This window comes from Scyliorhinus canicula, chromosome 2 (assembly GCF_902713615.1).
Source record: "Scyliorhinus canicula chromosome 2, sScyCan1.1, whole genome shotgun sequence".
In the NCBI taxonomy this organism is placed as follows: domain Eukaryota; kingdom Metazoa; phylum Chordata; class Chondrichthyes; order Carcharhiniformes; family Scyliorhinidae; genus Scyliorhinus; species Scyliorhinus canicula.
In genome coordinates this window covers 207,749,554-207,820,947 of record NC_052147.1, presented here as the reverse complement: position 1 = coordinate 207,820,947, position 71,394 = coordinate 207,749,554, and the positions used below count along the sequence as shown (strand labels likewise).

Here is a 71,394-nt window from a genome sequence, read left to right as displayed (position 1 = left end):
GAGGCAAAGGATGAGATTGCAGAGCCTTTGGCTTTGATCTTTGGGTCCTCACTGTCCACGGGGATAGTGCCAGAGGACTGGAGATTGGCGAATGTTGTTCCTCTGTTCAAGAAACGAGGAATGACCCTGGTAATTATAAGCCAGTTAGTCTTACCTCGGTGGTCAGTAAGTTAATGGAAAAGGTCCTGAAGGATAGGATTTATGACCATTTGGAAAGATGCGGCTTAATCCGGGATAGCCAATGAAGGGTAAGACTTGCCTCACAAATTTGATTGAATTCTTTGAGGAGGTAACTAAGTGTGTAGATGAAGGTAGAGCAGTTGATGTCGTATACATGGATTTTAGTAAGACGTTTGATAAGGTTCCCCATGGTCGGCTCATGGGGAAAGTAAGGAGGTGTGGGCTAGAGGGAAATTTGGCCAATTGGATAAGTAACTGGCTATCACATAGAAGACAGAGGGTGGTGGTGGATGGAAAATTTTCAGACTGGAGACCAGTTACCAGAGGTGTACCGCAGGGATCAGTGCTGGGTCCTCTGCTATTTGTGATTTTTATCAATGACTTGGAGGAGGGGGCTGAAGGGTGGGTCAGTAAATTTGCTGATGACACCAAGATTGCTGGAGTAGTGGATGAGTGGAGGGCTGTTGTAGGCTGCAAAGAGACATTGATAGGATGCAGAGCTGGGCTGAAAAATGGCAGATGGAGTTTAACCCTGGTAAGTGCAAAGTGATTCATTTTGGTAGAAAAAATTTGAATGCGGATTACAGGGTCAACGGCGGGGTTCTGAGGAATGTGGAGGAACAGAGAGATCTTGGGGTTCATGTTCACAGATCTCTGAAGGTTGCCACTCAAGTGGATAGAGCCGTGAAGAAGGCTTATAGTGTGTTAGCGTTTATTAACAGGGGGCTTGAGTTTAAGAGCCGCGAGGTTATGCTGCAACTATACATGACCCTGGTGAGACCACATTTGGAGTATTGTGTGCAGTTCTGGTCACCTCATTATAGGAAGGATGTGGAAGCATTGGAAAGGACGCAAAGGAAATTTACCAGGATGCTGCCTGGTTTTCAGGATAGGTCTTATGAGGAAATGTTGAGGGAGCTAGGGCTTTTCTCTTTGGAGCGGAGGAGGATGAGAGGCGACTTAATAGAGGTTTATAAGATGATGAGGGGGATAGATAGATTGGACGTTCAGAGACTATTTCCTCGGGTGGATATAGCTGTTACAAGGGGACATAACTATAAGATTCAGGATGGGAGATATAGGAGGGATATCTGAGGTAGGTTCATTACTCAGAGAGTGGTTAGGGTGTGGAATGGACTGCCTGCTGTGATAGTGGAGTCGGACACTTTAGGAACTTTCAAGCAGTTATTGGATAGGCACATGGAGCACACCAGAATGACAGGGAGTGGGATAGCTTGCTCCTGGTTTCGGACAATGCTCGGCACAACATCGAAGGCCGAAGGGCCTGTTCTGTGCTGTACTGTTCTATGTTCTATGTACAAGTAAATCGGTGTTTCACTTGGAAGGTGCACTTGAGTCCTTGGATGCCGAGTAGGGAGGAGGTTAAAAGGGCAGGTGTTACATCTCCTCCGCTTGCATGGAAAGATGCCATAGGAAAGGAAGGACTCTTGGGGTAACTAAGGAGTAGATCTCTTCTACAAATCTTTCCATGAAAATAGAATGATGCAAATTCTGAGTCAATAAGAAGTAGAAGCACCACCTTCATGCTCTTGAGCTTGTAGAAAAACATGTCAATATCTTGGTAGGTAGGAGAACACACAAATCATGGTGGTGGCGGGGAGTTTCTGCAGCTGTGGATGGTCCTGCTAATCGCCAGTCGAGCAGGATTCTCCGGCGTGCGATTTGGGAAGCAAAAGCCAGGGTGTTGGCCCTCTTCGCCCATATGTAGTTCTGGCTGGTCCAATACCCCGAAGACTTCCACTCTCGGGCACAGATCCACCCTCACCTCCACAACCTGGGGCATTGCCTTGAAGAACGCAGGTCCAGATCCCGACAAGTCTGGGGCTGGCCCAGAACATACAGGAGTGATTGGCCGGGCCTCCCTGGCACTGTTCTCCTTTGTCCTCCACCTCCGAGAAGAACCTGCTCATTCGGGTTCTGGTTAGGTGAGGTCTGTGCACTACTTTAAACTTGTGCAGGAGGAGGTAGAGTTGGCCCCACTCAGTGATTTTCGCTCCAGAGTCCCCAACCCACTTCTGTGCCAAGTTCGTCCTCCCATTTTCAACTGGCTCCGTCCAGTGGTATTCTTGCCCTTTGCAGCAACCATCTATAGATGTTCCCACAGTTCCCCCCCCCCCCCTTACTATCCATGTTTATTAGCTCCTCCAGTAATGTGTCTCTCAGGGCCCTTGGGTACCTTGCTGTCTCCTTGCGGAGGAAGTGTTTAATTTGGAGGTGTCTGAGTTCCTGTCCTGTGGGTAGTTCCAGGTCTTCCATCAGTTCGCTCAGGATCGTGAGTCTGTCCCCTATGTAAACATCCCTGACTGTTAGCGGCCCCCGCCCTGTCTCCATTTTTTAAAGATGGCGTGAGCATGGCAGGTGGAAATTTGTGGTTGCTGCAGATGGGGGCCATGGGGGAACATGTCGGTTAGGCTGAAATGTTGCCTCATTTGCTTCCATGTCTTCAAGTTGGCTACCACCACCAGGCAGGGTGCGTATTTTGTCGGTGGGATGGGAGCAATTCCATGGTGAGGGCCCGGAGGGTCGTTCCTTTGCAGGAGGACTCCTCCAGCCTTACCCATTCTGTGTTGGGTTCTCGTATCCATCCCCTTACCCTCTCGGCTGTAGCTGCCCAGTGGTAGTATTGTATATTCAGTAGGGCCAGACCATCCAAATATTCCCTCCTTTCCAGTGTCGATTCAGGAATCCTTGGGTATAACCCCACACAAATGCCATGATCATTTTGACTATCTTATGGAAAAAGGCCTTGGGGATGAAGATCAGTATGGATCTAAACAGGAAGAGGAACTTCGGCAGTACGTTCATCTTGATCATCTGCACCCTCCCCGCCAGGGAAAGCGGGAATGCATCCCATCCCTGTGGGTCCTTTTTTTTTTGGAAAATCTTTTATTGAGGCATTTATAATTTTAACAATTTCAAACATCAAATTTCAACAAAATCAAAAACATAACAATATAACCAACAAACACCCCAAGCACAGACCCCAGTCATCGTGGATTACACAAACAATGCCACCTTTCCCAACCCTTACTCGTTTCTCCCATGCCTCCCCTGTGGTGAACGTATTGTACCAACCATTCACCACTGTATTACATTGTACCACACTGTTGCCCATGTGGGCTCCACCTATGGACCATTGTACTGTACTACATGGAATCTATCATGTTGGTGCCCTTGTGGGCTCCGCCCCCTTGAAGGGAGGTATAAAGAGCAGCAGCCCTGTAGGCGGCTTTCACTAGCAGAGCAGTCGCAGGCAGGCACTGTTCTAGTCGATTAAAGCCACTGTTCACTTCAACTCTCTGTCTCACATGAATTGATGGTCGCATCATGCCCCCCCCCCCCCCCTTCCCCTCCACCCCCTGCTGACAGCTTAATTTTTCTCAAAGTCGTCAATGAACAGCTGCCACCTCCGTGCAAGCTCCTCAAGGCGAATTTAATTTTTTAGAGTCTGAGAAACCCACACCTCCGACTTCGGATGCTCCGAGTCCCACCATCCTGGTAAGGTCCGTCTCTGGGGCACTAGGGAAGCAAAGGCCAGGACATTGGTCGCTCTCACCTCCTGGGCTCCCGGGTCTTCCAACACACCAAAGATCGCCACCTCTGGACTCGGCACCACCCTCACTTTTAAGACCTCTGACATGGCATCAGAAAATACCTGCCAGAAACCCCTCAGCCTCGTACACGTCCAAAACATATGGACATAGAACATAGAACACTACAGCGCAGTACGGGCCCTTCGGCCCTCGATGTTGCGCCGACCTGTGAAACCATCTGAAGCCTATCTGACCTACACTATTCCATTTTCATCCATATGTCTATCCAGTGACCACTTAAATGCCCTTAAAGTTGGCGAGTCTACTACTGTTGCAGGCAGGGCGTTCCACACCCCCTACTACTCTCTGAGTAAAGAAACTGCCTCTGACATCTGTCCTATATCTATCACCCCTCAATTTAAAGCTATGTCCCCTCGTGTTGGTCATCACCATCCGAGGAAAAAGACTCTCACTGTCCACCCTATCTAACCCTCTGACTATCTTATATGTCTCTATTAAGTCACCTCTCAGCCTTCTCCTCTCTAACGAAAACAACCTCAAGTCCCTGAGCCTTTCCTCGTAAGACCTTCCCTCCATACCAGGCAACATCCTAGTAAATCTCCTCTGAACCCTTTCCAAAGCTTCCACATCCTTCCTATAATGTGGTGATCAGAACTGCACGCAGTACTCCAGGTGCGGCCGCACCAGAGTTATGTACAGCTGCAGCATGACCTTGTGGCTCCGAAACTCAATCCCCCTGCTGATAAAGGCTAGCACACCATATGCCTTCTTAACAGCCCTATTTTTTTTTTTTTTTTTTAAATTTAGATTAGCCAATTATTTTTTCCAATTAAGGGGCAATTTAGCGTGGCCAATCCACCTACTCTGCACATTTTTGGGTTGTGGGGGCGAAACCCACGCAGACACGGGGAGAACGTGCAAACTCCACACGGACAGTGACCCAGAGCCGGGATCGAACCTGGGACCTCGGCGCCGTGAGGCGGTTGTGCTAACCACTAGGCCACCGTGCTGCCCTTTAACAGCCCTATTAACCTGGGTGGCAACTTTCAGGGATTTATGTACCTGGATGCCGAGATCTCTCTGTTCATCTACACTACCAAGAATCTTGCCATTAGCCCAGTACTCAGCATTCCTGTTACTCCTTCCAAAGTGAACCACCTCACACTTTTCCGCATTAAACTCCATCTGCCACCTCTCAGCCCAGCTCTGCAGCTTATCTATGTCCCTCTGTATCCTATAACATCCTTCAGCACTATCCACAATTCCACCGACCTTCGTGTCATCTGCAAATTTACTAACCCTCTTCCAGGTCATTTATAAAAATGACAAACAGCAGTGGCCCCAAAACAGATCCTTGCAGTACACCACTAGTAACTGAACTCCAGGATGAACATTTGCCATCAACCACCACCCTCTGTCTTCTTTCAGCTAGCCAATTACTGATCCAAACCGCTAAATCACCTTCAATCCCATACTTCCTTATTTTCTGCAATAGCCTACCGTGGGGAACCTTATCAAATGCCTTACTGAAATCCATATACACCACATCAACCGTTTTACCCTGATCCACCTGTTTGGTCACCTTCTCAAAAAACTCAATAAGGTTTGTGAGGCATGACCTACCCTTCACAAAACCATGTTGACTATCGCTAATCAACTTGTTCTTTTCAAGATGATTATAAACCCTATCTCTTATAACCTTTTCCAACATTTTACCCACAACCGAAGTAAGGCTCACAGGTCTATAATTACCAGGGTTGTCTCTACTCCCCTTCTTGAACAAGGGGACAACATTTGCTATCTTCCAGTCTTCCGGCACTATTCCTGTCGACAAAGACGACATAAAGGTCAAGGGCAAAGGCTCTGCAATCTCCTCCCTGGCTTCCCAGAGAATCCTAGGATAAATCCCATCTGGCCCAGGGGACTTATCTATTTTGACATTTTCCAAAATTGCTAACACCTCCTCCTTTTGAACCTCAATTCCATCTAGCCTGGTCGACTGAACCTGAGTGTTCTCCTCGACAACATTGTCTTTCTCCAATGTAAACACTGACGAAAAATATCCATTTAACGCTTCCCCTATCTCCTCTGATTCCACACACAACTTTCCACTACTATCCTTGATTGGCCCTAATCTTACTCTAGTTATTCTTTTGTTCCTGATACAGACATGGTTCGCAAGAATCCCCCGCACAATGTCCGCACCTATCCTCCACCAAAGAACCTACTCATCCGGGCCACAGTCATGTGTGCCCTGTGGACCACCTTAAACTGTATCAGGCTGAGCCTGACGCACAATGAGGATGCATTAACTCTCCTCAGGGCCGGGGCAGCACGGTGGCCTAGTGGTTAGCACAACCGCCTCACGGCGCTGAGGTCCCAGGTTCAATCCTGGCTCTGGGTCACTGTCCGTGTGGAGTTTGCACATTCTCCCCGTGTCTGCGTGGGTTTCGCCCCCACAACCCAAAAATGTGCAGAGTAGGTGGATTGGCCATGCTAAATTGCCCCTTAATTGGAAAAAATAATTGGGTAATCTAAATTTATTTAAAAAAAACTCTCCTCAGGGCCTCCTCACATAACCCGGCCTCCAACTCCCCACCCAACTCTTCTTCCCATTTTCTCTTCACCTCCCCTATCGTGGCCCCCTCCCACTCCATCAGCTCCTTATAGATCTCTGAGACCTTCCCCTCTCCTATTCCTGTTCTCAACAAGTTATCCTGTAGCCAGGGCAGCACGGTGGCACAGTAGTTAGCAGTGTTGCCTACGGCGCTGAGGACCCGGGTTCGAATCCCGGCCCTGGGTCACTGTCCGTCTGGAGTTTGCACATTCTCCCCGTGTCTGCGTGGGTTTCACCCACAACCCAAAGGTGTGCAGGTTAGGTGGATTGGCCACACTAAATTGTCCCTTAATTGAAAAAATAATTGGGTACTCTAAATTTAAAAATAAACTTATCCTGTAGCCCCTGCCAAGGGTGGGAAGGTCGAAACCTGCCTCCGCACAAAATCCCTCACCTGCAGATACCGGAACGCATTCCCCCTGGCAACTCAAACTCCTCCTCCAGACTCGGGAAAACCTCATCAGTAAAGAGATCCCCAAATCTCTCGATCCCAACTGGCTGCCACCTCTGAAAACCCCTGTTCAGCCCCCCCGGAGTGAACCGGTGGGTATCACATATTGGTGCCCGCACTGATGCCCCCTCTCACCCCATGTGTTGCCTCCACTGTGCCCACACCCTCAGGGCTGCCACTACTACTACTACTACCAGGCTTGTGGAGTACCGAGCCGGCGAGAACGGCAGAGGTGCCATTAACAATGCCCCCAAACTCGTAACATGATGCCTCCTCCACCCGCACCCATACCGATCCCACCCCCACTACCCACTTCCTGACCATCACAATATTTGCCACCCAGTAGTAGTTGATAAAATTCAGAAGAATTTTATCACCCTCCTCCCCCACCCCACCCCCACGCTCCAGCAGCACTTTTTTCACCCGTGGGGTCTTACCTGCCCAAACATATCCTGAGATCTCTGCATTCACTTTTTTGAAGAATGCCTTGGTCATAAAAATTGTGAGGCTCTGAAAAACAAACAAAAACCTCGGGAGGACCGTCATTTTAATTGTCTGCACCCGCCCCGCCAATGACAACGGGAGCGCATCCCACCTCCGAAAGTCCTTCCTCACCTGATTTTAATCATAGAATTTACAGTGCAGAAGGAGGCCATTCAGCCCATCGAGTCTGCACCGGCTCCTGGAAAGAGCATCCTACCCAAGGTTAACACCTCCACCCTATCCCCATAACCCAGTAATCCCACCCAACACGAAGGGCAATTTTGGACACCAAGGGCAATTTATCATGTCCAATCCACCTAACTTGCACATCTTTGGACTGTGGGAGGAAACCGGAACACCCGAAGGAAACCCACGCACACACAGGGAGGATGTGCAGACTCCGCACAGACAGTGACCCAAGCCGGAATCGAACCTAGGACCCTGGAGCTGTGAAGCGATTGTGCTATCCACAATGCTACCGTGCTGCCCGTTGATCTACCAAACAATCCAAATTCAGTTTATACAGCCGCTCCCACTCCCACGCCACCTGGATATCCAAATATCAAAAGCTCCCTCTCACCACCTTGAACGGCATCTCACCCAATCTCTGCCCCCTCGCTTGAATCACAAATACCTCACTCTTACCCATATTCAATTTGTATCCCGAGAACCAGCCGAATTCCTCTAATATCCCCATATTCCCTCCAATTCCCGCCAGCGGGTCCGATATGTGCAGAAGTAAATTGTCTGCATACAGTGACAGTGAGACTCTGTGCTCCCCCCCCCCCCCCCCCCCCCCCATCCGCTCTCAATGCCAATGCCAGCAGCTCTATGTCCAAGGCAAACAACAGTGGGGAAAGTGGACATCCCTGTCTCGTCCCCCCGATACAACCTGAAGTAGTCCTATCTCACCCGATTCGTCCGCATGCTCGCCACCGGTGCCTGGTATAGCAACCAAACCCAATCCACAAATCCCTGCCCAAACGCAAACCACCCCAGGAGCTCCCATAAGTATTCCCACTCCACCCAATCAAAGGCCTTCTCTGCGTCCATGGCCACCACCACCTCAACCTCGCGCCCCTCTGGAGGCATCAGGAATCCATTAAGCAGCCTCCTAATGTTGGTTGCCAAGTGCCGACCCTTAATGAACCCGTCTGGTCCTCCCCTATTACCCTATTACCCCTGGGATGCAGTCTTTGATGCTTGTGGCCAGGACATTCACCAATAGTTTGGCATCCACATTTAACAGGGAGATCGGCCTGTACGCCCCGCAGTCTTCCAGGTCCTTATTCCGCTTTAAAATGAGGGAGATCGACGCCTGTGACAACGTCGAGGAGAGCACTCCCAACTCCTTTGTTTCATTGAAGGCCCTTAACAACAGCGGTCCCAATACCCCCAAGACCTTTTTATAGAATTCCACCAGGTACCCGTTCAGCCCTGGGGCCTTACCCGATTGCATCGTCTCCAACCCCTCCACTACTTCTACAAGCCCAATTGGGGCCCCCAGGCCCTCCACCAGCTCCTCATCTAGTTTCGGGAACTCGGGCTGGTTTAGCTCACTGAGCTAAAACGCTGGCTTTTAAAGCAGACCAAGCAGGCCAGCAGCACGGTTCGATTCCCGTACCAGCCTCCCCGGACAGGCGCCGGAATGTGGCGACTAGGGGCTTTTCACAGTAACTTCATTGAAGTCAATTCGTGACAATAAGCAATTTTCATTTTTTTTTTCCAACCCTCTAACCGCCTCATCCCCTCTTCCCCGGCTGGGGGTTCTGATCATACAATTTGCTGTAAAACTCCCGAAACACCCCATTCACCCCCACCGGATCAAAGACCGCATTCCCACCTGTTTCCTTCACTTTCCCAATCTCTCTCACCGCCTCCTGCTTCTCAACTGGTGCACTAATGTCCTGCTCACTTTCTCCCCATACTCATATACCGCCCCACTCACCCTTCTCAACCGCCCTACCGCCTTACCCGTGGTTAACAGCCCAAATTCCAATTGCAGCCTCTGGCGTTCCTTTAACAGTACTTCCTCCGGGACCTCTGCATATCTCCTGTCCACCTGCAGGATGTCCTCCACTAATCTTTCTCCAACTGCTTCGCCTTCTCCCTATGTGCCCGAATCGAAATAAGCTGCCCCCTGAACACTGCTTTCAGTGCCTCTCAAACCATAACTGCCGAAACCTGCCCATGTCATTCATCTCAACACAGCCTTCCTCACCCGCTCACAGACCTCTTCCTCCGCTAACAGTCCCACATCAAGCCTCCATTGCGGGCGCTTGGACCCCCTTGCTCACTCGTAAATCCACTCAGTGCTGGGCATGATCCGACACCACTATTGCCAATACTCAACATCTACCACCCCTGCCAACATTGCATAGACATTTACTAACTTCACAAAGACAGTCACCCGAGCCGGAATTGAACCTGGGTCCCTGGTGCTGTGAGGCAGTAGTGCTAACCACTGTGCCACCGTACCGCCCTTATTTAAATTTCCATACTTAAATTTAACTCTCTTCCAGCTGCTTTTGTTTTTGCTTTCTTTCTCAGCTAAACATAGAAGAGAAATGCAACCAGTCATTACCAGTTATTACAAATAAATAAGCATTTCAAAAATTTCAAATGTTAAGTTTCACTTGTCATTCATTTATCAGAAAGCAGCAATGGTGATTTTGGTTCCCCCATAAATATTAAGATATTTATAAGGGGGGGCAGCACAGTGGCACAGTGATTAGCACAGCTGCCTCACGTCGCCGAGGACCTGGGTTTGATCCTGGCCCTTGGTCACTGTCCATCTGGAGTTTGCACATTCTCCCCGTGTTTGCGTGGGTTTAGCCCCCACAACCCAAAAGATGCGCAGGGTAGGTGGATTGGCCACACTAAATTGCCCCTTAATTGTAAAAAAATGAATTGGGTACACTAAATTTATAAAACAAAAAGGGAATGGGGACCACCAGACAGAGTAAAAGCAGGAGGTGGGACAGCACGGTGGTTAGCATCGTTACTTTACAGCACCAGGGTCCCAGGTTTGATTCCCGCTTGAGTCACTTGCTGTGTGGAGTCAGTGTGCATTGGAAAAAATGAATTGGGTACTCTTAAAATAAAAAGAAAAGTACCCAAAACATATACAAATGTCAGCACAAATCACCATTCTGTTGCCCTGCTAGTATTTGGGTTTGGTTACCCCTGTTGGCTGGACAACTGATTTGTGAATACAGAGCATCACCAACAGCGCAGGTTCAATTCCCGTACCGACTGAGATTATCTATGAAGGCCCCACCTTCTCAACCTTGCCTGAGGAGTGGTGACCCTCAGGTTAAATCACCACCAGTGAGCTCTCTCTCAAAAGGGGATTCGGGGGCAGAGTTTCCTCCCAATTGGAGGAATCCCCCCACTGGATATAAACCCTGACCTGGGAACAGGTCGGGGAAGAGGACCCTGAGGGAAGTGGAGTAGAGAGTTATTGTATTGTGGAGTAGCAAAACAAACCTGGTTGTATCCTGTCTATCTGGCTATGGGTGGATTCCTTGCCCATGGTCGCAACGCTGGCGATCAGGATAAAATGGAGCTGCCGCAACCACAGGAATCTTTGCTTCTCGTCAGCCTCTAGGGAATTGGGGAGGCCTCCGCCACAGACTTCGCAATGGTGCTCAATGGTGAGCTTGAAACCTTTGACATCAAACTTAGGCTTTAATTAAAAACCTCACTTACCTGGAAAAACCAGACGCAATGGCATTCGCTATGCTGGTCGACCTGGTCGGGCATCACCTGAATCCGCAGCCCACTATCATGGTCCAACGGTACCAGTTTCATAAGGCTTCACAGACCCCAACTGAGTCAAACATGGAGTATTTGGCGTGCCTGCTGAGTTTCACCGCCCTCTGCGAGTTTGGGGCCGCCCTGCTGAGTCCCTGAAGAACTGCTTCAGTTGTGGTCTGTGGGACCAGGAGACACAGCAAAGGCTGTTGATGGAGACAACCCTAACCCTCCAGAAGGTCATAGATATAGCGCTTTTCCAGGAGACAACCGAACGCGGGCTTCAGGAGCTCCAGGGCCTAGTGGTCCTCAACATCAGTCGTTGGCAGGACCGCCTGGAAACGAGCAGCTGGGGTCACTACAAGGAGACGCAACGAAAAAACAAAGAACAAAAAAAATTGCAGCAGAGGAACAGGCCCTTCGGCCCTCCAAGCTTGCACCAACCATGCCGCCCGTCTGAACTAAAAAGCCCTACTCTTCCGGGTACCATTTCCCTCTATTTGCATCCTATTCATGTATTTGTCAAGATGCCCCAGAAATGTCACTATCGTCCCTGCTTCCACCACTTCCCCAGGCAACGAGTGCCAGGCTCCCATCATCCTCTGTATAAAAAACATGCCTCGTTCATCTCCTTTAAATCTTGCTCCTCGCACCCTTAAACCTATGTCCCCAAGTAATTGACTCTTCGACCCTGGGAAAAAGCTTCTGACTATCCACTCTGTCCATGCCCCACATAATCTTGTAGACTTCTATCAGGTCGCCCCTGTCATTCCAGTGAGAACAAACCAAGTTTCTCCAACCTCTCCTCACAGCTAATGCCCTCCATACCAGGAAACATCCTGGTAAATCTTTTCTGTACCCTCTCCATAGCCTTCATGTGCTTCTGGTAGTGTGGCGACCAGAATTGAACACGATATTCCAAGTGCGGCCTAACTAAGGGTCTATAAAGCTGCAACATGACTTGTCAATTTTTAAACTCAATACCCCGGCCGATAGAGGCAAGCATGCCATATACCTTCTTGACTACCTTCTCCGCCTACGCTCCCACTTTCAGTGACCTGTGTCCTGTACACTCAGATCCCTCTGCCTATCAATACTCTTAAGGGTTCTGCCATTTACTGTATATTTCCCATCTGTATTAAACCTTCCAAAATGTATTACCTCACATTTGTCCAGATTAAACTCCATCTACCATCTCTCAGCCCAAGTCTCCAACCGATCTATATCCTGTTGTAACCTCTGACAGTCACTATCTGCAATTCCACCAACCTTTGTGTAGTCCGCAAACTTGCTAATCAAACCAGTTACATTTTCCTCCAAATCATTTATATATACTATGAACACTGATATCTGAAATACGCCACCAATCACAGCCCTCCATTCAGAAACACATCCTTCCACTGCTACTCTCCCAAGCCAGTTCTGTATCCATCTTGCCAGCTCACCTCTAATCCCATGCAACTTCACCTTCTGTACCAGTCTGCCATGAGGGACCTTGTCAAAGGCCTTACTGAATATTGCCCATGTAGACAACATCCAACGGGGTCTCGGTCTTCCAGCGAGAGATGGACCGAATGGTCGACCGATACGGTTTACGGGCAACATTCCCGTATCTTGATAATGTCACCATCTGCGGCCACGATCAGCAGGACCACGACACCAACATCCACAAATTCCTCCGGACCGCAAAACTCCTGAACCTAACGGATCACAAGGATCAATGTGTGTTTAGCACCAACCGCCTAGCCATCCTCGGCTACATAGTGCGAAATGGAGTGATAGGTCCCGACCCTGAACGCATGCGCCCCCTTATGGAGTTTCCCCTCCCTCACTGCTCCAAGGCCCTGAAGCGCTGCCTCGGGTTCTTCTTATTACGCTCAGTGAGTCCCCAACTACGCCAACAAAGCCCGTCCTCTCATCCAAACAAATACTTTCCCCCTGTAGACGGAGGCCCGCCAGGCCTTCAGCTGCATCAAAGCAGACATTGCAAAGGCCACGATGCGCGCCATCGACGAGTCCCTCCGCTTCCAAGTCGAGAGCAACGCGTCCGACGTAGCTCTGGTGGCCACCATCAACCAAGCGGGCAGACCCGTGGCCTTCTTCTCCCATACCCTCCATGCTTCCGAAATCCGCCACTCTGATGCGACCATCAATTCACTCAAGACACGAGTAGAAGTAAACTGTGGCTTTTATCGACTTACAACTGAGCCTGCCTGCGACCAGAAGAACTGAGGGCAGGCTCACAAGACCGCAGCCCTTTATATTTCCGGTAGTGGGAGGAGCCATGGGCAGAGCCATGGGTGGAGCCCTGTACATGCTCCTCATCTCCCCCTGTGGGCAGAGCCCTGCAACGGCTCACAGATGGAGCCCACAGGGACACAGTGATGCGCAGTGTGAATTATATATTATACATTCACCACATTCACCCCCTGTTAAAAAAGTCAAGTCCGGCGGGGGTGACGGGTCTACAGGTTGAGTCGGTCCGGTGCTCGTATCGTCCGCTGGGATCGGCGGAGCACCGCGGTTGCAGCCGCTTCGGATGGCTGTGGGCTGATGTCCGGTGTGAATCTGAGGGTGGACTCTGGGGGTGGTTCGTTCAGAGCTTCGTTTCTGACCGGTGTGATGGGCGAAAGGGGGCGCAGGAAATCTGTAGGCGCGGGGGCGCAGGGCATGGGGGGTCGGGTGGGGTGTGGTGTGAGGGGTACCTCGGCGGTGGTGGTGGTGGTGGTGATGGTGGTGGATCCTGCAGACGTCAGGTCGCAGAGGGAAACGGTGTCCTGCCGGCCGTCGGTTTGTTCAATAAAGGTGTAATGGGGGTTTGAGTGCAGTAGTAGGACCCTCTCTACCAGCGGGTCCGTTTTATGTGTCTGGACGTGCTTCAGGAGGAGAACTGGGCCCGGTGTCCTCAACCAAGATGGAAGCGAGGCCCCCGTGGTAGTGCCCCTAGGAAAACAAATAATCGCTCATGAGGAGTCTGATTAGTTGCCATACACAGGAGGGACCTAATTGCATGGACGCGTCGGGGAGGACCTCCTGCCAGTGGGAGGTCGGGAGATTCCTGGACCGTAGGGTCAGTAGGACGGTCTTCCAGACCGTCGCGTTCTCTCTCTCCACCTGCCCGTTCCCCCTGGGGCTACAGCTGGTAGTCCTGCTTGAGGCGATGCCCTGGTCGAGCAGGTACTGACGCAGCTCGTACTCATGAATGACGAACCCCTGTCACTGTGGACATAGTTAGGGAAACCGAACAGAGTGAAGACACTGTGCAGGGCTCTGGTGACTGTATGGGAGGTCATATCGGAGCACAGGATAGCAAACGGAAAGCTGGAGAATTTGTCTATGATGTTGAGGAAGTACACATTACGGTTGGTCGAGGGGTGGGGCCCTTTGAAATCCGATGCTCAGTCGTTCAAAGGGCCGGGAAGCCTGTACCAGATGGGCTTTGTCTAGTCTATGGAACTGCGGTTTACACTGCGCGCAGATCGGGCAATTCCTGGTGATAGCTTTTACCTCCTCGGTGGAGAAAGGCAGATTGCGGGCCTTGATGTAGTGGGCGAGCCGGGTGGCAGAGGTCATTGTGGATAGCCTGTAATCGGTCGTCTTGTGCGCATGTGCCGCGGGACAGGGCATCTGGGGGCTCGTTGAGCTTCCCCGGACGGTATATGATATCATAATTATAGGTGGAGAGTTCGATCCTCCACCTCAAGATTTTATCGTTTTTAATTTTGCCCCGTTGCGAGTTGTCGAACATGAAGGCAACCGATCTTTGGTCGGTGATGAGGGTAAACCTCCTTCCCGCGAGGTAGTGCCTCCAGTGCCGTACGGCTTCCACAATGGCTTGAGCTTCTTTTTCAACTAAGGAGCGTCAAAGTTCTGAAGCAGAGAGGGTTCAAGAGAAGAAAGCTACTGGCCTACCTGCCTGGTTCAGAGTGGCGGCGAGAGCGACCTCTGAGGCGTCGCTCTCCACTTGAAAGGGGACGGATTCATCTACCGGCCGCATGGCAGCTTTGGCGATGTCCTCCTTAATGCAGTTGAAGGCCTGGCGGGCCTCGGCTGACAGTGGAAAGAGTGTGGCCTTAAATAGTGGGTGGGCTTTGTCCGCATATTGGGGGACCCACTGGGCGTAATAGGAGAAAATTCCAAGGCACCTCTTGAGGGCCCTGGAACAGTGAGGGAGAGGGAGTTGTAAGAGGGAGTTGCATACGGTCCGGGTCAGGCCCCAGGACCCTGTTTTCCACGACATAGCTGAGAATGGCTAGTCTAGTTGTGCGGAAAACGCATTTCTCCTTATTGTATATGAGGTTGAGTTTTTGGGCGGTTTGGAGAAATCGGTGGAGGTTGGCATCGTGGTCCTGCTGGTCATGGCCGCAGATGGTGACGTTATCCAAGTACGGAAACGTGGCCCGCAGCCCGTACTGGTCCACCATTCGGTCCATTGCTCGTAGGAACACCGAGACCCAATTCATGACGCCAAAGGGGACCCGGAGGAAATGGAAGAGGCGGCCGTCTGCCTCGAACGGCGTGTAGCGGAGGTCGTCCAGGCGGATTGGGAGCTGGTGGTATGCAGACTTCAGATCCACCGTGGAGAAGATGCAGTACTGGGCGATCTGGTTGACAATGTCTGCAATTCTGGGGAGGGGGTACGCGTCAAGGTGCGTGAACCGGTTAATGGTCTGGCTGTAATCAACCACCATCCGGAACTTTTCCCCGGTCTTGACGACCACCACCTGAGCTCTCCAGGGGCTATTCCTGGCCTCTATGACCCTCACGTAAGAGCCGTTGGACTTCGGCTCTAACAAATACCCTGTCCTGCAGGTTATACCGCCTGCTGCGAGTGGCTACGGGTTTGCAGTTAGCGGTGAGGTTAGCGAAGAGTGGAGGGGGGTCGATTTTTAGAGTTGCTAAGCTGCATATAGTGAGTGGGGGCAGGGGTCCACCGAAGCTGAGTGTTAGGCTCCTAAGATTACATTGAAAATCGGGCCCGAGTAGGAGAGGGGCGCAGAGGTCTGGGAGTACATACAATTGGAAGTTGGAGTAGTTGGCGCCCTGTATCGTTAATGTCACAACGGTGCGACCTTGTATTTGGAACAAATGCGACCCCGAGGCGAGGGAGATAGTTTGCCGTGCTGGGAGGATAGGGAGCGAACAGCATCTTACCAGGTCTGGATGAACGAAGCTCTCGGTGCTCCCGGAGTCGAAGAGGCACGGTGTCTTGTATACGTTGACCTGAACGGACATCATGGAGCTTCTGAGGTGCTTTGGCCGCGACTGGTCCAGAGTGACTGCGTTGAGTTGCGGGTAGTCGGTGGCTTGATCAGCGGTGCTGGAGCAGCCCCGTGATGACTGTCCGCGGAGATCGTAGTCGTCGATATGCATATCAGGTGATGGCCAAGATGGCGGCCCCCGTTGATCGCACATGGCGGGCGGCGAGGAAGATGGCGCCCAATATGGCGGCCCCCATGACTCGCACATGGCCGGCCGCGTGGGGGAGGATTGACAAGATGGCGGCCCCCATGAGTCGCACATGTCGTGCGGAGGCGGAGTCGGCAGACGCGCTGCCACATTGCAGGGTCTGCGGGCCTGCGAGTTGGAGGGGCGATTGTTCTGGATAGCGGTAGAGTTTGAGGATTTAGTTTTAGCCAGGCATACCTTTGCAAAGTGTCCTTTTCATCCGCAGCTGCTGCAGGTCGCGTTGCGGGCCGGGCAGTGCTGCCGTTGGTGTTGGGGCTGACCGCAAAAGTGGCACGATGCCGCTCCGTGGTGGGCGGGCGGCCGCGCGGCGCAGGCCTGGGGCAGTCTCTGGTCGGGGATCCACGATGGGGTCGCGTGGTCAGCTGGGAACGAGTTCAAACTTTGGAAAGCGACCTCCAGTGAGGTTGCTAGCGTTACTGTGTCCTCCAGGTTCTGGGCCCCTCGAGCCTGCTCCACCATTCAATGAGATCATGGCTGATCTTTTGTGGACTCAGCTCCACTTTCCGGCCTGAACACCATAACCCTTAATCCATTTATTCTTCAAAAAACTATCTATCTTTACCTTAAAAACATTTAATGAAGGAGCCTCAACTGCTTCACTGGGCAAGGAATTCCATAGATTCACACCCTTTGGGTGAAGAAGTTCCTCCTAAACTCAGTCCTAAAACTACTTCCCCTTATTTTGAGGCTATGCCCCCTAGTTCTGCTTTCACCCGCCAGTGGAAACAACCTGCCCGCATCTATCCTATCTATTCCCTTCATAATTTTATATGTTTCTATAAGATCCCCCCTCATCCTTCTAAATTTCAACGAGTACAGTCCCAGTCTACTCAACCTCTCCTCGTAATCCAACCCCTTCAGCTCTGGGATTAACCTAGTGAATCTCCTCTGCACACCCATAAGAACATAGGATTGACATATAAGGAGAGATTGAACAGTTTGGGGCATATACTCACTGGAGTTTAGAAGAATAAGAGAGGGTCTGATTGAGGTACATAAAATACTAAAGGGATTGATAAAGTAAATGTAGACCAAATGTTCCCCCTTGTGGGGCAATCTAGTATGAGAGGTCACAGAAAAAGGTTGAGAGGTGATAGATTTAAAACTGAGATGGGGAGGAACTACTTTTCGCAGAGGGTGGTTAATTTATGGAACTTGCTGCCCCATAGTGCAGTGGAGACAGAATCATTAAATAGTTTCAAGAAGGAGATAGATACATTTCTGATTTTTTTAAAAACAGGTTACAGGGATACGGGGAACAGGCAGGGAGGTGGATTTGAGACCAGGAAGAGATCAGCCATGATCTGATTGAATCTGCCGTCCTAACCCGGTCTGGCGTACATGACCTCCAGACCCACACAGCAATGTGGTTGACTCTTAACTGCCCCAGCACTGAAATGGCAATTCAGAATGGTCAACAACTGCTGCGCAGCCAGCAACGCCCACATCCCAAGAATGAATAAAAAACCAAGCTCATGGTCTACAGAACAACAGTGGTCCCTGCCTTACTGTATACATCGGAAACATGGACACTGTACAGCAGACATCTCAAATCCCTGGAGAAATATCACCAACATTGCCTCCACAAAATCCTGCAAATCCACTGGCAGGATAGGCATACCAACATGAGTGTCCTCTCCCCGGCGAATATCCTGAGTATCAAGGCACTGGTCATGCTGGGTGGCATGGTGGGGCAGTGGTTAGCCCTGTTGCCTCACGGCGCCGAAGACCCGGGTTTGATCCTGGCCCCGGATCAACTGGCTGTGTGAAGTTTGCACATCCCCCAATGTCTGCATGGGCCTCAACCCCACAACCCAAAGATGTGCAAGATGGGTGGATTGGCCATGCTCAATTGCCCTTTAATTGTAAAAAAGTATTGGATACTTAAAATTTATAAAATCAAAGAGAAAAAAAAAAGTCTGGTCATGTTTGACTAGATGTGATGGGCAGGCCACATTGCCCCTATGCTCGACACAAGACTCCTGAAATAAGTGCTCTACTCCGAGCTGTGCAATCGAAAGCGATTACTCAGAGGGCAGAGTAATCTGCCTAAATAAATGCAACATTCCCATCAACACGTGGGAATCAGTTGCCTTAGAACGCACAAACTGGAGAAAAAGCATCTGCAAGGGCAACAATTTCCTCGAGCATTGTAGGGTGGAGCATGCAGAGGTTAAGCGTAAACAGCGGAAGAGCGCAGAATCCAGAGTGTCCCACCCACCCACCTCACCAAACACCAACTGCAAACCTGTGGCAGTGTCTGCAGATCCAAGATTGGGCTATTCAGCTACCCCAGAACCCACCTCCCAGTAGTGGAAAAGCAAGCCATCCTCGAAGCTGAGGGACTGCCCAAGAAGACTACCATTATCACTCCCTTTGCCTTTTTTACATGGCATCTTTGATATTTAATCTCCTGCCATGCTCTAACCTATCTCTGGCCTTCCCTGTTGACCCACCTGAACCTCCATTCTGCTTTCGCAACGGAAAACATTTCTATTTCTCTTCACTTCCCAAAGAAGTCATATTGGACTTGAAACATTAACCCTGTTTCTCTCTCTGAGATTTTGAAGCACTTTCTGTTTTTACGTCAGATCCCCAGCATCCGAAGTATTTTGCTTTTACTTTAGTGTCATATCATTAGTCCATCTAAAATAAGCCTGCCTATTCAGATAGAAGTAAATAATCCCATAGTACTTTTCTGAAAAGCCTTCTCCCAAAATCCTGGCCAACATTTTTCAGTCAACTAGGAACAGAACAAATAAATTCTTCTTATTAACATATCTAGCTATGGAGTGTTCTAATTGCCAACATTTTTGCTTCCAAAAGTGACTACACTTCAAAAGTAATTAATTGGAAGATGCTCTGAAATACAATGGAGTGTGAAAAGTGTGCTTAAATGCAAGCTCTTTTTGGTCAGATCATTTTTTCAACATTTCAGTTGCCATTTGTTATATTCACAGGGTGCGATTTAATGGCCAAGCTGCTCCGAAAAGCAGCTTGCCGCAGCACAAAATGGCTGATAAAAGCCAGGAAAACCGACTCCTGAGATCTACCCGGCTCACAACGCCTCACGAGATCTAACGCGACATCATGAGATGTATGCCTCGGAGACCTCGGGCAAAGGCTGTTCAGTATTGATCAGCACAAACAGGGACCAGACAGAACGGCACTTGTGGGGGTCTCCCAGATTAATTGAGGCGCCTTGGGCAAGGTGGCACCCTGGCACTGCTGGCCTCGGAAATCGGGACACCACCTCTTGCTACACCAACGGGTTCTATCAAGCAGAGCTCCTCAGTGCACAAAATGGGGCTATGTGCAGCTTCGGTCGCATGTTCCCCGTTGAGGCCCCTTATCAAACGTGAGTTGCGTTTTATCGCCTTGTGTTTATCGGCGCTGCGAGTGCCGGGAAAGATGTGGCAATAAACACTCGCTGTGGGACTTTGTTCCCATTTAGTTAAATTGCACCCATAGTATCCGGTAGACATAATCAACAAACATGGGGCAATTTATCATGGTCAATCCACCTAACTTGCTCATCTTTGGACTGTGGGAGGAAACCGGAGCACCCGGAGGAAACCCACGCAGACACAGGGAAGATGTGCAGACTCTGCACAGACAGTGACCCAAGCCGGAATCGAACCTGGGACCCTGGAGCTGTGAAGCAATTGGTCTATCCACAACGCTACCGTGCTGCCCCAATCCATCTAGGGAGTGCCACCTGCAGCTATTGAAGATTTCATGTTTGCATCAATGTTAACCTCGCAATTTAAAAAACGAATATGATTACAGATTGGAATAAGATTCCCTGAAGTAGAGAACATAATGTGGGATTCATTGCGGATCTAGTATCGAGACCGGGTTACAAAGTATCCCGAAGTAAATTTAAATGTCGAGAGGGCAAAAATTCTCTTGTCCCGATAGTCTCTCAGTTTAACACTGAGCGTGCCTTGCTGAGTAATATGGACAGGAACTTTCTAGCTGAAACCCATTTTGAATCTGCCTCTGAGTTGATGCCACCAACTCTCTAGTCGATGGGGTGGGGGCGGTAAAGCAACTACAAGTGCGAATCTGATCCTTGTTACTTCTTCATCCTTGCGAGTCTGTGTTACTAATTCCGTTTCTCTGAATACCGTTCATTCTTATTGAAATGCTGCACCTTTCCTTTCTCCATCACCGGAAGTGCCTGTTGAGCGCATGCTCAGTGTCCGTGCGGCCGGAACCAAAGGCCGGCAATGTAGTTGTCGGCGGGGGGTTGGAGGCGGCTGCACGCGGCGGGGGACAGCAATGAAACCGAGAAAGCTGAAAGAACTGGAGAGTTTATTGCAGCAAGTGGATGTGTTCGAGCAGCCGAAGCTGCTTCTCGAACAATATCCCACTAGCGCCCACATAGCAGGTAAAACATTCTTATCGAGACTACATTTCCTTTAAGAAGTTTGAAGATGATCTTATTGATCATCTTAGCCAGGGTCTGGCTCCTGTCGCATCACGCAGGAAGATTACCTTCCCATAAGGTCATGCTAAATATTGAAGCAAAGCCATGTTTTGTACCAGGTGCCCATTTTAGCCTTTGTCCCTCAATCTATATGAAATCCAGATATTTTTCCTTTGTAATGAGTAACACTGGTGACCACTCAACTTCCCCTCATGCCTTTGTGACTGCGACTATCGTGTCTTATCCCTCTTCAGTCCCTCTACTGCATTTGATTGGTGGACTGAGCTGTTGTTATCTTTGTGCACTTCTTTTCGACCTGGAGTAATTCCTTTGCATTCGAATGCAGTCAGTGTATCTCTAGAAATAGCTTATTTTTCTGCCAGTCCTGTCACCTGCTGGTGTCTATTCTAGTCTCCCCTCTTCTTCCTCATTACCCGTCAGCAACATCATGCACTGTATCAGTTTTCCCATGCATATTGATACTATCCTCTGGAGATAATATATTTCAAGTCTGTCTTGGACCCTCGCTTTTCCTGATGTATATTAATGATCTAGATCTTGGTGTACAGGGGACAGTTTCAAAGTTTGCAGATGACACAAAACATGGAAGTATTGTAAATTGTGAAGAAGACAGCGTACAACTTCTGAAGGACATAGACAAGTTAGTGGAGTGGGCAGATGAAGTTCAACGCAAGAAGTGTGAGGTGATGCATTTGGTAGGAAGAACATGGAGAGACAATAAAAAGTAAAGTGTAAAAAGGGTCCAGGAGCACAGGGACCTGGGTGAATATGGGCATAGATCATTGAAGGTGGCAGGACAGGTGGATAGTGCAGTTAATAAAGCATATAGTATTCTGGGCTTTATTAATAGCGACAAAGGAGGGACTTCCGGTTGCGGCTATGACCAGCTAAGTCGCACGTTTGGCTGCTCCTGTGAGGAAGGTGTTTTCGGGCCGATTGGAGGGCCCCTAACGGCGCTGGAACGGCAATTCCCGGTGGGGGAAGGTTCCCAGAGGAGAACCCTGAAAAATTTATGGTCGTTACCCGAAGTGGGGCAGGGAAAAAAGCGGCAGCAGCTCCCCGAAAAAAGCGGGGGAAGAAATCCAAAATGGCGGCCGGCGGCGCACCCGAGGACTGGAGGAAATGGGCGGAGGAGCAGCAGGCCATTCTCCTGCGCTTCTTCACGGAGCTGAAAGTGGAGCTGCTGGAGTCGATGAACGCGACGACCACCAGGCTGATGGGGGCACAGGCGACCCAAGAGGTGTCAATTCGGGAGCTGCAGCAGGAGATGGCTGTGAGGGAGGAGGAGGCTACGGTCCTCGTGGGAAAGGTGGAGGTGCACGAGGCACTCCACCTGAGATGGCAAAACCGACTGGAGGAGATGGATATCCGCATGAGGCGGAAAAACCTGAGGATCCTGGGCCTGGCAGAAGGGCTGGAGGAGTCGGACCTCCCGGGGTATGTGGCAGAAATGCTGGGCTCACTGATGGGGGCAGGGGCCGTCCCTTCGCCCCTGGAACTGGAGGAGGCCTACAGAGTAATGGCCAGGAAGCCAAGAGCAAACGAACCCCCGAGGGCGGTGCTGGTTCGGTTCCAGCGATTCAGTGACCGGGAGAGGGTGCTGAGGTGGGCCAAGAGAGAGAGGAGCAGCAAATGGGAGAACTCGACGGTGAGGATCTTTCAGGACTGGAGTGCGGAGGTGGCAAAGCGGCGGGCCCGGTTCAACCGGACGAAGGCGGTGCTGCATGCCAAGAGAATCAGATTCGGGATGCTGCAGCCAGCGCGCTTGTGGGTGACCTATAAGGACCAGCACCACTATTTCGAGTCCCCGGAGGAGGCGTGGGCCTTTGTCCAGGAAGAAAAGCTGGACTCGAACTAGAACCAGGGTATACTTGGCGGTCGTTGCCGCTCTGGTACTTTAAGCTGGGCACGTGGCTCTCTTTTGGTTGGATTTTCACTTGGCCGTATTTTTGGGCCCTTTTTTTTCTCTCTACCAGTTTTTTCTCTCTTTTTTCTGTTATTTATAATGTTATGTTGGGAGGGCGGGGTGGGGGGGGAGTGTCGGGGGTATGTGTTTCTTGTGGGGTTTTTGGTTGTTTTGTAGTTATCGGTGTGAGATCGGGGACGGGGGTGGAACTGAAGATGGAGGGGCGGGGAGGGGCAGGGCGAAAGCGCGGGCTTTCCTCTGGTTTCCCGCGCACGGGGCAGAGGAGGGAGGGGGGGGAGTAAGGGGCGTGGTCAGCAATGGCTCCCTTTCCCGCGCTGGAGCGGGGTCAAGGAGGGGTGGTAAGGGGGGGGACGTCCCCCATGCCGGGAGGAGTCGGAGTGTGGCAGGGGCAGCCGGGTCAGCGTAAACCAGCTGACTTACGGAAGTACTATGGAGGGTGCATCGCGGCTAGGAAGGGTCCTAGCCTGGGGGGGGAGGGGGGAGGGGGGGGCTACCGGGTTGCTGCTGAAAAGGCCAGGGAGGAGAAGTTGAGGACCGGAGGGGTGGGGGGAGGGGGGGGGGCGCCATCGCCATGGGGAGCGGGTCAGAAAGGGAGGGCTGACTCGGGGCGAGCAGGTGACAGGATATGGCTAGTCGGCAGGGGAAAGGGGCGGGCTGCCCTTCGACCCGGCTGATCACTTGGAATGTGAGGGGGCTGAATGGGCCGGTCAAGAGAACGAGAGTAATCTCGCATTTGAAGGGACTGAAGGCGGATGTAGCAATGCTACAAGAGACCCATTTGAAGGTGGCGGACCAGGTCCGCCTGAGAAGGGGGTGGGTGGGACAGGTGTTCCACTCAGGACTGGACGTAAAGAACCGGGGGGGTGGCGATCCTGGTAGGGAAGAGGGTGTCGTTCGTGGCGGCAGAGGTGGTGGCGGATAAAGAGGGTAGATATGTCATGGTGAAGGGTAGGCTGCAGGGGGAGAAAGTGGTGATGGTTAACGTGTATGCCCCGAATTGGGACGACGCTGGCTTCATGAGGCGCCTACTGGGCCTCATTCCGGACCTGGAGGCAGGGGGCCTGATCATGGGGGGGGACTTCAACACAGTGCTGGACCCTGTGCTGGACAGATCGAGTTCAAGGACGAGTAGGAGGCCGGCAGCGGCAGAAGTGTTAAAGGGGTTTATGGAGCAGATGGGAGGGGTGGACCCCTGGAGGTTTGGGAGGCCGAGGGCGAGGGAGTATTCCTTTTTCTCCCATGTCCACAGAGTCTATTCTAGAATTGACTTTTTTGTATTGAGCAGGGGACTGATCCCGAAAGTACGGGAAGTGGAGTACTCGGCCATAGCGGTCTCAGACCATGCGCCACACTGGGTAGATTTGGAAATGGGGGAGGCGCGAGACCAGCGTCCGCTGTGGCGCCTGGATGTAGGGTTGCTGGCGGATGAGGAGGTGTGTAAGAGGGTCCGGAAGAGCATTGAAAGATATCTGGACATTAATGACACGGGGGAGGTGCAGGTGGGGATGGTATGGGAGGCCCTGAAGGCGGTGATCCGGGGGGAGCTGATCTCCATACGGGCACATAGGGAAAGGAGGGAGAGACAGGAGAGGGAGAGGCTGGTGGGGGAGCTTCTGGACGTGGATAGGAAATATGCGGAGGCACCAGAGGAGGGGCTGTTGGGGGAACGGCGCAGTTTGCAGGCTAAGTTTGACCTGTTGACCACCAGAAAGGCGGAGACACAGTGGAGAAGGGCGCAGGGCGCGATTTATGAGTATGGGGAGAAGGCGAGTAGGATGTTGGCGCATCAGCTCCGCAAGCGGGATGCGGCTAGAGAAATTGGGGGAGTGAGGGAGAGGGGTGGGAACGTAGTGCAGAAGGGGCCAGAAGTAAATGGGGTCTTCAGAGACTTCTATAAGGAGCTGTATCGGTCAGAGCCGCCGACGAGGGGAGGGGGGATGGAGGGCTTCTTGAACAAACTGAGGTTCCCCAAGGTCCAAGAGGAGCTGGTAGAGGGGCTGGGGGCGCAGATAGGGTTAGAGGAGCTAGTCAAGGGGATTGGGCATATGCAGTCGGGGAAGGCGCCGGGGCCAGACGGGTTCCCGGTGGAATTTTACAAAAAATATGCGGATTTGGTGGGCCCTGTGCTGGTGCGAGCCTTCAACGAGGCATGGGAGGGGGGGGCTCTGCCCCCGACAATGTCGCAGGCACTGATCTCTCTGATCTTGAAGCGGGACAAGGACCCCGTGCAGTGTGGGTCATATAGGCCTATCTCGCTCCTGAATGTGGACGCCAAGCTGCTGGCAAAGATCCTGGCTACCAGGATAGAGGATTGTGTGCCAGGGGTGATACACGAGGACCAGACGGGTTTTGTGAAAGGGCGGCAGCTTAATACGAACGTGCGGAGACTGCTAAACGTCATCATGATGCCGGCAGTGGAGGGGGAGGCGGAGATAGTGGTGGCATTGGACGCGGAGAAAGCATTTGATAGGGTGGAGTGGAAGTACCTGTGGGAGACGCTGGAACAGTTTGGATTTGGGGAGGGATTTATTAAATGGGTGAAGCTGCTCTATTCGGCCCCGACGGCAAGTGTAGTGACGAATGGTAGGAGATCGGAGTATTTTGGGCTCCACCGGGGGACCAGACAGGGGTGCCCCTTGTCCCCCCTGCTCTTCGCACTGGCAATTGAACCGTTGGCGATGGCACTGAGGGGCTCAGGGGGGTGGAGAGGGCTGACAAGGGGCGGGGAGGAGCACCGGGTATCGCTAAACGCGGACGACCTGCTGCTATACGTGGCAGACCCAGAAGGGGGAATGCCGGAGGTGATGGAACCGCTAGCAGAATTCGGGGACTTTTCGGGGTACAAGCTAAACTTGGGTAAGAGTGAGGTATTTGTGATACACCCAGGGGACCAGGAAGAGGGAATCGGGAGACTCCCGTTGAAGAGAGCAGGAAAGAGTTTTAGATATTTAGGGGTGCAGGTGGCAAGGAACTGGGGGACTCTCCACAAGTTGAACTTCTCCAGGCTGGTGGAACAGATGGAGGAGGAATTTAAAAGGTGGGACATGGTGCCGCTGTCGCTGGCGGGCAGAGTGCAGTCCGTTAAAATGACGGTCCTCCCGAGGTTTTTGTTTTTATTTCAGTGCTGGCCCATCTTCCTCCCGAGGGCCATCTTCAAAAAGGTGACGAGCAGCATCATGAGCTACGTGTGGGCGCACGGCACCCCAAGGGTGAGGAGGGTCTTCTTGGAGCGGAGTATGGAGAGTGGAGGGCTGGCATTACCCAACCTTTCGGGGTATTACTGGGCGGCTAATGTATCGATGGTGCGCAAGTGGATGATGGAAGGGGAGGGGGCAGCTTGGAAATGAATGGAGAGGGCGTCCTGTGGCAACATAAGCCTGGGGGCCCTAGTGACGGCGCCATGGCCGCTCCCTCCCACGAGGTACACCACGAGCCCGGTGGTGGCGGCCACCCTCAAGATCTGGGGGCAGTGGAGGCGACACAGGGGGGAAGTGGGAGGTCTGATGGAGGCACCGTTAAGAGGGAACCATAGATTCATCCCGGGGAACATGGACGGGGGATTCCAGAGCTGGTACAGGGTGGGCATCAGGCAGCTGAAGGATCTGTTTGTAGATGGGAGGTTTGCGAGCCTGAGAGAGCTGGAGGAGAAATTCGGGCTCCCCCCGGGAAACATGTTTAGACATTTGCAGGTGAAGGCATTTGCTAGACGCCAGGTGGAAGGGTTTCCCTTGCTCCCCAGTAGGGGGGCGAGCGATAGGGTGCTCTCGGGGGTCTGGGTCGGAGGGGGGAGGATATCGGACATATACAAAGTAATGCAGGAGGCGGAGGAGGCATCAGTAGAGGAGCTGAAAGCCAAGTGGGAGGGGGAGCTGGGAGAGCAGATAGAGGATGGGACATGGGCTGATGCCCTGGAGAGGGTTAATTCTTCCTCCTCGTGTGCGAGGCTTAGCCTCATTCAATTTAAGGTGCTACATAGAGCCCATATGACGGGGACAAGGATGAGTCGGTTCTTTGGGGGTGAGGACAGATGTGTCAGGTGTTCGGGAAGTCCAGCGAACCATGTCCATATATTTTGGGCATGTCCGGCACTGGAGGAGTTCTGGAAGGGGGTGGCAAGGACGGTGCCGAGGGTGGTGGGATCCAGGGTCAAACCAGGATGGGGACTAGCGATCTTTGGGGTTGGGGTGGAGCCGGGGGTACAGGAGGCGAGAGAGGCCGGAGTACTGGCCTTTGCGTCCCTAGTTGCGCGAAGAAGGATACTAATACAGTGGAAGGACGCGAGGCCTCCAAGCGTGGAAACTTGGATTAATGACATGGCAAGCTTTATTCAGTTGGAAAGGGTCAAATTCGCCCTGAGAGGGTCGGTACAAGGGTTCTTCAGGCGGTGGCAGCCTTTCCTCGACTTTTTGGCTCAAAGATAGGGTACAGAGGTCGCAGCAGCAGCAACCCGGGGGAGGGGGGGGTGGCAACAACGGGTGTGGTGGGTGATTTACGGTTGTAATGCGGGCAAATTTGTTCGCAGTTTATGTTGGATGTTGATTGTTGCTTTGTTTGTTTTTGGGGAGGGGGGAGGGACAGCGCGCGCGCGCGAGTTCGGGCGGGGGGGGATATTTGTTAAGAGGGAATATTTTGTAATATTCTATAGTTGGGGTAAATATTTCCATGTAAAAAAAATTTTTCAATAAAAATTATTTTTAAAAAAATTAATAGCGACAAAGTACAAGAGCAAGGAGTTTATGCTTAACTTATACACAACACTATTAGACCTCAGCTGAAATATTGTGCACAGTTCAGGATGCTACACTATAGAAAGAATGTTGCAGAGAGTACAGAAAAGGTTTACAAGAATGGTTCCAGGGATGAGAAACCTATGAGGATAGATTGGAGAGGTTGGGACTGTACTCCTTGGGAAAAAGGTGGCCGAGAGGAGAGTGATATTCAAAATCATGAGGGGGCTGGACAGAGTAGATGGGGAGAAATTGTTCCCGTTCGTAAAAGGATCGAGAATGAGAGGGCACAGATTTAAAGTGATTTGCAAAAGAATCAAATATGATGGCAGAATTTTTTTCCATACAAGTAATTTGGGTCTGGAATGCACTGCCTGGGAGTAGGTACAATCAAAGCATTCAAGAAGGCATTAAATGATTACTTGGAGAAATGTGCAGGGGTACAAGAAAAAGGCAGGGGAATGGCACACGGTCATGATGCTTGTTTGGAGATGGAGTGCAGAAATGATGGGCTAAATAGTCTTCTCCCATGCCATAACAATTCTGTGAAGTCATGGAAAAGTAGCAACCTCCATAGTTTTAAGCCCTCACTATAAACTCTGCTGCCTTACCACCAACACCTCTGGTTCACCTTGAGTGACAATCATTGCAAAATCTTGGTACTTTGCTCAACCTAATCCCCATATTCTATCAATCACCTCGATCACTTATTTTCGATCTACAATATCGCACATCTCAATGCAACTGTTATTGAAACCTATATGCATGCTTTTGTCATCTGGACACTTTGTTGGTCTCCCATCCATGAACTTCAACTTCTTCGAAATGCATTCATCCGTACTGCATTACGTCCTGCTCACCCATTAGGGCAATCTTCATGGGACTATATTGGCTTTCTGTTTGCCAGTTTACTAAATTGAATATATTTGCCTTATGGTTTTGACTGCTCCCTCCCAATCTCTGCAACCTCCAGCTGCTTTGGAAACCCACTTGTCCCACTGGCTCAGCAATGGAATCCCTACAATGCAGCAGATGGCCATTCGGTCTCCCCACAGTCATCCAAGGCCTGAATCGAATTCTGGTCCCTGGCGCTGAGGCAGCAATGTGCCAACGTGTCACTCGGTTCTCAAATTTCTCCCCCCCCCCCCCCTAAATGGCTTCTTTCCCTCTTTGCTCTTTTTTTTTAAAAAACGTGTTCAAACCCAAGTTTTTCCCCCTCCAAATATTTTCTATGACTCAGGATTCACATCCAATCTTTATTTATAATACGCCCATTTTCAACATTAACTATTACGGTCTAAATATATAACTCCATATGCATGGTAGTGTTACTAATTGTAGCACTGCTACCTATCCATTAATTTGGGAATGATTTTTCTTTTAACATTGCTAATCCTGTTATATGCTTTGAATTTGATTAAGTGATCAGATATCCCAGAAATTGGATTTGTAGCTCAAACAGCAGAGGACCACTTGAAATATAGCTTTTTCTACCTATTCCAGATGCTACCCGTCAGGGTTAAAATTTAATTGTCGCAAGACGTTGACAGACTCTGGGCAGAAAGATGTCTCGATTACCTTCAGCTCTCCGAACAGGAACACATCTTAAATATTAGACACTACTGAGGATAGGTTGTAGCTAAAAGAATCAAGGTCTAATCTTGCCTTCCTGTAACAGCCATGGATAAGAATGCCGATTGAGCCTCTTAATGAATCTGTTGAATAGTCTACTCATTATTTTTAAGCTGACAGTTTCAGGAACAACCCCCACTGTTCCTCCAAATATATTAGCCTTTTCAAAGTTGGGCATAGTGAATGATACGAGCCCGAGGTGAGAACGGGATAAAACAGAAAATGCTGGAAAAACTTAGCAGGTCTGGCAGTATCCGTAGAAAGAGAACCAGAGTTCATGTCGAGTCTTTGACCAGAAAGGGACTATTAGACTGAGCTAACTCTTCTGCAAGGGTCAGATGGTAGCTAGATGGCATATCCCAGCTCGTCCATCATGATTTTGAGATTAGGCAATACCCAACACGACTGAATGGACACTAGCACAATTGTACTACTATTCCAGATACCAGTCTACCAGATATATTCATTATGTACACATCAGATAATTTTATGACAAGTACAACATCATAAAGTTGTGGGTGGTGGAATAAGCTTGAGGCTAGCAGTTCATCAGCAAAGGGCATGAAGTGTAGTGATTGATCCTCTCGGTCACCACCAGCTGCATAATCCACAAAAGCCAACTCAAGTTCAGTCCTTCCATACGTCAAGTATTTGCCATTGCATAATTGTTCATTTCTGAAGAAAAGCCACAGGAAAATTGAACAACCTCTCCATTTCGCTCTGTAGAGAGCGAGGACATCCTTCAAAGTATAAGCCAACAATGAACTGCACAAAATTGCATTCCCTTTCCTGATTATTGAAAGTGTAGCACTCCACTAAATAACTGCGGCTGGATATCTGTGGCGACATCCAAATTTAATTGAATGTTCATAGTGGAGATGTTCTTTGAAGCTCACCCAGCAAAATTCCCACACTTTCCAAAAAGCAACAAAATCACAACCCATAAGCAGGTATCTTATAACAAGTCAAATGACCACCTGTAGGCAGGATGTCCCTATTCTTAACATGACTGAATCCATGCAACCAAGGACATGCTAATTAACCAACCTGTAAGCTCACCATGTTCCCAGCACAACTATGTTAAGAACCCCTATGTTAGTACATGTCTCCCAGAAACGCAGTATGTATAATGGCTTCATAAAATGTGCATACTAATATGAAACTACAGTTAAGTGTTTTTAGATGGTGAACTACAAAGACTCATTTTGTGATATGACTATCAAATTAAAATATTTTATTATTGTACTATAGAATGATATTCCATGATCTCATTTTAGCGCATATGCTGTATACAATACACACAACATTCAATGACATTGAAAGCAAGTTGATTGGCGATCTTGGATGTGGATGTGGCGTTCTGAGTATCGGAGCAGCTATGCTAGATGCAGGGTATGTGGATTACAAAATGCAAAAATCTAAATTTACATTTTATGTATGCAACGCCAAATTTTGCTTAAAAAACTAATATTGCCATGACCATTTTCATTATGCAGCTGTTTTATTTTACTGATGATTGTGTCTGATTGCAAAGTAATTCCAATTTCATACATGGAAATATTAGATGTACACTAATCTTATTTCTCCTAGTTAAATAACCTTGCCTTGAGAATGATAATACCAGCCCTAGTCCATTCTTTCTGGAGTTTATGGTATTTTCCTGCCTCAATTTTTTAAAACTTTCACGTATTTATATTACATCTTACTACATCCTCACATACCCAAAAGAGCTTCACAGCCAATGACCTATTTCAGGTGCAGCCGCTGATGGAGGTAAATGCAGCGGCCAGTGTACACCGTAACATCCCATAAACAAGCACGATTAAATGATCTGTTAATTCTGCAGAAACGTTGTGTTGAAGGATAGACTAGAGACAATCTTTGACATACTTTTATAAGCATTTATTTATAGAGTTACAGTTTAAAAGGGCAACATGGTAGCACAGTGGATAGCACTGTTGTTTCACTGCGCCAGGGTCCCGGGTTCGATTCCTGGCTTAGGTCACTGTCTGTGCGGAGTCTGCACGTTCCCCCATCCCCCAAGTCTGCATGGGTTTCCTCCGGGTGCTCCAGTTTTCTCCCACAAGCCCCGAAAGATGTGCTCATTAGGTAATTTGGACATTTTCACAGTAACTATTGCAGTTTTAATGTAAGCTTACTTGTGACAATAAAGATTATAAAAAGCATGCAACTCCTATCCCAACAATCAGTTTCAGTCTGTGTCTGTTTAGAGGGGTAAAGTGTAACCCCAGTTAGTGTCCACTGCCAGCACACGATCAAAAACACGGAATGATTTTGGCAAGGACATGGGAGGGATTCTCTGCTTTTTTAGTCCCATGGGATCGTGGCCAGAAAGACAGGAACTCTGTTTGTTAGGATCCCGGACAAGATCCCAACTTTTTTTCAGTGTGTAAAACTGAGGAAATGTTACTGCACCACGAGAGTAGTAATACTGACCGTATGTTAATTTAATCACAATTTTTTTATTTTTAAAAATAAATTTACAGTACCCAATTCATTTTTTCCAATTAAGGGGCAGTTTAGCATGGCCAATCTACCTCCCCTGCACATCTTTTGGGGCGAAACCCACGCAAACACGGGAGAATGTGCAAACTCCACACGGACAGCAAACTCCACACGGACAGAGACCCAGAGCCAAGATTGAACCTGGGACCTTGGCGTCGTGAGACAGCAGTGCTAACTACTGCATCACCGTGCCGCTTTTTCTAATGACATAATTAACCACATTAGCGGGCAGCAGGGTGGCACAGTGGTTAGCATTGCTGCCTCACAAAGCCATGGTCCCAAGTTCAATCCCGGCTCTGGATCACTGCCCGTGTGGAGTTTGCACAGTCTCCCCGTGTTTGCATGGGTTTCGCCCCCACAACCCAAAGATGTGCAGTGGAGGTGGATTGGCCACGCTAAATTGCTCCTTAATTGGAAAAAATGAATTGGGTACTCTAAATTTATTTATTTTTAAATTAACCACATTAGCAACAAAGAAATAGCTTTACAGTTTAACAGTCACAACTGTTAAGTGAAAACCGTAACCTGCCACCATATTCCAAATATATCAAATACCACTCCTGAAAAACGTTAACAACTAGGGTTTCACTTGCATTTCTCTGTGCAGAATCTTTGGAGAGACCTTTCAGGACCAAACTGAAACAACTCCGTTCAGATTAGAGTTCTAGGACCTACTGATTCTTCAGACAGATCTGGCTCTTCCAATTAATTACATCTGTGCCCAAAGCATAAGAAATTCTTTTGTCTCTTCTTAGAAGAAGTCCTTTGACCTACTTAGTTGAACCAAACACAATAACCCTCAAATTATCTACAGGGGTTCCTTAAACCTAAACAATATTCCAATAGTGAGCTATCAATATACAAGTAAATGGTTCAAGATTTATTAGCAGAACACTTCAATGATTACTTCACTTTTATGACACATTAATTTTTTTAATTTAAAAAAAAAATAAATTTAGAGTACCCAATTACCTTTTCCAATTAAGGGGCAATTTTAGCATGGTCAATCCACCTATCCTGCACATCTTTTGAGTTGTGGGGGCGAAACCCACGCAGACACGGGGAGAATGTGCAAACTCCACACGGACAGTGACCCAGGGCCGGGATTCGAACCCGGGTCCTCAGCGCCGTAGGCAGCAATGCTAACCACTGTGCCACCGTGCTGCCCTTATGACACATTAATCACCACTCTAGCAGTCATACTGTCTGTATGCATCTTAATACTAATAATAATTATTATTGTCACAAGTAGGCTTACATTAACACTGCAGTGAAGCTACTATGAAAATCCTCGAGTCGCCACACTATGGCGCCTGTTTGGTTACAGAGTGAATTCAGAATGTCCAATTCACCCAACAGACATCTCTCAGGACTTGTGAGAGGAAACCAGAGCACCTGGAGGAAACCCACGGGGAAAACATGCAGATTCCACAGACAGTGACCCAAGCAGGAATCGAAACTGGGACCCTGGCGCTGTGAAGCAACAGTGCTAACCACTGTGCTACCATGTCAACCATCATATCCCAGGTTTTAATAACATTACTGCCAAAATATACAAAATATGACAATTTCTTACATTCAGCAGAAATTTAACATTTCACCTGAAAAATGTCACTTTTGATAATATAATGCTCCCATTACCACTGCAAAATATCACAACAGATTGGTTGCTGAAGCCATTCTGCCAAGAGATGAGATTACTACCAAATGAGCAAAGTTCTTCAAAAGAGTCGACACAGGCTTGATGGACATGTCCGTCTACTGAGCTTTATTATTCTATGATTAATATTGAAGGGCAACTACCCTGCCAATAGGATTCATAAACAAACATATGCAGTTGGATGAAAATGTCTAAGATTTTAGCTGACATGTTATAATCAAACGTTCTTATAGCAATAAGGCTACTCCAAAGAAAGTACTTTAATAAATCATTTTCTTGGTTTACTATATTTCTAACTACTCCAACTCCAGCGATCACATGCTATTGTCTCAACTTCTGTTTACTTTCTCTAATACTATCAATTATTAAATTGTGGACCCCCATTAGAGATGGGACCAGCAGAGAAAACACTTGTTTTAATTTGGCTGGAAGGAAAGGGGGACTGGAAGGAGGACAAGTCAATTAAATAATTTCCAGAAAAAGATTTTAGCAGATGCGACAACAGCTAACCAATTCCCAGGAGTTTCACTCTGGAGGTTAAGTATCCCAAAAGTACCTGCTGTTTAGGGTTAATACATTTACAAATGAATTAAAATTGTTATCTGCTTCAAAGTGCACTTTCATAGATCACATGGAGAATCTATTCTGTGTGTTATCCTGTGCAGGCAAACTCAATAATAAAAAATTCAATTTGAGGATAATCTTATACCATTATACATGGACCAAAACAAACATTGCTCACTAACCAGGTTGTTTTCATCTTTTGCAGATTATGTGTGGGATTTGATATTGATGAAGGAGCACTTGACATATTTAACAGAAATGCAGAGGAATTTGAATTGGCCAATGTTAATATGGTTCAATGTGATATCTGTTCTGTAACGACTGGCAAATTATCAAAGACATTTGACACTATAATAATGAATCCACCATTTGGAACAAAGCACAATAAAGGTAGATTGAATGTTTAGCTCGGTGTACTGTACTTCTGAAATTTAAGTGCAAAGGATTAAAAAATTTCCCCCATAATTTACGGTTGAAAGTATATTCCAGCAGAAGTTTGAATAAACGTGCAGCAATACATTTGTTAAGCCAAATACCTTTGAATCTAAATGTTAGATATTTGGTGAATTAGCATTTGATTTTTGTCACTTCTCAGGCTATACTTCAATATACATTTACAAACCAATTTCATCAACACTTTGCATAACGTCCTTCAAATTCTTTAAAGGAAAGCAGGTGTCATGTTTCACACAATCACAATTCATTAATAGATAATACATGTTACAAAAGGAAGAGAGGAGAAAACAGGACTGAAAATCATTCCTAAATGTAACTAATGATAAATTCCAATAATGCTGACTATATAGCACATTGAAGCCAGAGGCTCGAGACTCAAGGCTACAAAATTAATATATTAATCACTGATTTCAAGACATGGTAACCAAACTTGTTTAATAAGCACCTTAGTTGCAATGGTTTTTGTGATTCATATCATGTTGCCTAATCACTGACCACCCACACAAGTTGAAAACTATTTTATGTGATGAACTTTAGAAAATTAAATACTTAAGTCATTGTTGCGATGTTTTTAAAAAAAGCCAATTAGCAGCCATATTTGCCTATATTAAACTAAAAACACAGTAAAAGTAATTCAGTAGCTTTGAAGTACTTTGGGATGTTCTGAGGATTTGAAAGATCCTGGGCAGGATCCTCCGCCTTATGCTGCTGGTAGTGTCTTGGAGTAGTGGTAGTGTCCAGTGAGGCGGAGAATCTCGAGTCAAGTGAATAAAATGGGATTGGTGCCGGGCGTCGACCCGTTTCTGATGCCCCGGCCCCCCTCTTGGTGGCAGGATTGAGGTTTGCGCCCTGTTGCAGCAGGAGAATGCAAATGACCTTTTTGGATTCAATTAGCGGGCCGGGCACCATAATCCTCCGGGCTCACAAGATTCTCCGGTCCGGAAATCACACGGGCGAGGATCACTATAGGTATGGACCAATGTGTACCTGGCGCCGTAGTCCCAGCGGTGGGCCAAGGGGGTAACCCCTTAGGGGCGGTTTGGTCACACCCCCCACCAGACACCATCCGCCCAAAGACCCCCTAAACATAGATGCCCCCCCCCCCCACCCCGAGACTCTCCAAATAATGAGGCAGCCCTCAGCAACCCTCGAAATAAAGAGGCCCCCCAGAAAAGAGACTCCTGTCGGAAAGTCCACCAGAAAAAAGACCCCTGTTCTGGAAGCTAGAGAGCAGTCTAGCCTAAGGCAGTGAATACAGGAGCAATACACATTGTGCCTCTGACACAGGAAGCACTGTGTGCCAATTCCCAGAAAAAAAAGTCAACTAAGCCCCTCAGAGCCTTGAGCTGCAAGATATTCATTCATTTCCATTACTGGGCTGTGCTTCATTCATCTTCCTTCATGGTTGAGTAACTCTAAAGTGCTTTAACCACAATGTTTACAAACATCAACCACTTCAAAGAGTGAAGTGCTGTCAATTTCCCGCTGAGCACTTCGCAATCACTCAAGCATGATGGGATGGGGGGGGGGGGGGGGGTGGCCAGCTGCTCAGAATAGCAGCCGGTTGACCAATTCCCTCAGAAATCCCTCACAATTCTTACCATGCATACATTTGCATGGTGAAGGATTAGGAATCACTTCCTGAACTGCCAATCAGATGCAATTCAACTCCGGCGGAGACCTCAAACTGAGATTCTTGTCCCCTATACAATTTTTTTTGTCTAATCAACCTTGTAGAACCGAAATGGACACTGATTGATCATGGAAAAGAAATCAAATCTAATCCTCTTTCCACCCAACACAGGAACCCAAAACCATAGAAGCCAATTGCAGTACTCTGAATGCCATTTGGTTGACAGCTAACTCTGATCCCATATCACACCTTGTTTCTTCCAAGATACCAGCAATTAATTCCCTTTCCCAGCTAAATCTAGGAAGTTGGATTTTGATAGAATTTTATTCAATGATAAATTGAGTCTGACATCAATAAAATTTAGACAAGTAAATTTCATCTGATCTCTAGAGCAAGAACCAAGCAAATGTAGCAAAGATACTCACTGGATAAAAGGTCTAACTAATTTATGTTTTCCTCAAAAGGTATGGACATGGCATTCCTCAGAACTGCTTTAGATATGGCCAGAACAGCTGTGTATTCCCTGCACAAAACATCAACCAGAAATGTAAATAATTTACCTGTTTTCTGCAGCCAAATAAACCATTTTGCAGATGATCATTTGTATGACAGCAAGTATTTTTCAAATATCTTTAATGCATTACAGGAAACAGGACATTTTTAAGTTTATACTATTTGCTCTTTGAATGTTCATTCAACTTCTAGCATAAAATAGAACCAATAAGGTTTACCACAAGCCCGGTGGTGGCGGCGAGCCTAAGAATCTGGGGACAGTGGAGACGGCATCGGGGGGAAACAGGGGGCTCGATGGAGGCTCCACTGGGTGGCAATCATCGGTTCATCCCGGGGAACAAGGGTGGGGGATTTAGGGGGTGGCAAAGGGCGGGCATCAGTAAATTGAGGGACCTGCTTATTGGCGGGACGTTTGCGGGCCTGAGGGAACTAGAAGATAAGTTTGGGCTTCCCCAAGGGAACATGTTCAGATACTTGCAGGTAAAGGCGTTTGCTAGGCGACAGGTAGAGGGATTCCCTCTGCTGCCCTCGCGGGGGACGATGGACAGAGTGCTTTCGAGGGTGTGGGTCGGAGAGGGGAAGATGTCTGACATCTATAAGGTAATGCAGGAGGTGGAGGAGTCGTCAGTGGAGGAGCTGAAGGCTAAATGGGAGGAGGAACTCGGGGAGCAGATAGAGGACGGGACTTGGGCGGATGCCTTGGAGAGAGTCAACTCTTCCTCCTCATGTGCGAGGCTTAGTCTCATCCAATTTAAGGTGCTGCACCGGGCCCACATGTCCGGGACTAGGATGAGTAGGTTCTTTGGGGGTGAGGACAGGTGCACCAGATGTTCGGGGAGTCCAGCGAACCACGCCCATATGTTCTGGAGCACCCAACACTAGAAGAATTCTGGAAGGGGGTGGCGGGGACGGTGTCGAGGGTGGTTGGATCCAGGGTCAAACCAGGACTCGCGATTTTTGGAGTTGCGGTAGAGCCGGGAGTGCAGGAGGCGAAAGAGGCCGGTGTCCTGGCCTTTGCGTCCCTGGTAGCCCGACGAAGGATCCTGCTACAGTGGAAGGATGCAAGGCCCCCAAGTGTGGAGACCTGGATCAGTGACATGGCGGGATTTATAAAATTGGAAAGGGTCAAATTTGCCCTGAGAGGATCAATACAAGGGTTCTATAAACGATGGCAGCCTTTTCTGGACTTCCTGGCTCAAAGATAGGTATCTTGGTCAATAGCAGCAGCAACCCGGGGGGGGGTGTTCCTTACTGTAGTTTCTATTCTGTAACTTTATATTGTGTTAATTTGCGTTGTTGTTAAAATGCTGTGTTGTTCATGGAGGTGGGGTGAATGTTTATGATTGCTAATATTATTGTTATTTTTGGTATTTTACTATGGTGCGTTATTGTTGTATAAATTCAAAATTTTTCAATAAATATTTCAAAAAAAAAATAGAACCAAAAATCTCAATTTAAGCTTCATTTGCCTCCTGTGTTAACTGCCAAAAAAATGTTAAGGTTTGTGGGGAGACTCATGCACAATAGTCATATTGAGTATGCAGCACAGAAACAGGTCATTCATTCCAACTTGTCTCAGTCAGCATTTATACGCCACACGAGCCTCCTCCCTCGACTAAATAACTGGGAGGCGGTGGCGTAGTGGTATTGTCATGGCACTAGTAATCCAGAAACCCAGAGTAGTTTGGGGTCCCAGGTTCATATCCCAACACTGCAGATGGTGAAATTTGACTTCAATAAAAATCCGTTTAGTGATGACCATGAAACCATTGTCAATTGTTGTAAAAACCTTTCTGGTTCACTAATGTCCTTTGTTGCTCGTTGTGATCTCTATTTAATTGGCTCCGTTTATGGCTGTTAATGTGGTCGCCTTCCTTAATTCTAATTACGTTTAGGGCAGAATGGTGGCACAGTGGTTAGCATTGCTGCCTACGGCGTTGAGGATCCGGGTTCGAATCCCGACCCTGGGTCACTGTCCGTGTGGAGTTTGCACATTCTCCCCGTGTCTGTATGGATCTCACCCCCACAACCCAAAGATGTGTTGGTTAGGTGGATTGGCCACGTTAAATTTCCCTTAATTGGAAAAATGAATTGGGTACTCTAAATTTAAAAAAAATAAATTCTAATCACGTTTGCTCAAGAGTCGCCAGGTATCTTTCGATACCGCCACAAGGTTCAAAACCGAATACTGATCAAAGACTCGATACACCAGTTAGTAAGTTCGAAATCAATGCCCATTTATTTACACACACAGTTAATTATACTCATGCACAAACTCTACCTATCACTAAACTATCACTACTACTAAAGCCTATACTTAGCTTTGGGTGCCCACTCAGTCAGAGGAACAATGGCCGTTGTCCGGTTCCGAGGCTGCTGGGATCATTGGTATCGATTTCCTCCAATAAAGGGGTGGCTGCTGTGATTGCTGGGCAGGCCCTAGGTGGCCATTGGCCTGCTTTGTTCGAGTCTCCCCTGACGCCGGGGTGTCTGCTTTAGTATCGTTAACCTAAATGTTTCTCTTTTGTCCTCGGAGATGGCTCATTAGTATGGTAATGGCATTGCAGTATCAGACTTGTCTGGGAGCTATAGCTCCAATCAACAGACAAACCTTGCACCTGCTTGCTTTCTCAGCATTGTCCATTTTTCCCTTCATTCTTTGCAAAGTGTCCATTTTGTAATCGGGACGTGGCCACCCCAGGTGGCTACACTTTTAGGGAAGGAAATCTGCCATCCTTACCCGATCTGGCCTATATGTGACTCCAGACCCACAGCAATATGGTTGACTCCTGACTGTCCCTCAAGGGCAATTAGGGATGGGCAATAAATGCTGGCCCAACCAGCGATGCCCACGTTCCATGAACAAATAAAAAAACCAATCAGTGTATCCTAATCCTTTCTTCATCCGGTACCGACCTAGCTTCTGCTTAAATACACCTATGCTATTTTGCTTAATTACTCCTTGTGGTCAGGTGTTTCACAATTCTTATCACGCTTTGGATAAAGAATTTTTTGTTGGATCTACAATTGACTGTCTTGTTTATGACCTCTAGTTTTGGACTCCCTGAAAAATGGGAACATTTTTGTGTATGTCAGCAAACCTTTTCATTATCTAAAGACATCCTATCAGGTCATCCTTCCCTCTCCTGCCAGCCCCAGCCTTTCTCAAGTAAGCTTCTTTGTTCAGTTCTGATATGTTGTGAGTCTGTACTCCCACTGCCTCAATACCCTTTATGTATGCTCCAAGTGAGATTTAACAAGTTCACTTTCCCCAAATACATTTGCTTCGCCACCTTTATTATTTCATTGAGTTCATCCAGTTATGCTTTCTGCAACTAAATTCATGCAGACTCACATAAATCTTTTACTGAAAATCATGAGACATGAACTTTCCTATGCAGAGAAAACCAGTCAACATTCCCCTACTGACATCAAAGAACGCACCAGAAATTAGTGATTTGAATCTCAGCATTTTCTGATCTAATAGGATTTGCATAATAGCTAGTGTATTTCACTATGTAAAAACCTTTCAGCAATGTAGTCTCATATTAGTTTAATTAATTACTGCATCTTTACAGCAGACACTTTATCACATTATGTAATGCATGAAGGGGAGAATTTCCACATCATAGCCATCTGGTACTTTTACGGGAAAGTACACATGGTCATCCAATGACAACAGGATGAGGCCCATTTGGAATGCCCCACATTCAGCTGTTTTGATAACCAACCTCAAACACAAACCGCCACTTAGTCAACACCTTCAAGTGGGGGAAAATAAAATTATACAATTTCAGCTAAAATACATATTAGTATAAACCTAATGGCAACTGTCAATTCATTTAAGTTTTTTTGTACAATGGTGCTGCTTGGATTCACATGTATTTTGCAAAACTTCTCCATTGTAGCATATTCAGAAGAAGGCTGAAGAATGGAAGGTAAAGATGGAAGTGATTGCTGGTAAGTGATACTAATTTACTACGTAAAATTTCATTTTGTATTGTTTACAAGGTCATAAGTAAACTTATGCTGTTTGTTCCTTGATCTTTTTTGTTGCAACCAGTGCTTTGTACATTTCACAAATTGTCAGAATTAGTCAATCTCTTGCTGTGATTTGACCAGTGTCAATCTTTGTATATTGATGCAAAAAGATTAGCGATACAAAGAGATTAGAGGGGATGGCACAGTGGCAAGCACTACTGCCTCAGCGCCAGGAACAATTCTGGCCTTGGGTGACTGGGTGGAATTTGCACTTTCTCCCAGTGTCTGCGCGAGTTTCCTCCGGGTGCTTCGGTTTCCTCCCACAGTCCAAAGTTGTGCCGGTTGAGTGGATTGGCTATGCTAAATTGCCGTGTGTGTCCAAAAGTGGGGTTACTGGGCTAGGGTCAGGCGTGGGCCTACGTAGGTTACTCTTTCCAAGGGTCGGTGCAGACTCGATGGGCCAAATGGCCTCCTCTTGCACTGTAGAGATTCTATGATCAGCTTTGCAAAACCTACCTTACCCGAATATATATTTTCTTTTTAAAAATTGAAAATGCTGGAAATACTCAGAAAATCAGGCAGCAACTGTGGAGAGAGAAACAATTTAATGATGTGGTTATTAAGTAGCCTTTCATCAGAACAAAAAGAAATAAAAAGAGCCCACCCTGCCAGCTTTGATCCACTAGCTCCCATTGAACTTTCCCCTCCTGAGCTCCCCTGACTAGAAACAATATATTTTAAAAATAAGTACACAAGAGTACCCAATTGTTTTTTTAATCCACCTAGCATGCACATCTTTGGGTTGTGTGTGTGGGGGGGAAGAGGGTGAAAGCCATGCAAAAGAGGGGAGAATGTGCAAACTCCACACTGACAGTGACCTGGGGCCGGGATTGAACCTGGGTCCTCAGCGCCGTGAGGCAGCAATGCTAACCACCGGAGCCAAAAACAATATTAAAAACGCATCTGGCAACTGATGGCATGCTACTCATCCAATCAGACTAGTTTCACCTACATTTGCTGCCGATAGGCTGCACATGCATGGAAAACCAGCCCTGTGATTGGCAGACTGAGAATTTAAACAATTCTCTGGGAAGTTTTGAAGTCGAATGGCTACCTAAACAAGGATGTGGCATGCCACTTAAAAATGCCTTGTGGGTTGGGGTGAGGAGAGGCCAGGCCTTGGACATGCCTGCTCCAGACCCCCAGAAATGTGATTGACTAACTGCCCTGTGACCTAGTAAGCCAGTGATCAGCAACAAATATTGACCATGCCAGCAATACCCATATCCCAGAAAGAATAATCTAGAGGTCAGGTCCAAGAATATAGATTTATCATATTACATTTTTTATTTTGAAACAGAGCTGAAATATGACTTGCCAGCATCATACAAATTCCATAAGAGGAAATCGGTAAGTTAGTTCACATTTCAAACATATCCGCTGAATGTTCCTGATTGCAATCAAGACTAGAGCAGGAAGGAAATATTTTTCAACAAAGTTATAGTCTTTGAGTTTGTGAAGCAAGCACAAGATGATCGCCAGGTTCCTCAGCATGTGCTCCAAGCAGGTCAAAATTATTAAAAAGATTACTTCACTAAAAACAAACTTGGATGAGTCACAAAAGAAAATGCTGGAAGACTTTTTTTTGATTTCCAGCATCTTCATACTGTGCTTTTGTAGTGGCAGATTACAAAAGTCATATTTTCAATTTGGTCTGTCACACGTGACAACACTCCAGGTGGTTAGCTGAGAAATTCCAAGACTTCCAGCCGTAAAATCTCAATATAAAAATCAAAATAATAATGCAGAATGTCACTTTGCTTAGGACACCTGCACTAGCTCTTCAATTGGGGTGACTTGATCGAACCCCTGCAACTATTCGTGAAAACCTACTTTTTGAAATTCCTGCATGTGCACACCTGCACGAGTGCTCCTGTATTTATGTGGCACCTTTAATCTAATGAAACGTCCCAAGGCACTTCATAGGAGCACGATAAAACAAAGTATGACAATATGCCACACAAGATATTAGTCAGATGATCAAAAACTTGGCCAAAGAAGCAGATTTTGTATACATCTTAAAAAGGGAAGCTGGGTAGAAGAAATTCCAGAGCTTGGGGCAGAGGCAGTTTCAGACTACCAACAGTGCAGCAATTATGGTTGAAAATGCACAACGGGCCAGAATTAGAGTTATAAGACTGGGGAGATTAATGGGAGAATTTGAACACAAAGATGAGAATTCAAAAATCATGGAAGTTCCATAATGGGGAGCCAATATAGGTCAAAGCACAGGGCGATAGGGAAAGGAGATGCTGCAAGTTAAAACATGGGTGGAGATTTAGTTGACCAGAGATATAGATTTAGATTTACAGAGGATTGCATGTGTGAGACAGGCCAGGCATGGGTTTTGAACAGTTGAGTCCAGAGGTAACAAAGGCATGCATAAGGGTTTCAGCAGCACATGAGCTGAGACAGGTCTGAAGTCAGGCAACATTATGGAACTGGAAATAGCCAGCCGTAGTGTGCAAATCAGAGGTCAGAAGCTCATTGTTGGATCAAACGTGATGCCAAGGTAACAGATGGACTTAATTAGTAGCTAGAACACGAGTTTGGAGTGATTCTGAAAATAATGGCTTCAAACTCCCAAAAAGGAAATTTCTGCTCATCCAGTAGTGGTTTTTACACAAGCTGTCTGATAATTTAGCAACAGTGGAATCATCAAGAGAGGCAGTGGCAAGTATAACTTAGTTTCAGCATGTATGGCGATGACACCAAGTGCTTTTGGATGTTGTAGATAAAAAAATAGAAATGTGCTCCGGACAGATCCTTGGGGGACACCAGGGGAGCAGGAAGGGAAGCTATTGCAAGTGATTTGGACTATTAAATAAGAATGTAACCAAGAGGGTGGCACGGTTTCGCAGTGGTTAGCACTGCTGCCTACAGCACAGAGCTTGATCCCGGGTCACTGTCCATGTGGTTTGCACATTCTCCTCATATCTGCGTGGGTTTCACCCCCACAACCTGAAGATGTGCAGGTTAAATGGTTTGGCCCCACCAAATTGCCCTTAATTGGAAAAAAAAAAATTGGGTACTCTGAACCATAGAAGAGCAGTCCCATCCAGCTGGATGTCGGTGGAGAGGTGCATGGTGTGATAGATTCTGCAGACAGGTTGAGAAGGACAAGGAGGAGAGTTTACATCATAGGATTGTCATTTATTTATGCCTTTGATCAGACCGATTTTGATTTATGAAATATTCAGATATTATTTGATCTATTTGTTTAGTCCAATTACATACATCACCTGCAGACTAACTTAAAACAAGATCACTATTAAACCCTTTATAGTTCAAAATTATGTTTTATTCATGAATTTGTAGGCTATTTACAGTGATACGGTATTGAAGACTAAAATTAATGTCCGACATCCAAGATACAATAGAGGCCTTGTATACTCTGCAAGGAAATTGAACTGCAAATATAAAGTAACAATTCAAAATGTTTTAAAAATAATCTACATAAACCTTAGACAAACATGCAGTTAAGGCATCTGCAAATATACTGTATGTAATACTTTTCTTTAAATTCTAGATTGATATTGAAGTGGACTTCATACGGTTTTCGTTTAAATAAATTCCATGCCTCTGGAAGATACTCAACAGAAGAAATGCAGAGATCAAAATTAAAACTCCTTGTATCAGGCCACGTGGTCATTTTGTTCTGTTTGCAAGCCACAAATTGAATCCTACTGATTGCCAGCTTGACCTTCTGTTTTCAGTTTTACTGCAGGCTCATCTACGTGTTCAGCTTTCACTTGTTTTGGTGCAGGTTCATCCACAGGTTCAGCTTTCACTTGTTTTGGTGCAGGCTCATCTACAGGTTCAGTTTTCAGATGTTTTGGTGCAGGCTCATCTACAGGTTCAGTTTTCAGATGTTTTGGTGCAGGCTCATCTACAGGTTCAGTTTCTTCAAGGTTTCTCTTCTTTAGACTTGTATCAGCTACATCAGATCAAACAAGGTGGTTAAAATGTTTGAAAACCAAAACAAAGATTTTCAGTATCAGTAAGAATCCAAAATGAGTAGGATTGAATTTTATTTATTTATTTTAAAAACATTTCCAATCAAGTGGCAATTTTACATGGCCAATCTCACCAATCCTGCACGTTTTTGGTTTGAGACCCACACAAACACGGGAGAATGTGCAAATTCCACATGGACAGTGACCCAGGTATTCTGTGCCATGAGGCAGCAGTGCTAACCCACTGTGCCATTGTGCTGTTCCAAGATCACATTTTATTACAGGAAATGAATCTCGAGCAATAAACAGCCAAAATCTCATCCCAATCTCGTCAGGCTCTTTCCAATGGAAATAGAATTCACTCACACCCCAAGTCCAGAAAACATTCAGTGTAGCATGAGGTTGTGTCTGTGGATACTGCACAGAGCTAAAGCATTCAGCACTTTAAAAAACAAACTTCCAGGTCTTTATAAAAAGGCACCACTTAAGGAGAGATGGCAAGTGGTGAATATAGTTGTTAATCCACAGTAACTTTAAAGAGTCTGAAGCAAAATCTGTAATGCACAAGTTACAAGGACTGTTGGTTGCTTCTTGTGACAGAGGAATTTCAGACAGAATAACCTAGTAACTCTAGTATGCACAGAGTCAGAAATTAGAATTGCTCAGGGCAGCACGGTGGCGCAGTGAGTAGCACTGCTGCCTCATGACGCTGAGGTACCAGGTTCGATCCCGGCTCTGGGTCACTGTCCATGTGGAGTTTGCACATTCTCCCCGTGTTTGCGTGGGTTTCACCCCCACAAGCCAAAGATGTGCAGGGTAGGTGGATTGACCAGGCTAAATTGCCCCTTAATTGGAAAAAAAATGAATTGGGTACTCCAAATTTAAAAAAATTATATTAGAATTGCTCAAATATATACTTATTGTCCAGAAGCAATGCACCAATTCTACAAGCAACTGAAATTGTTCACTTACTCAAAGTAGGATCAAACCAGGGGCTGGTTTAGCACACTAGGGGCTAAATCGCTGGTTTTTAAAGCAGACCAAGACAGGCCAGCAGCACGGTTCAATTCCCGTACCAGCCTCCCCGAACAGGCGGCGGAATGTGGCGACTAGGGGCTTTTCACAGTCACTTCATTGAAGTCTACTCGTGACAATAAGCGATTTTCAAGACTACCATCTGGTGGCCCTGACATTAGTATGCAGTGCTTGAGAGGTTGGCCATGAGACACATCAACTGCATACTTCCAGAATGCCTTGATGCACTGCAATTCACATACTGCCGCAAATAGAATAGATTGAGAACAGATATAGAAGTACAAAATTGGACATCCAAGAGGTTTGTGGGTCAACATCTGAAATATATTCAATAATCTGGTCCACAATACCTCACTACCACTACTAGCAAGTCAAAGTGGAGTGCAAGATAACATCAAGCATACCAAAAAGTGGGATGCAATTTGGTGGAGCTGTATCACAAGACTACATGGCTGCTAAACAGAAGCACCATCAGATCATATCAAAGCTCTGCCATCCTGCCACATCCAGTCAAGAGTAGACAGAAGAGTGGCTTCACTTGCAAAACCCAGGTCATCAAGCAAATGACAAGTCTGAATCATTTTCAATCATCATCAGCCAGAAATGTCAGGTAAATGATCTAACTTGGATCTTGGCTGCACCCAGAAGTCCCCAGTGTCACAGATGTTTGTCTTCAGTCAATTTGCTTCAGTCAATTTGCTTCACTCCACGTGAAGCAGCTGAAGGCCATGGACCCTGACAACACCCCAGCTGTGCACGCAAGTGCTGTTCCAGTATAGCTATAACAATGGCATCTTCTACCACTACTGGAAAATTGCCTAGGTGCATCCTTTCCAGAAAAAGCTGGACAAATCCAATTTGACGAATTACTATCCCAGTCCACTCCAGCAAAATACCAGATGCAAGTATACACCGTATACAAAATGCACTGCAGCAACTCGGGCTCCTTCAGCAGCACCTTCCTAACTTGCAACCTCTATCCACCTATCAAGATAAAAATAGCAGACACATGGCAATACCACAACCTACAAATTATCCTCTCACATCTTCCCGGTCACTAAGCCAAAATCTTGGAACCTCAACAGCACTGTCGGTGTACCCACACCAGATGGACTTAGTTCAAGAACACAGCTCACCACTTCAAGGGCAATTCGGTATAGTCAGCAAATGCTGGGATTCCTAGTGGCACATCCCATGAAATGAATTAAAAAATTCTAATTGGTTTGGATCAAATAAATGGCAAATTTTCAACATACCAGTGAATTATTTCAAATTCTTGGTTTAGCAATTTCCACTTACTTGTTTCTTTAGTTTCTTCCATTTCCTGACCACCTTCTTCATCGTCACTCTCAAATGTTGTTTTCTTGCCTTGAAACTGCACCCTTTGTTGCCCCCAACTTCCCTTACCACCACCTCGTCCTCTACCTCTACCCCTTCGAGCTGCAAGTAAACAAGACAGTAGTATTTTTGGGGGAAAAAGTGCTCAGAAAATTAGTCAACTGTCAAACAAGTGTAATCACTAAAGCTTTACCTTTGCCCTTTCGTTTGTTCAGAGACTCCTGCTGGTCTTCTATTATTTTCTTCAAAATTGTTTTTTCCTCTTCACCATCCACCATTTCCCAGGTCACATCTTTGTCTCTCAATTGCAATTTTCCACCGTGGGCTTCTTTTGCCTTCTCAAGTGTTTCCTTTGCATTTGTTTTAAAAAGGATGTTTCCCTACAAATCACACAATGAACCCTTACATTAGAAAAGTGTTTTTTTTTTTTAAAAAGGAAATCACCTGAATAAGATTTTAACAGTAATATTCACCTCTTTAGCACCTCTTATAAAATCTATCCATTGTATTTCACCATGATTGGAGAAAATTTCATGAATATCCTCCCTGCATGTCTGATCAACAAGGTCACCAGCGAACTTCAGCAAACATCCATTTTTTTCCTTGAAGGATTTCTTTAAAAGAAAAAGAAAAAAGTTTAAGATATCTCACATCTTCCACCTCACTTCGAGAATGTTATTCTACCCCTTCAGAGCAGAAGATAAAATTTGTTAACTTCTAAGACAGGCATTGCAGTCAGCAGGATGGCTAACGTTATATCTTTGTCAATATTCCCTATTTGTTTGATGTGTGCAGCCTGCTTGTTGCACTGTGTGTCCCTTTACAAAGTCCATGTGTACATCTTGAAAATAGATGTTCCCTGTGCTGTACACACTTGATCATTGGGCTGCACACTTGCACAGTTCAGAGGGAACATTGGCCCTTGTTCAAGAAAGTCAGTCATCTTCATAGTTAAGAAAACTACTGGACAATTGGAACTTTCCAGCCCCTTGATCCTGTTCAGGCAATCTTGGGTCTGCACCTCAAATCCATTGCCCTCCTTACCCTTACCCAACGAAGGTCTCATCGATTTCAATCTTGAAAATTTTAATTGACCTACCATCCAAAGTCTCAGGAAGAGTTCCAGATTTCCTTTGTGAAGAATGCTTCCCGATTTCACTTCTGCCTAGCCTAGCTCTAGTGAGACTATAATAAAAAAGTAACACTTGGATAACTGTTGATAAACATGGCATGTAAAAGGCAGATTATGCTTGACTAATTTTAAAATTAACAAGGGAATTTACTGAGCCAATATACTAAGAATGCAGCCAATTATGCATCCAGACTTTCTAAACATAGAAGAGACTTATCACTAACAGTAAGGCCATGGTACTTAGTATAATGGAAGGATAAAGGATTGGATTTACAAGATGTGGCTATGACATGCTACTGATCCATGAAACAAGACCTCTTGTTCTCCCCATACAGAAACAATTTGAGGACCAGAACATTGGAAGAGTCAATATTTCCTGGTGCCAATTTAAGAGGCAGGGCTAACTAAAATGCAGGAGTCAAATAGGTTACAAGTAATAGTACATATGGCATTGATAGTTCATATTAACACGATTAATGGTGCAGATCACACAGCTTTTGCTGTCTTGAATGTGCCATGTTGTTGGTCTTGTATCCAGTACTGGATGAACGAAATTTGGACATGTTAACCATCAAATCCATCCCTCCTTTGCCAGAGGGGAAGCCAAATTGTTCACACACAAACAAAGTTGACCCTGATGAGCATTTCTGACCCTGTAGTCTTCCACCTCCCCGAAACCACCGTCACAGACCCTGCTTCAGCTCATCTGCTGCTGTTGCGTGTTACCTCTATACTTACCATTTCAATGCTTATGAGCGATGGTGCTTTCAACTTAGCAGCAGATCTAGCAGTCAAAGTTTTAAAAATTAGGAAATAAGGTAGGCTAACCAGTGGAGTCAGAAACAAAGGGCATTGAATTTAATTTCTGCACTGAATAAAAGAAATGCTGAAAAGTTTGAGTGCCAAAATATTAGATGTGGAGATTCACATGAACAAATCAGGAGGTCACTTGGCTCGCACTTATTCAATAAGATTATGGCTGATTGGATTGTGGCCTCCACTCCACTTTCCTCCGACCCCTGCACCCTTCCAACTCCCTTGTTAGTCAAAACTCTTACCTCTACTGTAAAACTATATTCAGTGACTCTACCTCTACTCTTCTGTGCAGAAGAGTTCCACAGACTTTGTGCTCAATAATCATAAATGGGAGACCCCTTATTTTTAATCTGTGTCCCCCAATTTTGGTGTCTCCCACCTGGGAGAAACAATTTCAGCATCCACGCTGTCAAGTCCCCTCAGGATCTTGTATGTTTCAATAAGATCCCCTCTCAATCTAAACTCAATGGCTACAGATCCAACCTTTCAAGATGCAACATTTAACAGTTAAACAAAAAAGGATATGGCAAAGAGCAAACAAATTAGACAAAAGTTCTGAGAAACAAAATGGTGTCCTTCTGCACTTGAATTTGATAAATTATGAATCCCTCTGAAACAGATTTTTGGCTCAAGTCAACATAATTCAGATTGCCCTGATGCTGGCAATGTTGAAAGATTTGTGGTCATCAGCCTTCCGACAAAGGGTGTGAGCAAAGACTGCCTTATAAAATTTCAGACAACTTACTTCATACCCAGAGAGGACTAGTGTGCTGGTGTTGTTGGAGCTAGTATTAAAAATTGCTCCATTTGGGAAAGCCGTTTGGATAACTAAAACTCAGTTTCATTTTAGACTTTCCAACACCTAGATATCAAGTATTTATTTTCTTCTCACCTGAAAATTAATTAATTTTGTTGGGGTGCAGGCATCTCCCCACAACTTGTACAAGGCTGGGTAGCAAGCTTTGACTTATTATCTAAACCATACCCAAACTGTGTACAATCTTCACTGGGCAGTAGATAGGAATCAGGAGTACAAACCATGGCAGGTATTCCCTTTAACCAGTATACCGTACCATTATAAGCATCCATACCAATTTTGTCTGAAATCTGCTTCTCTTATTTGTTTTTGGTCTTCATTGTATAAACTTGCTGGGCAATGAAATTGTACATGAAATTTATCAGCTTTCATTTGTTATACATTTGCATCCATTACCTTAAATATTTCTCTATTAAAAAAAAACTTACCCCATCAAGATCCTCCATGTGTTTCTGTTCTTTCTCACTATAGTACAAAGAACAAAGAAAATTACAGCACAAGAACAGGCCCTTCTGCCCTCCAAGTCTGCACCAACCATGCTGCCCAACTGTACCAACCCCCCCCCCGTGGGACCATTTCCCTCTATTCCCATCCTATACATGTATTTGTGAAGACGCCCCTTAAAAGTCACTATTGTATCTGCTTCCACTACCTCCCATGGCAGCGAGTTCCATGCTCCCACCACCCTCTGTAAAAAAACTTGCCTCGTACATCTCCTTTAAACCTTGCCCCTCGAACCTTAAACCTATGCCCCCTAGTAAGACTCTTCCACCCTGACTTCTGACTATCACCATGTCCATGCCCCTCAATCTTATAGACTTCTATCAGGTCGCCCCTCAACCTCCGTTGTTCCAATGAGAAACAAACCAAGTTTATTCAACTTCGCCTCGTAGCTAATGCCCTCCATATCAGGCAGCATTCTGGTAAATCTTTTCTGTACCCTCTCCAAACCCTCCACATAGTCTGGTAGTGTGGCAACCAGAATTGAACACTATATTCCAAGTGCAGCCTAACTAAGGTTCTATAAAGCTGCAACATGACTTGCCAATTTAAAAAAAAACGTAATGCCCCGGCCAATGAAGGTAAGCATGTACAGGAGAGAAAAATAGATCAAATCACAAAAAAAACAGAACCACCACCAATTTCAATAGAGATGCTTTTGCACAACATGGATAAATGTTCTCCTGAAAGAGCAAATAATTAGTTTTGCCTGAATCCCCAAATTATTCATACATCAGAGTACTTGGTCTATTGCCTGGGAAACATACAGTAAACAGTCTGTAAAATTAAAAATTCATACATAGAAAGCGAGTGTAACATTACTCAAGTCAACAATACCAATTAGTATCAAAACTGGGTGCATGAGAAGCCAATTTATTTGGTGTCCATCAGGTTTCTCACGACAAAAGTACCCGTTTCCTCTACGGAGTATAATCAACCCAAGCTCAAGATGTAGCAACCACCACTGTAGAAAATGCAATTTTCAAAATCTGATATCAACCCAGCTTCAACCATTTATGCCACCCAAGTTTTACAGCCACAGTTTAAGGCACAAAACTACTTAATGCACTGTTGCTTCCTGCTCCAATTCACATCTTTCCCATGGCCCTACCCTGCCAAAAGAGAAATGCAAATAGTATAAAACATTTTATAATGGTCACAAATTTGTAACCACTTACTTTTTTTTGTTTTTCGCCGTTTTATGCTGCTTCCTTTCTTCGGATTTCTTTGCAAAATAAGCTTCTCTTCAAAAGAGAAAAAATAATTTAAGAACGGATTCAAGTGCATTCAAGAGTTGAGCATTCTGAACAGCGGATCAAGCCGAACAGTATATTTATTTGAAGAGGCAAATACAAATTTATTTTTCTATGGATGAGAAATTGGATAGATACTTGTTTGATGAAGCACTCTTATCAGAGGCATCAAAAAAATGTTATGCCCCAGACAACTGTAATTTCACACAAGTATTTGCCAACTCTTGAATCCTGCGTTCATAAAAGGTAGATTACATAATACTTCAGTATATTCTGTTGCCACACCTCACCTTTAGCTAAAAGAGAAGCTATTTTCAGTTTAGAAAAGCAAAAGATGTCTCCCTATCCAATTTTAAATGCCAGGAGACAGTGTACAAAACCCGGCTGATTTATCTTGAAATAGGTCAGGGTAGAAAACAATCAAGTACTTGGAAACCAAGTGCAAGCACACACACTTGAATAATTACCAAAAATCACACTTCATCCAATGGTCTTGATTTGTATTTTCTTCAAAAAGCAACTTGGCTTTGAAATGATTTAATTGCTTTGCGCTGAACAAATAATTTGATTTGAATACAATTTATTACCAAAGTATTTTGTCTTTTGAGAAAATAAGATGGAGGCAACTTCCAGTTTTCAGGCCGATTTCGCTTTCCAATCAGGAACTCAACAACGTTTACTTCCCTTCAGCTAACTGAAAAGGACAAGTCTGCATAGAAGTTGATACTTACTTGAAAAGCACAATCATGTCATTGTCCTTGTATTTCAGACCTGGTGTTTCTACAAATGTTTTGGCCGAATCTATACTGTCAAAGACCACAAATACTGATCCCTGTTAGCAGAAAAGGACAGGGAGCAATTAAGTATTTCAAGTGCAAATGGGAGGACAAAGGCAAAAAATTGAGGATAATACAGACCTTAAATTGCCTCTGCAATGTCCTTCTCATCTGTATATTCTCCACAGGCCCATTTTCATCAAACCAGCCCTTTATCTCATCAAGTGTAGCACTTGTGGGAAAGCCTTTCTGTTAAGTGCAAAGATGAAACATTGAAGGAAGATGACAGAAATTTATGTATTTTTTCTAATTTAAAAAAAAATTACAAAAAATTTAAAGTATAAAATTCATTTTTTCCCCATTAAGGGGCAACTTAGCATGTCCAATCCACATACCCTGCAGTGTTGTGAGACACACGCAGACATGCAAATGCCACAGACAGTCACCCGGGGCCAGGATCGAACCTGCGTCCTCGTGTGCCGTGAGACAGCAGTGCTAACCACTGCGCCACCATGCCACCCTTGAATTTTATGCAAGGGACAGCACAACGGCACAGTGGTTAGCACGCGTGCCTCACAGCACTGAGGTCCCAGGTTCGATCCTGGCTCTGGGTAAGTCTGTGTGAAGTTTGCACATTCTCCCAGTGTTTGCATGGGTTTCGCCCCCACAACCCAAAGATGTGCAGGGTAGGTGGTTTGGCCACCCTAAATATCCCCTTAGGTGGAAAAAATGAATTGAGTACTTTAAATTTATTTACATTTTTTTTAAATGTACAGCTATAAAGCAAGTAACTTTCTATAAAAGCTTTTCAAATTCAGATTATATTTCAAGATAAGGCTCCACCCACTGTTTGTATAAATTATATATATTTTGTTTTATAAATTTAGAGTACCCAATTCATTTTTCCAATTAAGGAGCAATTTGGCGTCGTCAATCCACCTAGCCTGCATATCTTTGGGTTGTGGGGGCGATACCCACGTAAACAGAGAATATGCAAACCCCGCACCGATAGTGACCCAGAGCTGGAATTGAACCTGGGACCTCGGCGCCGTGAGGCAGCAGCACTAACCATTGCGCCACCATGCAGCCCACAAATTATATATTTAAGACAACTACCGAATCTTTAAAGGTCAGTGAAAGGCATTTAAAAAAACTAGTTCTCCTTTAATCATACACAGCAAAATATTACAAATTTAGTTTTTAAAAAGTTCAACTTTTACACTTAATAACCATCAGTATTCATTGGATTTGGCAATTCACACCAAGATTTCAAATCAGTCATTTATTCAAGTGAAGCAATAATGAAATGAAATGAAACGAAAATCGCTTATTGTCACAAGTAGGCTTCAATGAAGTTACTGTGAAAAGCCCCTAGTCACCACATTCCGGCGCCTGTCCGGGGAGGCTGGTACAGGAATCGAACCGTGCTGCTGGCCTGCTTTAAAAGCCAGCGATTTAGCCTGGTGAGTAGGCCATACAGCCCCTGCTCCACTTTCCCATCTGGCCCCTATACCTTTTGTTAATCAAGAATCTAACTCTACCATCAAAATATTCAATGAGTCATCCTCCACTGCTCTGAGGGGAAGAGAATTCCAAAGACAATGACTTGGAAAATGTATTACAATGCCATCAGGTGGAAATAGAGGTTTTTGAACTCACTTTTGCCAAGGAAAAACACTGGGTGACAGCAGCTCCTATGTTGCATTTACAAAGCACACTAGAGGGCAGGGCAGCTCAGCATGTGAAATGCTCCACCTGTGTGAAAGAGGGAGCACAGACAATCCTGTCCAGGAAGCGTCTCTAGCTACTCAAAATCCACTCTTCGGATCTGGAACCATTGTGGAGCATCTATGTGAAGGTGGTCACACCACAGGTAAAGAGTGCATAGTTAGAAAGGGAATGAGAAGGGCAGCACGGTGACGCAGTGGATTAGCCCTGCAGCCTCCCAGCGCCGAGATCCCAGGTTCGTTCCCGGCTCTGGGTCACTGTCCGTGTGGAGTTTGCACATTCTTCCTGTGTTTGCGTGGATTTCGCTCCCACAACCCAAAGATGTGCAGGGTAGGTGGATTGGCCACACTAAATTGCCCCTTAATTGTAAAAAAATGAATTGGGTACACTAAATTTATAAAACAAAAAGGGAATGGGGACCACCAGACAGAGTAAAAGCAGGAGGTGGGACAGCACGGTGGTTAGCATCGTTACTTTAAGCACCAGGGTCCCAGGTTTGATTCCCGCTTGGGTCACTTGCTGTGTGGAGTCTGCACGCTCTCCCCAAATCTGTGTGGGTGTCCTCCCACAAGTTCCGAAAGACGTGCTGTTAGGTGAATTGGACATTCTGAATTCTTCCTGTGTACCCGAACAGGCGCCGGAATGTGGGACTCGGGGCTTTTCACAGTAATGTTATTGCAGTGTTAATGTAAGCCTACTTGTGACAATAATAAAGATTATTATTACGTAGTACAGGAGTCCCCTGGGACTCCTCGGAATAGATTTTCAATTTTGGATACCGCTGGAGAAGATCATTTCACAGGGGAATGCAGTCAGAGCCAAGTCTGAGGCACAGTGAGTGGCTCAGCTGCAAGGGGAATGGGGTGGAAAGAAAGAGAAAAGAAAAATGTGGAGAGCAACAGTGATGGTGAACACCATCGCAAAGAGAACAGTTGGATGTTTTTGCAACCAGAAATGACACCAGAATAGTATATTGCCTCCCTGATGCAAGGGCTAAGATATTTGGAAGGGAAGGGGAAGAAATTGTGGCCCGTATTGGTACCAATGACAAAAGAGGTATAATGTCCTTCTAGTAGAATGTAGGGAGCAAGGAATAAATTAAACAGGAAAGGTGCTAACCTTGCGCCTAAGATCACATGCTAGCAAGGAAAATATACTAGATGAATGTGTGAGGAGATACGGGATATTGGGGGGGGGGGGGGGGGGGAAGAAAAAAAGAGAGATTTAGATTCCAGAGATATTGCGAAAGATGGAACCTGTACAAACTGGACGGGTTGCATCCCATCAGGGCCAATATCCTCACACGGGTATTCACTAGTATGGTGCAGGGAGGGTTTAAACTAGAGTAGCAGAGGAATGGGAACCTCAGCAAGGAGATACAAGACAGGGAAATAAAGACAAAAATGAAAGACAGAAAAGTAAAAAATGAAAGACAGAAAAGTAAAAAGCAAAAGTCGGAGGCAGAGGAAACAAGATCTAGCAGCAAAGTGGGGCATAGTTCAGAGTCAGCCATTCCTGCCAAGAGAAAATACCCAAAAGATACAGCAACTGGCCCACCCATGATAGCCAGCCACCCAACCAAATCAGAAGACTGAACAAAGAAATCTGTAGGCAGTCAGCAAATTATCCCAGCCCCAAATGCAACCACCCCATCTACACAACCACCCCAGAATACAATACGAGGCAAGACAAACAGCATACCAAGAAATACTGCTAAAAAAAACCCAAAACAAAACCAGAACTATCACCATCCTTGGGAAGAGGCCTTTGCCCAACTAAGGAGGGGATGTGTCCACCCTCACCCACTATCTTACCAACATCTGCAAAGTACTCAGTAGGCTTTCTATCCCCTCTTGGCTGCCCCACAATTTGAATATTTTGCCTCCTGGGCCAATTCTCTGGGTCATTCATCTTGGCCTTCGACGAATTGTTCGCTTTGACTACTGAAGATAGCTCAGATTCCAGTGAGGCCATCGGATCACTGTGGCTCGAAAGGGCCACTTCCATATCTTTTAATCATGGCTCCATGGTTTCCACAGTTTCATTGGTTTCCCCGGTCTCTCGAATGCCCCCCCCCCCCCCCCCTCAAGGCCTCTTTCATTGATTTTGAGAGGTCCACCGACACAATTAGTCGGTGCTTTTCCAACTCCTTTGCCAAGGTAAGTTCGCAGATGATTAGTAAGTTCGCAGATGACACCAAGGTTGGTGGAATGGCAGATAGTGTTGAGGATTGTCAGAGGATACAGCAGGGCATAGATAGGTTGGAGACTTGGGCAATGAAACGACAAATGAAGTTTAATCCGGACAAATAGGAGGTAATGCATTTTGGTAGGTCTAACTAACAGGGGGGAAATATACCGGAAATGGCAAAACTCTTAGGCATATAGAAAGTCAGAGATCTGGGCATGCAAGTCCACAGATCTTTGAAAGTGGCAACACAAGTGGATACAATAGTCAAGAAAGCATATAGAATGCTTGCCTTCATTGGATGGGACATAGAGTATAAAAACTGGCAAGTCACGCTGCAGTTGTATAGAACCTTGGTACGGCCGCACTTGGAATATTGCGCACAATTCTGGTCGCCACACTACCAGAAGGATGTGGAGGCTTTGGAGAGGGTGCAGAGGAGGTTTACCAGGATGTTGCCTGGTCTAAATGGTGTTAGTTTTGCAGAGAGGCTGAATAGACTAGGACTGTGTTCATTAGAATGATGGGAGGTTGAGGGGTGACCTGATAAGAGGTCTACAAGATGAGGGGCATGGATAGAGTGGATGGGCAAGCACTCTTTCCCAGGGTGGAGCGGTCAGTCACCTGGGGGCATTGGTTTAAGGTCCGCAGGGCAAAGTTTAGAGGAGATGTGCGAGGCAGGTTTTTAAAAAATATATATATATATACACACACAGCAGGTGATGAGTGCCTGGAACAGGTTGCGGAAGCTGATACATTGATGGTGTTCAAAAGGCATCTTGACAAATACATGGATAGAATTATAGAATTCACAGTGCAGAAGGAGGCTATTTGGCCCATTGAGTCTGCACCAGCCACTGGAAAGAGCCGTTAGATAGGATGGATATCGAGGGATAGTGAGGGTACAAGGAAGAGCGGAGGGTTTTGGCCAAGGGTGGTTTCATGACTTGTAACATCTTGGAAGGCCGTGCTGTATATATTGTTTGTTTTATTAGAAAGCACCTCAGGCTGAAAAATTGACTATGATGGTAAACTTGCAAGGAGCATAAAAGCAGAATGTGAAAGCTTCTATAAGTACATAAAAAGAAAAAAATATAGTGAAGACAAGCGTAGGTCTCTTACTGACCAAAATGGGAGAACTTCTGGAAAACAAGAAAATGGCAGAGAAATTACACTTTAGTTCCATCTTCATGGATGATAAAAATAAGTTTACAAAAATGCTTTGGATGAGGGGACCATAATATTCCAAGTTTGCTGACAACACAAAACTAGGTGGGAATGAGAGTGGTGAAAGAGGACATAGAGGTTTCAAGGTGATTTAGACAATTTGAGTGAGCAAATACATGGCAGATGCAAAGCTATCCATCTCAGCAGGGAAAACAGAATGGCAGGATATTATTTAAATGGTGATAGATTGGGAAATGTTGACGTACAAAGGTAGCTGGTTGTCCAGTCCTGAACAAGCATGCAGGTGCAAGTTAGGTAGGCAAATGGTATATTGGCCTACATTGCAAGATTGGACAGGACCAAATGTCTTACTCAGAGGGTAGTGAATCTGTGGAATTCTCTCCTACATAAGGCTGTGGAGTCACTGAATATATTTAAGGAAATCGATTTCTAGACACTAAAGGGATCAAGGGATGAGTGTAAGAGTATGGCGTTGAGATAGAGGATCCATGATCAAACTGAATGGCAGAGTAGGCTCAAGGGACAGAACGGCTTACTCCTGGGTTTTTTTTTGAAAAACATATAAGGAGCTCCAAGACGGTGGCTAAAATATGCCCAGGTTGAAACCAGAGCTATCACATGACCCAGCTCTTGGGTCTCAAATATACAGGATTTAAAATAGAATGAATGGCATAGGAACAGAAAAAGCAGAGCTGTTGGACAGCACAGTGGCACATTGGTTAGCACTGCTGTCTCACAGCACCGAGGACTCTGGCTCGATCCCAGCCCTGGTCACTGAAGGTGGAGTTTGCACATTCTCCCAGTGTTTGCGTGGGTCTCACCCCCACAACCCAAAAAATATGCAGTATAGGTGGGCAGCGCAGTAGCACAAGTGGCTAGTATGCCAGGGTCCCAGGTTCGATTCCCCGCTGTGTCACTGTCTGCGAGGAGTCAGCACGTTCTCGCTGTGTCTGCGTGGGTTTCCTCCAGGTGTTCCGGTTTCCTCCCAGTCCAAAGACCTGCAGATTAGGCGGACTGGCCATGCTAAATTGCCTTTAGCGTCCAAAACAGTTAGGAGAGGTTATTGGGTTATGGGGATGGTGGAAGTGAGGGCTTAATTGGGTCGGTGCAGACTCGATGGACTGAATGGCATCCTTCTCATTATATGTTCTAGGTGGATTGGCCACACTAAATTGCTCCTTAATTGGGGGGAAATAATTGGGTGCTCTAAATTTATTTTAAAGAAAGAAAGCTGAGCTGTTTGCAACTTGGTAACCCAGCCCTTATGGCTGCAAATCAAGACTTCTTAAAATGGAGGCTTCTGAATCTACACCACTGTCTCCAATATAAATCAACCAGCCCCAACTACTCCACTGAGAAACCAAAGTACCAAGCAGTTACTAAGGAAAGTGCCCCTTCATCTGCAAACAAACAAAAAAAAACAATTAATTTTTTTTTCTTCTGGCCTAATTTTTTTTTTACTTGGCCAAGTTCTGCAGCGTTTTATTTCTTTGTTGCAAGCTTTAAGCGCAGGCTATATTGCTAGCGTTGGTGCCGTTTGTGCTTTAGTAGTAGTTGAACATAGTTTGCATTTTAAACCTTGGTTAATTTTGGGATCATTGCCAGTGTGTTTTTAAGTAATAAAACTAAATCTACTTGTTAACTTACGAAATATGGCTGGCTTATTTCATACAAGCTACACACAAGCATTTATGTGAATCGGCAATACAGTGCATCACCTTTTTAAATTCAAAGATCTTATTCCAGAGTTGGATATATAGGAGAGTCCAGTTCACCCCTTCCAACCTGGTCTTAACACAACCTTGAAAAAGTCTCTTCAGCTCCATCATAAACAAGAGAATTCTTATTCTTAAACTTGCTTCTTGGTCCTAGTCTGAGGGGAAACATCCTCAGCAGTCCCAGGATGTTCTATGTTTCAATAAGAGTACCACTTAGTCTTCTAACTCCAATGGATTCAGACCCAACTGTCCAACCTTCCATCCTAAGATTGCTCCTTCATCCTAGGAATCAGTCAAGTTAATCTTCTCTGAACTGCTTCTATTGAAGTGAGGAGACTAAAACTGTACACAGCACTCCAGATGTGGTCGCACCAATGCCTTGCATAATGTAGCAATGTAATTCTACTTTTATATTTAATTCCCCTTGCAGGTGTACAACACTCCATTCCAAGGGGCTGGTTTAGCACAGGGCTAAATCGCTGGTTTTGAAAGCAGACCAGGGCCAGCAGTACAGTTCAATTCATGTACCAGCCTCCCCGAATAGGCGCCGGAATGTGGCGACTAGGGGCGTTTCATTAACTTCATTTGAAGCCTACTTGTGATAAGTGATTTTCATTTCATTTTTTTCTTCATTTTTCTTCCTAATCACTTCCTGTGCCTGGTCATTAACGTTTTGTACTTCATTTACCAGGAGACCCTCAGATCCCTTTGTACCTCAGTTCTGCTATTTCTCCATTTAAATAGTATTCAGCTTTCTTGCCAAAAGTGAACAAGTTCACATTTTCCCACCTGCAAGCCTTCAGTTTGAAGTTTCTCCTTCCCTTTCATCTCTATTCACAAGCATTTCTTGGATGTTATTGGTATCTTTTGCAGTGATAATAAAGATCTATTCAATGTTTCTGCCATGTCTTTATTTCTCCATTATTAGTTACCTAGGCTCTCACTCCCATTAGTTACTCTTTTCTAAAAATACATTTAGGAACTCTTACTGTTTTTAACCTTCTCCCTTGATCTTGAACTTCCTTAATTTGCTACAGATGGTACATTTGTCTCCCAGTCTTTCTTTCTCACTGAAATACATCTTTGCTGAGGTGTTATGTTATATCTCCATTAATGTCAACCATCACTTTAGCCAGTTCTATCCTCATGCTGTTGTAATTAAATGTAAAGCACTAGTCTAAAGGAAGGCTTCCGAACAAGAGGACAAAGGAAGCACTTCAAAAACACCCTGAAAGCTTACCTCAAGAAATGCAACAGATGTCAGTGCCTGGAAAACCCTTGATCAAAAAGAGACCTACTTCGAGGAACCTCCTGATTGATGGGACACAATTCTTCAAAGATACCCGCCAGGAGGAGGCCCAGAAAAGGAGCACGAAAATGGAATATCAGTGATCTAGAGTACACTCATATAGTGAGTGATCACCAAAGATGATTATTTTCTTTTAACATACTTGCCAAAGTTATGCAGCAGGAATACTTACAACATACACAGATCGAATTTTCACAGCGTTTTTGTACTCCTCAAACTCAGGCAGAGGTTTGCTCGGAGAACGACGAATTTTGGTTTTATCTCCGCTTATTTCCAGAAGTCCACTTTTTGATTTCCCGAGTCCTTCTACTATTACAGTGAAATCTGTTGTCAGACGATTTAACCTGCAAGGCATTTAAGATTCAGAGACTACTTATGTCACAATTTGTCTTGAGCAACAACAATTTTCCTTACCTGTTAAACTTAATCATTGTTTCCAGGGGCACCCAACCATCATCCAACTTGATCTGTTCTTTGAGAAATTTATCTCGTGGCAAATTGTGATCACCAAAGTAATACTGCACAAAGACAACAAAATAACTTTCAGTGGAGAAACGGTCAGAAAGGAATCCAATTTAGCAAAATTGTTCTTTCGGTCAGGCTTTTACACAAGAGGGGACTATAAAAGGTTTTTTATTAATTCATGGGAATGTGGATGTCACTGGCAGGGCCAGCATTTATTACCCATTCCCAATTGCCCTTGATGTGGAGATGCCGGCTTGGACTGTGGTGGGCACTGCAAGAAGTCTTACAACACCAGGTTAAAGTCCCAATAGGTTTGTTTTGAATTGCTAGCTTTCGGAACGCAGCTCTTTCATCAGATGAGTGAAGAGGTGCATGTCCACAACCTATATATGCATTATCCTGGGTTTCTGGATTATTAGTCCACTGGCAAAGGCACCACACCAGCTATTAGAGGTCCTTAAAAAGGCATCTAAACCCAAGAAAATGACCATGATACAAACAATGTAATAGGGCCAATGCTTTTCTTGATCTACATTAAATGAGCTAGACATGGGTGTACAGAGCACAATTTTTTTAAATTGCAGATAAAATCTGTGAACTGTAATAGACTTCAAGATGGACAGGCTGATGCAATGGGTGAACACTTGAAATTTATGCAGTGTTGTGTGAACTAAGATTTTGGGCAGGAGAATAGGGAAGGCAATGTAAAGGATATAGTTCTAAAGGGGCCTCACTAAAGGAAAGATGAAATAGCATTAAATATAGTGCGCAGAATGGACTTTATGAGAATAGTTCCAAATGTCAGGGGCTTCAGGTATCAAAATAGTCAAACGGGACTGTATTACAGAAGAGGATGTTGAGAGATTTAATAGGTGTTCAAAATCATGTGGCAACTGGACAGGATAGATGAGAAACTTACAATTCGCAGGAGTTAAGAACTAAAGACACCAATTTAAAGTGATTGGCAAAGCACCAAGGTGACATGATAAAAACTTTTAAAGCAGCATGTGTTTAGGATCTGAAACAGAGCACATTGGAGGCAGTTTCAATAATGGCTTTCAAAAGGGAATTGGATAATTATCTGGAAAAAAAGATTTGCAGAGTCAGAGGAAAAAGGCAGGAAAAATGGGTCAAGTTGAGTGCTTTTACAGAAAGCGAGTATAGACACAACAGGCCAAATGGCCTCCTTCATTAACAAATACAGTCAATCTTTCTTTTCATGAACTTCTGAATTCTGGGGCTGGCCAGGTGGACTCAATAGTTCTTTATACACCAAATATTCCCATGCAAACTGAGCATCCACGTATCTAGAGTTAACAAGATAATACATTCAACAAATCTGCAATTAAAAATCAAACCCAACTTGTTTGCAGCAGGGGTAAAATAGCAAGCAGCAGGACAAGTTGATTTCCATAGTCATAATGATCATTTCAGTCTGACAGTGAAAAATAAAAAAAAGTCACAGGAGTAATCACTCATATTTGTAGAAATACTTATAAAGCTGTCCAGTCTACCCCCTTTTTAAATTCATTAATGGGATGTGGGCGTTGCTGCCTGGGCCAGCATTTATTGCCCATCCCCGAGGGCATTTAAAGTCAACCACATTGCTGTGACCCTAATGCGCATTAATGAACCAGATGGGTTTTTACAATAATAATATAAATAAATAATCTTTATTGTCACAAGTAGGCTTACATTAACACTGCAATGAGGTTACGGTGAAAAGCCCCTAGTCGCCATATTCCGGCACCTGTTCAGGTACATGAGAACAAGAAACCAGAAGAAAAGTTTCAAGCAAAGGAATGCCGAATCCAAGCAGAAAGACAACATTGCATGCAGCACTTGCAAAATAGATCTGCACGTTTACTCTTTCAGCAAGTCAAACTAGGCTTTTGAAGTGAGTGCTAGGTTTTTAAAAAGCTGCACAGCAGTTTCGGGGCAGCATGGTAGTTAGCATAAATGCTTCACAGCTCCAGGGTTCCAGGTTCGATTCCCGGCTGAGTCACTGTCTGTGTGGAGTCTGCACGTCCTCCCCCCTGTGTGCGTGGGTTTCCTCCGGGTGCTCCGGTTTCCTCCCACAGTCCAAAGATGTGCGGGTTAGGTGGATTGGCCATGCTAAATTGCCCGTAGTGTCCTAATAAAAGTAAGGTTAGGGGGGGGGGGGGGGTTGTTGGGTTACGGGTATAGGGTGGATACGCGGGTTTGAGTAGGGTGATCATGGCTCGGCACAACATTGAGGGCCGAAGGGCCTGTTCTGTGCTGTACTGTTCTATGTTCTACACAGGGAGAATTCAGAATTCTCTGGGGACTGCCATTAGCACTCTTTCCCTTTGGTTTCTGTGGCCATTAGCACCCGGTTTCCCTGGGTTTCTGCGGCAATGACACATCTTTCATTCTCACTCCACAGTATAAATATTTCCCACTTTCCCTGTCTGCTAGCTTTGACAAAGTCATCGGACTCGAAACGTTAGCTCTTTTCTCTCCCTACAGGCGCTGCCAGACTTGCAGTGATTTTCCAGCATTTTCTCTTTCGATTCAGAATTCTCAGCTAGTACGGGAATTGAACCCACGCTGCTGGCCTTGTTCTGCATCACAAACCAGCTGTCCAGCCTACTAAGCTAATTAAAAAGGTCACCATCTGTCATGGTCCCCAGAGCATGACTTGGTCTCTAGATTACTACTAGTTCAGCAATACCACTACCTCCCCTCAGTCATAGGCTGAGAACAAGAAACCAGAAGAAAAGTTTCAAGCAAAGGAATGCCGAATCCAAGCAGAAAGACAACATTGCATGCAGCACTTGCAAAATAGATCTGCACGTTTACTCTTTCAGCAAGTCAAACTAGGCTTTTGAAGTGAGTGCTAGGTTTTTAAAAAGCTGCACAGCAACACTAACAGATGTGCAACTTCTGCTATAACCACCCAGCAAGTTTTATTACTTTTCTTCCTTCTGCATCTGCAGGGATTGACTGAAACTTGTCAAGTGAAAAGCTGCATGTTACCTACCACTATCTGTTGGACTTTTGATAAATTAAAAAATTGGGTCAGGTGCTTCTATTTTTGATGCAGTGATGAGAGGATGCGACAGATGTCAGGAGGGAAATGAGCAGAACAGAAGGGAAACTTCACTCATACAAGATACATTCACTATTGATTTGTCGCATTAATTCTTCCAAACTACAAAAGTCAAGCAAGCACAGGAAGATTTAAATTCGATTTTGAAAGCCAGATAACACCATTTTCACAAAATGGAGTTGGAATGCTATTTTTTTCAAAATTCCATTATCACATTTTCAAAACATCATCCAGACTACACATGTACTACATACCTCAATCTGTTCACATATTTTCTTCTCCAGGGGAGTTATTTCTTGAGCCACTCCATTCTCTGCCATCTTAGTAACCTACACCGGGAAAATAATAATATATTATGCTAGCCAACATTTTGCTTCATAAATGAAACTGACCCATAAACAAGTTTATTATGCATTAACAGAACTAGAGTTGTGGTTGTGGTATGGTGGCACAGGAGTTAGCACTGCTGCCTCCAGGGTCCCGGGTTCAATTCCGGCCTCGGGTGCTCTTTCCAAGGGCCAGTGCCGAATGGCCTCCTTCTGCATTGAAAATTCTGTGACTCTAATAAAAAGGTTTCCATTCATGGGAACTATAGCACTGACCAGCTTATTACAGGTCAGGAAAGTAAAATATACAGTAGTCCTCTACTCAAAATGCAACAATTGACAGAAACACAACGTGAATTTTTAATTCATCTTGAGTTGCAGAGGTCAACATTTCTTGTCCACCCGTAAGATGGTGGTGAGCCAAGTTCTTCAACTGTTGCAGTCCTTGTAGTGCAAGCACACCCACAGGGATTATTTGTTTGTGGGATGTTGGGGTTCGCAGGCTGTGCCAGAATTTATTGGGGCAGTTAAGAGTCAACCACATTGCTTTGGGTCTGGAGTCACATGTAGGCAACGTAAGGATGGCAAATTTCCTCCCCGAAAGGACATCAGTGAACCAGATGGGTTTTTCCAACATCATTAGACTTTTTAAATCCAGATATTTTATTCCATCACCTGTCATGGTGGGATTCAAACCCAGGTCCTCAGATCATTATTCTGGGTCACTGGATTACTAGTCTGGAGACAGTACCACTATGCCACTGCCAAGGAAGTTCCAAGGTCCCAGCAATGCAGGAACATATTTCCACAGTCTGAAGTCAGTCAGATTAGCAAATGTGGTTTAGCTATAAACAGCAATTTATCACAAATGCCACTCCTGACTACAATTGCAAGTGCAATTGTGGACATTGGGTCAGGACAATGTTGAGCTGAAATATATACCTCTCAAGGGCAAAATTGGTCCTGGTGAATGGCTACCTCATTAAAACAATGAAGTATGAGTTTTATCTGTGTCTCATTCAGCTACAATTTAAATTTAGCCCTTTTAATTTCTTTGTAGAACTTTGTAGGGGCTGGTTCAGCTCACTGGGCTAAATCGCTGGCTTTTAAAGCAAACCAGCAGCATGGTTCGATTCCCATACCAGCCTCCGCGGACAGTGGCGACTAGGGGCTTTTCACAGTAACTTCATTGAAGCCTACTCGTGACAATAAGCGATTTTCATTTCATTTACATATCCAAGAACCATAGCTTGGCAGTGTTCATACCCCACACATTACCAGTCTAATAGAATCCAGTACATAGAGAGCAATGATTCAACACTAGTTGAAATTCAGAGTATAAAAACCAACCCAACAAACTAACTTAAATTTAAAAGCAAATTACTGCAGATGCTGGAATCTGAAACCTTAAGTCTTAAATCCTTAAGAGCACCCGAGGCCGGAATTGAACCCGGGACCCTGGAGTCAGCAGTGCTAACTCCTGTGCCACCATACCACAACCTGACTTAAAACCTTAAATTTAAGATTTCCAGTTCAATTTAACTGTTACCACTTGCACCATTGTATACTAAAACTACAAGGCTCATGGAAAGATGCCAAATGTTTCCTCCACCCTTGTAAAACAAAACTTAACATAGTTTAAAGAGAAATTAAAAATGAATCTAACTTCACGCATGTACATTTAGGAAATTACATTCATGTACTTCACAAAAAGACAATTATGCCAACTGAATTTCGATCTTGAAACAGAAGGGGATAAACAGGAGATCAAGACTGATTGAAAATAACGTGCGAATGTCGCCAATTCCCACCCCCATAATTTTGAAGTGGAGGTTAGAGTGCATATGCTTCACAAATGCAGCATTCACAAATGTCAATGAAGTCGTTTCCTTTATTAGATATTATTCCAAATGTATTGAATCTGTGAAAAATTAAACGAACTTCCTTGCTGTTGCTAACATCTTCCTTCCAACCCAGAGTATGCCCATCCCCTGGCATGGCGGAACCACGAGGTTCCCAAAACCTCTTTGCTCCAGGATGACTGAGTTATCCAAGCCGCATGAGAAGAGCTTCGACAGCAGCAGCCGGCAGCACCATCTCCAAATCGGACCTGTTCTTACTTGATCCCCGGCAGGCCCAGGAAACGAAAACCACGCTCAGAATGCAACGCCCTACTCATTCCTGCTCACTCTTATAGCATCCTTAATATACGGTATGGCCTGCAGCGGACATAAACTGCCAGCAGCCCGCCTCACCTATTCCGATCCGGCTCGAAGCAACCTGCACCAGGCGGCCCGCCTCCTCCGTTATTTGAAGCCTCTCGTGTATCCCAGCGGACACCGCGGCAGCAGTGGACGCTCTGACGTCGTGACGCCAGCACGGCCCCGGCGGCACCTCTTCCGCCGCACCCCCCCCCCCCCCCCCCTCTCCCCCCCCCCCCCCCCCACACGCTCTCTCCCCCCCCCCAACCCCCTCTCTCCCCCCACCCCCCCTCTCTCTCCCCCCACCCCCCCTCTCTCTCCCCCCCCCCCCCTCTCTCTCCCCCCACCCCCCCTCTCTCTCCCCCACCCACCCCCTCTCTCCCCCCACCCACCCACCCCCTCTCACCCAACCCCCCACCCAGCCCTTTCTCTCTCCCCCGTTTCTCTCTCCCCCCTCCCACCCACCCCCTCTCTCTCTCCCCCCCCTCCCACCCACCCCCTCTCTCTCCCCCCCCCCACCCACCCCCTCTCTCTCTCCCCCCCCCCCACCCCCCCCTCTCTCTCCCCCCCCACCCCCCCTCTCTCTCCCCCCCCACCCCCCCCTCTCTCTCCCCCCCCACCCCCCCTCTCTCTCTCCCCCCCACCCCCCCTCTCTCTCTCCCCCCACCCCCCCTCTCTCTCTCCTCCCCCCCACCCCCCTCTCTCTCTCCCCCACCCCCCTCTCTCTCCCCCCACCCCCTCTCTCTCCCCCCACCCCCTCTCTCCCCCCCACCCCCTCTCTCCCCCCCCACCCCTCTCTCCCCCCCCCCACCCCCTCTCTCCCCCCCCCCACCCCTCTCTCCCCCCCCCACACCCCTCTCTCCCCCCCCCACCCCCTCTCTCCCCCCCCCACCCCCTCTCTCCCCCCCCCCACCCCCTCTCTCCCCCCCCCCCCACCCCTCTCTCTCCCCCCCCCCTCCCACCCCTCTCTCCCCCCCCTCTCTCCCCCCCTCTCTCCCACCCCCTCTCTCCCCCCCTCTCTCCCACCCCCCTCTCTCCCCCCCCCCCTCTCTCTCCCCCCCCTCTCTCCCCCCCTCTCTCTCCCCCCCTCTCTCTCCCCCCCCTCTCTCTCCCCCCCCTCTCTCTCCCCCCCCTCTCTCCCCCCCCTCTCTCTCCCCCCCCTCTCTCTCTCCCCCCCTCTCTCTCCCCCCCCCTCTCTCTCCCCCCCTCTCTCTCCCCCCCCCTCTCTCTCCCCCCCTACCCCCTCTCTCTCCCCCCCTACCCCCTCTCTCTCCCCCCCACCCCCCTCTCTCCCCCCTACCCCTCTCTCTCCCCCCCCCCCCCTCTCTCTCCTCTCCTCCCCCCCCACCCCCCTCTCTCCCCCCCCTACCCCCCTCTCCTCCCCCCCCCTACCCCCTCTCTCCCCCCCCCCCCCCACCCTCCTCTCCTCCCCCCCCACCCCTCTCTCTCCCCCCCCCCCCCCCCCCCCCCTCTCTCTCCCCCCCCCCCACCCCCTCTCTCTCCCCCCCCCCCCACCCCCTCTCTCTCCCCCCCCCCCCCCCTCTCTCTCCCCCCCCCCACCCCCTCTCTCTCCCCCCCCCCACCCCCTCTCTCTCCCCCCACCCCCTCTCTCCCCCCCACCCCCCTCTCTCCCCCCCACCCCCCTCTCTCCCCCTCTCTCCCCCCCACCCCCCCTCCCCCCCACCCCCTCTCTCCCCCCCCACCCCCTCTCTCCCCCACCCCCTCTCTCCCCCACCCCCTCTCTCCCCCCCCACCCCCTCTCTCCCCCCCCCCCACCCCCTCTCTCCCCCCCCACCCCACCCCCTCTCTCCCCCCCACCCACCCCCTCTCTCCCCCCCCACCCCCTCTCTCCCCCCCCACCCCCTCTCTCCCCCCCCACCCCCTCTCTCCCCCCCCACCCCCTCCTCTCCCCCCCCACCCCCTCTCTCCCCCCCCACCCCCTCTCTCTCCCCCCCCACCCCTCTCTCTCCCCCCCCACCCCCTCTCTCTCCCCCCCCACCCCCTCTCTCTCCCCCCCCACCCCCTCTCTCTCCCCCCCCACCCCCTCTCTCCCCCCCCCCACCCCCTCTCTCTCCCCCCCCACCCCCTCTCTCTCCCCCCCCACCCCTCTCTCTCCCCCCCACCCCTCTCTCTCCCCCCCACCCCTCTCTCTCCCCCCCCACCCCCTCTCTCTCCCCCCCACCCCCTCTCTCTCCCCCCCCACCCCCTCTCTCTCCCCCCCACCCCCTCTCTCTCCCCCCCCACCCCCTCTCTCTCCCCCCCACCCCCTCTCTCTCTCCCCCCACCTCTCTCCCCCCCCCACCCCTCTCTCTCCCCCCCCCCCCCCTCTCCCCCCCCACCCCTCTCTCTCCCCTCTCTCCCCCCCCACCCCTCTCTCTCCCCCCCCCCCACCCCCTCCCCCCTCTCTCTCCCCCCCACCCCCTCTCTCTCTCCCCCCCCACCCCTCTCTCTCCCCCCCCCCCCACCCCTCTCTCCCCTCTCCCCCCCCACCCCCTCTCTCTCTCCTCCCCCCCCACACCCTCTCTCCTCTCCCCCCCCACCCCTCTCTCCCCCCCACCCCTCTCTCTCTCCCCCCCACCCCTCTCTCTCTCCCCCCCCACCCCCTCTCTCTCCCCCCCCCACCCCTCTCTCTCCCCCCCACCCCTCCTCTCCCCCCCCCTCTCTCTCCCCCCCCCACCCCTCTCCTCCCCCCCCCCCCACCCCTCTCTCTCCCCCCCCCACCCCTCTCTCTCCCCCCCCACCCCTCTCTCTCCCCCCCCCCACCCCTCTCTCCTCTCTCCCCCACCCACGCCTCTCTCTCCACCCCTCTCTCTCCCTCTTCCCCCCCATCTTCCCTTTTCCCCCCCCTCCCCCCCCCTCCCCCCCCCTCTCCCCCCCCCTCCCCCCCCTCCCTCCCCTCCCCTCCCCCCCCCCCTCCCCCCCACTCTCTCCCCCCTCCCCCCCCCTCCCCCCCCCTCCTCCCACCCCCTCCCCCCCCTCCCCCCCTCCCCCCCCCCTCACCCCCACCCTCATCCCCCCCCTCCACCCCCCCCCCCCCTCTCTCCCCCCCTCTCCCACCCCACCTCTCCCCCCCCCCTCTCCCCCCCCCCTCTCCCCCCCCCTCCTCCCCCCCCCTCTCCCCCTCTCCCCCCCCCTCTCCCCCCCCCCCTCCTCCCCCCTCTCCCCCCCCCCCTCCCCCCCTCTCTCCTCCCCCCCACTCCCCCTCTCTCTCTCCCCACTCTCTCTACCCCCCCTCTCTCTCCCCCCCACCCCCTCTCTCTCTCCCCCCCCACCCCCCCCTCTCTCTCCCTCTCCCCCCCCACCCCCTCTCTCTCCCCCCACCCCCTCTCTCTCCCCCCACCCCCTCCTCTCCCCCCCCCCCCCTCTCTCCCCCCCCCCCACCCCCTCTCTCTCCCCCCCCCCCCCCCCTCTCTCTCCCCCCCCCCCCTCTCTCTCCCCCACCCCTCTCTCCCCCCCCCCCCCCCCCCCCTCTCTCTCTCCCCCCCCCCCCCCCCCCCCCCTCCTCCCCCCCCCCCCCCTCTCTCCCCCCCCACCCCCCTCTCCTCCCCCCACCCCCCTCTCTCCCCCCCCCCACCCCCTCTCTCCCCCCCTCTCTCCCCCCCCTCTCTCCCCCCCCTCCTCTCTCCCCCCCCTCTCTCCCCCCCCCTCTCCCCCCCCCCTCTCCTCTCTCTCCCCCCCTCCCCCCCCCTCTCTCCCCCCCCCCTCTCCTCCCCCCCCCCCCTCTCCCCCCCACCCCCTCTCTCCCCCCACCCCTCTCTCCCCCCCACCCCCTCTCTCCTCTCCCCCCCACCCCCTCTCTCTCTCTCCCCCCCACCCCTCTCTCTCTCCCCCCCCACCCCCTCTCTCTCCCCCCCCCTCTCTCTCTCCCCCCCAACACCCCCTCTCTCTCTCCCCCCCACCCCCTCTCTCTCGCTCCCCCCCACCCCTCTCTCTCTCCCCCCCCACCCCCCCTCTCTCTCTCCCCCCCACCCCCCTCTCTCTCCCCCCCACCCCTCTCTCTCTCCCCCCCACCCCCGTCTCTCTCCCCCCCCACCCCCCTCTCTCTCCCCCCCCACCCCCTCTCTCTCCCCCCCCACCCCCTCTCTCTCCCCCCCACCCCCTCTCTCTCCCCCCCCAACCCCCTCTCTCTCCCCCCCACCCCCCTCTCTCTCCCCCCCACCCCCTCTCTCTCCCCCCCACCCCCTCTCTCTCCCCCCCCCCCCCTCTCTCCCCCCCACCCCTCCTCTCCCCTCCTCCTCTCCCCCCCACCCCCTCTCTCTCCCCCCCACCACCCCCTCTCTCTCCCCCCCCACCCCCCTCTCTCTCTCCCCCTCTCCCACCCCCTCTCTCTCTCCCCCTCCCCCCCCCCCTCCCCCCCCCTCGTCCTCCTCTCTCTCTCCCCCCCCACCCCCTCTCTCTCTCCCCCCCCCCCCTCTCTCTCTCCTCCCCCCACCACCCCCTCCTCTCTCCCTCTCTCCCCCCCACCCCTTCTCCCCCCCACCCACCCCCTCTCTCTCCCACTCCCCCCCACACCCCTCTCTCTCCCCCCCACCCCCCCCTCTCTCTCCCCCACCCCCCTCTCTCTCTCCCCTCCTCTCCCCCCCCACACTTATCCTCCCCCCCCACCCTCTCTCCCTCTCTCCTCACCCACCCCACTCTCTCCCCCACCCCCTTTCCCCCCCCACCCTCTTCCACCACCACACCTCTCTTCCCCCCCCCACCCCACACCTCTCTTCTCCCCCCCCCCACCACACCTCTCTTCTCCCCCCCACCACACCTCTCTTCCCCCCCCACCACACCTCTCTTCCCCCCCACCACACCTCTCTTCCCCCCCCACCTCTCTCTTTAACCTCCCCTCTCTCTGAGGAAGTCACGTGAAACAGGATGATCCGTATTCTGGCACCTCTTTAGGGGTTGTAACATATCTATCTCT

General features: G+C 47.8%; 2 protein-coding genes across 5 annotated transcripts; one reads left to right on the top strand and one right to left on the bottom strand.

Moving 5' to 3' along the window:
- Positions 1–20,712: 20,712 nt before the first annotated feature.
- On the top strand, positions 20,713–44,303 carry mettl5 (methyltransferase like 5). Of its 2 annotated transcripts, XM_038789468.1 has the most exons (7): positions 20,713–20,924; positions 30,548–30,662; positions 34,226–34,410; positions 36,574–36,656; positions 40,531–40,582; positions 41,964–42,013; positions 44,193–44,303. In XM_038789468.1, the coding sequence occupies exons 1-7, from the start codon at positions 20,726–20,728 to the stop codon at positions 44,232–44,234; spliced, it is 726 nt and encodes a 241-aa protein (XP_038645396.1). In that variant the 5' UTR covers positions 20,713–20,725; the 3' UTR covers positions 44,235–44,303. The 2 variants fall into 2 exon arrangements, with proteins under 2 accessions (XP_038645396.1, XP_038645397.1); XM_038789469.1 differs by lacking the exon at positions 41,964–42,013.
- ssb (small RNA binding exonuclease protection factor La) lies at positions 43,796–66,665 on the bottom strand. 3 transcript variants are annotated; one of them, XM_038789466.1, is made up of 12 exons: positions 66,537–66,665; positions 64,210–64,284; positions 60,832–60,935; positions 60,590–60,761; positions 52,429–52,536; positions 52,243–52,343; positions 51,437–51,502; positions 50,186–50,222; positions 47,466–47,606; positions 47,186–47,372; positions 46,954–47,094; positions 43,796–44,600 (listed from the first exon to the last, which is right to left on the bottom strand). In XM_038789466.1, the coding sequence occupies exons 2-12, from the start codon at positions 64,273–64,275 to the stop codon at positions 44,347–44,349; spliced, it is 1,377 nt and encodes a 458-aa protein (XP_038645394.1). In that variant the 5' UTR covers positions 64,276–64,284; positions 66,537–66,665; the 3' UTR covers positions 43,796–44,346. The 3 variants fall into 3 exon arrangements, with proteins under 3 accessions (XP_038645394.1, XP_038645395.1, XP_038645393.1); XM_038789467.1 differs by lacking the exon at positions 66,537–66,665 and adding an exon at positions 66,402–66,425; XM_038789465.1 differs by lacking the exon at positions 66,537–66,665 and adding an exon at positions 66,223–66,413.
- Between the last annotated feature and the right edge of the window lie 4,729 nt (positions 66,666–71,394).

Coding starts and splice junctions, on each gene's coding strand:
- ssb (XM_038789465.1), bottom strand. CDS start 66,279: ATGCCAGGGGATGGGCATACTCTGGGTTGGAAGGAAGATGTTAGCAAC. Junction 60,936..64,209: donor AAATATGTGAACAGATTGAG/GTATGTAGTACA, acceptor GTCTTTGTGCAG/TATTACTTTGGTGATCACAA. Junction 52,344..52,428: donor CATTGCAGAGGCAATTTAAG/GTCTGTATTATC, acceptor TTCTGCTAACAG/GGATCAGTATTTGTGGTCTT.
- mettl5 (XM_038789468.1), top strand. CDS start 20,726: ATGCTCAGTGTCCGTGCGGCCGGAACCAAAGGCCGGCAATGTAGTTGT. Junction 34,411..36,573: donor TGGAACAAAGCACAATAAAG/GTAGATTGAATG, acceptor TTTCCTCAAAAG/GTATGGACATGGCATTCCTC. Junction 40,583..41,963: donor AAAGATGGAAGTGATTGCTG/GTAAGTGATACT, acceptor ATTTTGAAACAG/AGCTGAAATATGACTTGCCA.